Below are 58,193 nucleotides of genomic sequence, written 5' to 3' on the forward strand. Positions count from 1 at the left end.
ATTATGAGAATTACCTATGTGCAAGGTTATACCCACCATCTTTAATGCCAATAGCTTTTGCTATACAAGCATTTAATGTGGAAACAGCTCAGGTATACCTTCACTTTTTAAACTTCAACTTGTCTTTGTATTAGAGTATTTTAAAACTAGCCCATAGGTACATATAAGCTATTGTCTGTCACCATTGTAAACTTTTTCAAAGATCTTGAAACTAATTTGGGGTGAATTATCCTAATGGTAGCTAGTATTACAAAAAATCATAATATTCTAATTACTTCATGAAACTAAAGAAAATACATTGATTCTGTACACACAAAAATGCCTTGTTCAAATCCACTCCATTATTTACAATTTATCAGTATATATCTTCACATACCGTATTCACAAAAATACATTTTACCAGGATATGCAACATTTTTGAATTAAGGAGGCTTGATTTACCAGTATGATACCAAATATTTTTTAAGTAAGATCAAAATCCTTATTATTTTCTCAAAAAAATACATTTGAAACTACATATCATTGAAGTTGTAATGAACTATTGTATTGCTCCACACTGTTTGTTTCAGATTGGAGACATACATTTTGCATCTGATATTAAAACAGGTCTGATAAGAATGCAGTTTTGGAAGGATAGCATTGAAAAGATATATGAGGTATAACTGTATATATTTATTGTAGGGATCAATCCTTGATCTTATTTTCATGGTCCAGTGTCAGACTGCTTAAAAAAAACTGTCCAATGAATTTTCAATTATTTAATATGAGAAGTCTATTTTTAGTACATGTATATATAATAATTTTAAAGTTATCATGTCTGTTGCAATATCATTAATGTTAATTCCATAGGATAGTTGTTACAAGTGATATTAAAGATCATTTTAAAAATAAAACTTAAGGCGATACATGGCACTATAGGGAGATAACTCTATAAAAATCATTTGAACACTTTCTTCTATTACATGTATAGCAGTACATAATGGGGATGTTTATATCAAGTTTAATATGTCTTCAAAATTTTAGATAGTTGTTAAAATATATTATTATTTTTGATAAGTTATAATATTTTACTTGCAGGGTTCTCCACCTCACACACCTACAGCTTTAGCCTTATCACAGGTAAGGTTAAAAAAAAAAGAAGAAAAAATACACATTTTTTCTCAACCTTAACTTATTTTTGGAAGTCGCTAGTTATTATGTCTAAAACAATGTACTGACAAGAATATATGCCAAACATTCTGGGCTAGAAATTTTTGAGTTGTAAACTTAAATAAATAAGTGCAGCAAATATTAGTATTCATCAAAATGAATAATGTTTTGAAAAATTTGATATATTTTCCATGGTGATTTGAGGGAAATGTGAATTCCAAACATATAATGGACAGTAGGGACAGCCTTGATAGTTAAATATATGTGGTTCATATAAAAAAAGATGTGGTATGATTGTCAATGAGACAACTCTATACAAGAGACCAATTAATACAGAAAGTAACAGCTATAGGTCACTGTACGACCCTCAACAATGAGCAATATACATTTATCATTTTACTACTGGATATATATATTGATGAAAAGTAGATACCTTTGTATTTTTAAAAAAGGTGAGGGTTCACTTAACATTTACTTGAATTATTGAATTCATTTTGACAGAAGATTTACCAATTTCATTTCACTTTTATCAATAAGACATCAAATACAGTAATGTAAATACAATGTACAAGTTATCCAAAATTATATAGTAAAACATTTTTTAAAACAGGGGCCAGCTTCAGCAGGCCTCTGGATATGGGATTTTCTTGCTGTGTTGATGACACATTATTGGCATTTTGCCGTTTTCTGCACTTCCGTCGGGTTGTTGTCTCTTTGAAATCCCCTTTTTCTATTTTCAATTTTATTTTGCAGTGTATAAGAAAGAAGAAACTTTCCAAAGATTTGTTTTTTAAAATAATTGATGCAAGAGTAAGTATCTATCAAAACATTGTAATTTTATAAGCTATTCGAGCTATGTGGCAAGATTAACATACTTGGCATGATCTTTACCCGGCCTTGTTAAATCTAAACAAGTTTAATAACATTTATAAAACAAAATACAATGCACTAATCTCAAGGTGTGTAATACTCATAGTTATCATTGGTCATCTCAAGGTGTGTAATACTTATAGTTATCATTGGTCATCTCAAGGTGTGTAATACTTATAGTTATCATTGGTCATCTCAAGGTGTGTAATACTTATAGTTATCATTGGTCATCTCAAGGTGTGTAATACTTATAGTTATCATTGGTCATCTCAAGGTGTGTAATACTTATAGTTATCATTGGTCATCTCAAGGTGTGTAATACTTATAGTTATCATTGGTCATCTCAAGGTGTGTAATACTTATAGTTATCATTGGTCATCTCAAGGTGTGTAATACTTATAGTTATCATTGGTCATCTCAAGGTGTGTAATACTTATAGTTATCATTGGTCATCTCAAGGTGTGTAATACTTATAGTTATCATTGGTCATCTCAACGAGATTGATTTTCTCGCTTGAGCCTGTATGGATGAAAATCTGTTTATCGCTGTTATACCTATGACAACATTGATAATTATATTGACAACACATGCCCTCTTAATTTCTAGCGATAAATTTTCATGTCACTCTACTGTGCTAAGAAAGGAAATTATCAGTTAGTAAGATTAAAGGAAAATTTTATAATATAGCCATAAGGTGTGATTTTAGACATTACAATAGAAAATATTTTATGTCACAGACCTAAAATGATTGTGTTGCAAACATATTTTGATCAAGCAGAGCAAATATTAAACACAATGACATGCCAGGTGTGTTGATCTCAAATCTTAATTGATTAAGATTGTCACATTTCCTACCAAAGTTTTCTCTGGGCACTTCAGCTTCCTCCACCAATAAAAACTGACCTTCACTAAATAGTGCAATAGTGTTAAAAGTGGCGTTTAACATCAATCAATCAATCAACCACATTTGTATGCCATAATATGTCTAGTGAAACACAATGAAATGCTATGCCAGAGAACAAATCTGTACGCATTTTAAGCACAAAAAAGTCTGTTTTATAGTCTTGCAAAATAAAAAAACTAACATATTTAACTGAAAAAAAACCAATGACAACCACTGAATTAAATAAATGGCTCCTGACTTTGGACATGGAATGTGGTGGGGTTTAACATGATTTCAAGAATCAACCACAGGCTCCCCTAATATTTCTATAGAAAATATGAAAGGGGGGAGAAAATACAAATTAAAAAAATGAAATAACTACCGGTATGAATTATTCAGAATTTAATACAATATAGTCATAATATTTAATTGATATCTAAGTTTTTCTACTCATAAAGTACAATCTATTCATTTGCAGTATTCAAAATTAAATGCAGACTTTTACAAGAGCATACAAGACATAGAAGATTATTCTGAAGACACAAAGTCATCTATACTGTATTTATTTTTAGAATCTGAAGGTAAAGGTTTAATTATAGTATGATACTGGTTTTAATTTATAATATGTTTATTATTTGTCATCCCTTATTGTATGAGATGAAATAATAAATAAAACACAAACAACAAAAGTAGCTTTCGAGAATAAGGATTGCTCTTACAAGTCATGGAATATTTTAAGTGTTTAAGTGTTTACAATTACTATAGTTTGAAGTTGCACAACACATTGCAAATTATTTAAAATTCTGACCAATTGCAGTTTTGACACTATATATAAAAAGAATACCTGGTAGTCTTACACAGAAAGTTCAATAATTTACATATTCATAGATTTAGGGGAGGGGGGCCCAGGTGCGTGACTGGAGCGGGCCCCCTCTTAGGTCAGTAAGTGGGCCCCACTGTACACAATGACTACTTTATATTGTGTTCATTCTTTACAGGTATAACAGACAAGCAGGTTCATCATGTAGCTAGTCACATTGGTAAATCACAGGGTATGGTCACATTACTGAGGGGATTACCATATAATTCTAGTAAAGGTAGAATCTACCTGCCAAGAGAATCTCTGTTAAAGGTTTGTTTTATAAATGGAACTTGTTATCTGAATTTATTTTAAAGAAATTTAGATCTGTGTTGTAGGATTTTAAATGAAATAGCTATCCAGCAAAGATAAAGTGCACGAAATAAAAATAAAAATTTCATTGCAATCTTGTTAATAAAAAAAGATATGGTAAGATTGCCAATGAGACAACTCTCCACAAAGACCAAAATGACACAGAATAAACAACCATAGGGCACTGTACGGTCTTCAACAATGAGCAAAGCCCATACCGCATAGTCAGCTATAAAAGGCTCCGAAATGAAAATGTAAAACAATTCAAATGAGAAAACTAACGGCCTTAATTCTGTACAAAAAATGAACGAAAAACAAATATGAAACATGCAAACAAAAAACAACCACTGAATTACAGGCTCCTGACTTGGGACGGGCACATACATACAGAATGTAGCCAGGTTAAATATGATAGCGGGATCCCAACCCTCCCCCTAATGTTTGAATGCAATGAAATAATGTATAGTTCTGAATACTAATTAGACCATTTAAATTATTTCAGCCTGACTACTATTTATTTCTGATATAGAAATTAAAACAATTTTTGTTGTGGTACATTTTGGTACATTTGTAAGCACAACATTAATATCTATCATATGAGTAAATGAAATTCTTGTATATCATTGAATTGAAAGTGTTAATTTTCATTTCAGTTCAAAATCTCAGGAGAAGATGTAATGAGAGGAAGAAAACAAAAAGAAATCTGTGATATTGTATTTGAAGTAGCTAGTGTTGCCAAGCAGCATTTAGAAACGGTAAAGCTTTTAAATTTAGCCGTAGATATGAGAAGATGTGGTATGCGTGCCACTGAGACAACTCTCCATCCAAGTCAAAATTTGTAAAAGTAAACCATTATAGGTCAAAGTGTGGCTTTCAACATGGTGCCTTAGCTCACACCAAACAGCAAGCTATAATAACCTTCTGTAACGTCGTGACAAAGGCATAAAAGACTGAAGGCAGACAAATTTTTGCTGTTTCTAGCAGCTGCATCAACAATTTATTAGATTGTGATCAGATCAGCTAAAATTATCCAAACATATTTTAATGATAATTGGCATGCAGTTGAATAAACACTTATAACTCTTATTTCCAAGCAGACTAAATGGCCCACCCTCATCATGGATCGGTGATAAAGTAATTTTGTATAGTTGACATGTTAAAGTTTGTATTTTGGTTACCTTATAGGAAACCACTTATGATAAGTCAGTGGTATTTGGTATACAGTTTTATAAACATTGAGATTTCTCAATTCAATGGAGTTTATTTACTTTCATCGAAATATACAAGATCATATAACTAACAAAGGTTTATAATGAAAATCTTGGGGTTTTTTTTTCAACCAGAAAAAAACCCTAGCATTTTAGCAAGATGATTTAGAGAAAAAAGGGTTCTGTAAAATATTTATTGATATTTTAAAGGCTGAACCAAAATATTTTATTTTAAACAATGACAGAGAAGGTTAAAGAATCAAAGCTTTAACAAAAAAAAATCTATTTTTAGGCAAGGTCTATGAAGAAGGAAGTACCATCAGCTGTTCTTCCTTTGTTCTTGAATTCTGTAAGTTACATTAAATGTATTTGTAACATTCCTTATTTCTGGTTAAAAATTTCTAAACTGTAAAGTTTACAATCAATAATTTAAGAAGCTTCTAATTGTACTGGTAAAGAAAAGTTTCATTTTATGATTTTATGCCATTCTACATCTTGGTAGTCACTTGAAAGTTTTCAGAAAATGTTTACATAAAAAAAGTCATATAGATAAAGTTGGCTTCTTTGGAGTGTGTATTCTTTGCTATTCACTGATTAGAACTACAAATCTCACTAGAAGAAAAGAACTAAAGATGCTCAAGTTATCAATGCTTTACATAAATAAATGTTTAAGCGTTTTGACAATTGCTGTTATTCACAGCCAGACCAGACGTTAAAAGTAATTACATGAGTTGATGTTTATGTAGAACAGGATAATTAAATTGTGTACTGAGAGCAGTTGCTACATTATTTATAAACCTCTGGTAAAATGAAAATCACAACTTTTTTAAAAGAACAATTATAAAATATTTATTCATGTACAAACAACACTTTAAATGCTTTTAGTTTTTTTCACACAGTTTTAAATAAGAATTTATCTTTTTCTCATTTCAGGTTATCTGTGATAAATATTTAACACAGCTACAAAAAGTTGACTTTAATGTATTCCATCCATCACTACAAAAGAAAAATGGATTACTGCCATTGCAATTATTAATACAAAAGATCAGAAGAAAATACTAATAAATAAACTTGTTTTTCGTTCTTTATTTTGTACATATATTAGGCTTTTAGTCTTTGTGTTTGAATTGTTTTACATTTGTTATTTTATAGGGCCTATTAAAGCTGACTATGTGGTATGAGCTTTGCTCATAGTTGAAGGACATATGGTGACATATAGTTGTTAATTTGTGTGTCATTTGGTCTCTTGTGGAGAGGTGTCCCGTCCCATTGTCAATCACACCCCATATTCTTTTTAGCTCACCTGGTCAATTAGGCTAAGTGTGGTTTTCTCCTCACTTGGCGTCTGTCTTCTGTCATTGTCATTCGTTAGTTTTTACACAGATCTACTCCTCTGAAACTAAATTTACCCAAACTTGGCCACAGTCATTATTAGAGTAACTACACTGTACCGTAGTTTAAAAATGGTGTTTGATAACCCAGCGGCCTACCAACCAACATGGCAGGCATGGCTAAAAATAGAACAAAGGGGTTAAATGAAGTTTTTATGTCCCCATTGTAGCGGAGGGCGCATTATGTTTTACCTATGTACATCCCAAAGACGGTTTCCGTTCTCTAACTTTATGTTATAAAAATTATACACAATGCATATTACTACAAAATACAGATCAGCTTTGAACTTTGGTGGTGTCACTTTTAATGTTCTAGAGTTATGCCCCAAAACAAATGGAAAAATTGCTAAATTTTTTGTGTCCGTTCTCTAACTTAAGTTTGCCTCAACCAAATGTAATGAAACTTATACACAATGCTAATTACTACAATAATCAGATCAAGTTTGAATTTTGGTGCCTTCACTTTTACTGTTCTAGAGTTATGTCCTTTACAAATTGAAAAATTGCTGAACATTAAAAAATAACAATCAATTTATTGCAATTTATTTTTTAAAATTATTGCAATTTATTTTTTTTAAATTGGAGTTATCTTCCTTTGTCCATGGTTACAATCAATGCTTTTTAAAATCTTCATTGAAAATTGGAGTTATCTTTAATTACCATTCTAAGGTTATGCCCCTTTAAAACTGGAAAAAGTGCGTAATTTTTTTTCAGATCTGTTCTCTGAACTAAGTTTGTCTCAACCACTAAATTTAATGAAATGTAAATATAATGCTTATTACCACTAAACTCAGTTAAGTTCAAATTTTGGCAGCTTCACTTTTACAGTTCTTGAGTTATGTCCCTTTATAATGTTATATGCTAGAGGGGCATCATCTGTGTCCCTATGAACACATTCCTCATTTATATACTTACATCTCTGAAACTTCAGCATTTAAAGTAAATCAGACCACACTGTTGTGTCCAAAGTAATGCAGGTGCTGTTCCTCAATGGACTTTGAAATGTTGAAATTTATATTGAATACTGGAATGTACTTCATGTACTAATGAACTGCCTCTTTGGTCTCGTAGAAGCATGTTTGTCTCATGTGTGGAGGTCAAGAGTTAAAATCACAGACCTTAAAATTTGTTTTTTTCTGTCTCCGCTATGTATGTGGAGTAAAAGCAAAGACTGGTTGTCTCAAATGTGTACGATCAGCTTAATGTGTCTTCCTCCTGAACTTGCAGATTTGTAATCAGGCTCAGGGTGTCTGTCCAGTACAAAATCAGATTGGTATTCATGTTGCATTAAAATGTTCCCTTCCTCAATATCACTAAATTTGCGGCTGGACTAACAGCCATCTGTTATCATCACATTGTTCTTATGTATTCATGGCTTATCATAGTACATTTTTTTCTTGGAGGAATTGAATTCTATATTTATATGAAGTGTCAGGAAGAGACCCATCAAATTTGAATGAAGCAAGGAAGTGCTTGTTCGTGTGGCTTAGTCTTTAGTTTTCTATGTTTAGTCTTGTGTACAAATGTACTATTATTTGTCTGTATGTCTTTATCTTTTAGCCATGGCATTATTGTCAGTTTATTTTCAATCTATGAGTTGGAATGTCCCTCTGATATCTTTTGCTCTTCTTTTGTTGAAGATGGGATGCTTTGGATTCAAATAAATTTTCAAAAACAAAGCATTCATTTCTATAATTTACAGATTTTCGAAAATTAAGAATATATGTTATGCACAATTTGAATACTAAACACAAGTATCTTGTGTGATAAGAGCAGTATCATTCCACATAAAATCTGTTATAATGTGTCACATAATGGTTACGAAGAAGTTGATTTCAAAATACATAACAAATAATAAATTTATAAAATTTAGATTATCAGCTAGGCGTGTCCAACTACCCCCCCCTCCTTTTTATGCAAATTTTTGTTGTTCATAATATAGGAAATCACTGAAGCATATGATTTCCTAATAGTACATAAGCTCAATTTAATTGGTCTTCCACAGGTTTTCAGCTGAAGAAAATGTCTTGCAAGTTTGTCCATTAACATTATTTGACGTCTCAACCAGGCGTAATATTCATATGCTAGGGATTACAGATCATTACATGAACTGCATTCGGGGGTTCCTTCCTCCGCTTACTGTTAAATGTCCTGCTTTCAACAAAACGAAATGAGGCACATATATTACAAAGAATGCACATCTATAGGACCTTCAAAAAGAAAGACAAACTTCTTTATACCATTGTATTGTCTCTTTTACTACCGCTTGAATGAAATCATATTCGTGTTGAATAGATAAAGCAGATATATTCCACAAAAAACACAAAATTAATGGCAGTAAAATCTGATATCCTATTTTGATTAGAAAATCATATTGGATTGGAATCTCAAGGCATTTAAACTTGTGTTTAAATTAATATGCCCTCCTGGGGCCCTAATTTGGTAAATAAAAATATTCTGTTCTATTCTATACTTTGCATTTACCCAACAAGGAAAACAATAAAAGTGCGTGTTTCCAATTTAACGTCATTTTTCTGTTACAATAAAGAGGGCCCTCATGGGGTTTTTGATTATGTGATTACTTGGCCGTTTTTTTAATGATTATTTGATTATTAAGCCAAATATTTCATGATTATTTGATTACCTAGGACTGTATTTTTAGTTTATGATTATTTGATTACTAAAGATAAGCAATTATTTAATGATTGTGTGATTATATTGGCAAAAAAATGGTGATTAAGTGATTACTAGGACCCCCCCTGAGGGGCCTCAATAAAATGGAAGCAATATCTGACGTTGCGTCCCCTATGACTTCTATTAATTTTGCCCAAAACACAAAGATCTTCATATGGCCATTCTTAATTTGGCCCAGTAGTTTCAGAGGAGAAGATTTTTGTAAAAGATAACTAAGATTTACGAAAAATGGTTAAAAATTGACTATAAAGGGCAATAACTCCTAAACGGGTCAACTGACCATTTCGGTCATGTTGACTTATTTGTAAATCCTACTTTACTAAACATTATTGCTGTTTACAGTCTATCTCTATCTATAATAATATTCAAGATAATAACCAAACAAAGGCAATAATTGATATAAGACAAATGACAATTCCAACCATTTGCTGACCTATCTTGCTTTTTACAGTTTCTATTCATACATATAGTTTTCAAGATCGGCAAAAGTGCAACAAAATGATAGAAATTGTCATTGAAGGTCACCAACTCCTTTAAAGGATCATAGTAAAAGAGTCGATTTAATATTTCAACAATATGCTAGATCCAGTGGCTATGGCTACCTGGATTTCGCTATTTAAGCTTCTATCAGACTTTTATAGTTCAAAAGAATAGGTTACTTAATTTTGTAGTGTCTCGCTTATCATTTTTGCTTTTTAAAGTTTATCCATTTATTATAGTTTTTAAAATATCAGGGGCGGATTTAGGCGGGGGCGTGGCGGGCGTGCGCCCCCCCTAAAATTTGCAAAGCATGGGTTGACTTCAACATATTTAAGAATCAGAAAAGACCATTCAATCTTTTTAACATTCAAAGTATCATGAGTATATAAAACAGTCAGTTTAACAGAATCAACGTGATTACTAATCAACTGACCGTCTACGCTTTATTAAAGTTCTATAAATAATTTCAAAGGAAGGTGTCAAACGCGGAGCTGCGTTTGGTGACAAATATAATAGGTTTTTAGCAGTCAAAGCAAAAACAAATGTTACATTGTATTTGCGGTTTTTATAATCAATTTGATTGATAACGAAGTTCCAAAACATCCCTTACGCATCTGGTGCAACAAAATTGGTACCGTTGATTTTATTACTACCACTGGGTCGATGCCTCTGCTGGTGGACTATTAGTCCCCGAGGGTATCACCAGCCCAGTAGCCAGTACTTCGGTACTGGCATGAAAATACGGATTTTTTGTGTTATTAAAATTTGCTGTTACAAAATATTAGAAATTATTATAAATTAAGGAATGTATCTCCCTCATGCAAAGCTCTGATTCCTTTCACGAATTTGGTTATACTTTTTGGACCTTTTGGATTATAGCTCCTCATCTTTTATATATGCTTTGGATTTCAAATATTTTGGCCACGAGCATCACTGAAGAGACATGTATTGTCGAAATGCGCATCTGGTGCAACAAAATTGGTACCGTTGATTTTATTACACACTTTCACAATTTCATCATGACACGGTCAAGAAAACAGTCGGCAGGTGAGATTCTTTTATACTATCTGTAAAGAAAGATAGAAAAACTGTTTCAAGCGAAATGTTAGTGAATTAATTTGTATCTCTGTGTCTATATTTATTTCTCACTTGCAACCTAAATGTTTAGCCGAATTATGTACTGCATTACTGTATGCTTGAGATCCCAAGAAAATAAATATAAATGCATCTTATTCTGATGTCAGATGTTTGTGGCACGATCTCCGATAGTCAAAAAAGTGAAAAACAGATAGTATGAAAGGACAATTAAAAATTGCTGGTAAAAGTAGAAAATATTTTGGTCAGGTGAGCAATTGTGATCTGTCTCGTCTCGCTTTACGTCCGTCTGTCCACCGGTCTATCTGTAGAATGTTGTCATGTGCGAACTATGGCGGTTTCAGCTTGAAACTTTAATTGTTTCACTTATTTTACCACATTACACTTCGAGATATCTACATTTCACCCCTTTAGAAAAATATTAAATATGTTTACCAAAAAAACCCTCCAAAATTTTTTCGCCTCGCTACGCTCGGCGACTTATAAAAATTTGCGCCTCCCCTAACTAGAAATCCTGGATCCGCCCCTGAATATAAGGCTTGAACCTAAAAAAAGTTCTAAATCTTTACTTAGGCACCAGCCTCCCTAACAACAGGAGAGCGAGGTTAGCCACTGTTACTAAATGTATTCACACTGAAATATAGTTCCCTATGGTTCTCATGTATGTGCACATAATACACATTTAAACTGATAAATAACTGGGTATATTATTGGGGCAGTTCATTCAAGAATGTATGTCATTAAGGTGTGTTGATGTGCAGGCTTTTAAAAAAAAAGATTTTGATTAGGTAAGTGGGTATTGATTCAACTAGTATGATTGACAACTGTCATTATCACTAAACGATCAGATACAATGTGGACCTTTAATTACAATGCCCCACATCCTAAACTGCCAATCAAATTGACCACATTGACTATCAACATCAGTACCTCAGTCTTACATAATTATACAGACCACTGAATATACATCTAATTCTTATTCTTAATACACAAGTAATTGGCCTCATAATTGAATACACAAATGTGTATATTAGATGTTCGATATTTATAAGGATGATAGATTTATTTATTGCCAATTACTTTTGATCTACATTACATAAAGTGATTCTTGAATTATATCTGAAAGATAAATGATTAATGGATTAACATGATCTTAAAAAAAAAAAAATGAAATTATAAATATGAATATGTAAAAGGTATTCAAGTGGGCCTATCATTATTCTGATTTTCCAATAATCATCTGTAATTAATCGAACGGTTTAGATAAGTTCACTTTTTAGCTCACCTTGCCCGAAGGGCCAAGTGAGCTTTTCTCATCACTTGGCGTCCGTCGTCGTCCGTCGTCTGTCGTCATTAACTTTTACAAAAATCTTCTCCTCTGAAACTACTGGGCCAAATTTAACCAAACTTGGCCACAATCATCATTGGGGTATCTAGTTTAAAAATGTGTCCGACGACCCGGCCAACCATCCAAGATGGCCGCCATGGCTAAAAATAGAACATAGGGGTAAAATGCAGTTTTTGGCTCATAACTCAAAAACCAAAGCATTTAGAGCAAATCTGACATGGGGTTAAATTGTTATTCAGGTCAAAATCTATCTGCTATAAAATTTTCAGATGAATCGGACAACCCGTTGTTAGGTTGCTGCCCCTGAATTGGTAATTTTAAGGAAATTTTGCTGTTTTTGGTTAATTATCTTGAATATTATTATAGATAGAGATAAACTGAATACATCAATAATGTTCAGCAAAGTAAGATCTACAAATAAGTCAACTTGACCGAAATGGTTAGTTGACCCCTTTAGGAGTTATTGCCCTTTATAGTCAATTTTTAACCATTTTTCGTAGATCTTAGTAATCTTTTAGAAAAATCTTCTCCTCTGAAACTACTGGGCCAAATTTAGCCAAACTTGGCCACAATTATCATTGGGGTATCTAGTTTGAAATATGTGTCCGATGACCAGGCCAACCATCCAAGATGGTCGCCATGGCTAAAAATAGAACATAGGGGTAAAGTGAAGTTTTGGCTTATAACTCAAAAAGCAAAGCATTTAGAGCAAATCTGACAAGAGGTAAAATTGTTATTCAGGTCAAGATCTATTTGCTTTAAATTTTTCAGATGAATCAGACAACCCGTTGTTAGGTTGCTGCCCTTGAATTGGTAATTTTAAGGAAATTTTGCTGTTTTTGGTTAATATCTTGAATATTATTATAGATAGAGATAAACTTTAAACAGCAATATTGTTCAGCTGAGTAAGATTTACAAATAAGTCAATATGACCAAAATGGTCAATTGACCTCCTAAGGAATTATTGCCCTTTATAGTCAAATTTTCACCATCATTTACCACTGAAACTAACCTGACCAAGTTTATTATAGATGCAGATAATTGTAAGCAGCAAGAATGTTTAGTAAAGTAAGATCTACAAACACATCACTATCACCAAAACACAATTTTGTCATGAATCCATCTGTGTCCGTTGTTTAATATTCACATAGACCAAGGTGAGCGACACAGGCTCTTTAGAGCCTCTAGTTTTTATATATTAATTCAAACAGGAAATTTATTGAAATTATGAATTGTACCAATATCCAGTATTATTTTTGCAAATGTTTACATGAATTTTATTTGTATTTCATAGTTAATACATATCTTTTTTAAACTAAGAATTAATTATTTTTTAAGCTACTTGTTCCATTTTGATATAACTTTTATGTGATTATTTACAAGTTTATATAATATATTTTTGTATATATTTTGGTTTTAAGGATCAGTGTAAAGATCAGTGGCCAGATAAAATACCGGATCATTCGATTCTTGAATGGAAATTAGCTGTTATGAACAAACGTCCGAATGATGAACCAGCATTTGAAACTCAATTCAAGGGAAATAAAAGATATGATACGTCAAGGTTAACAACAGAATTCTTGAATTCGGAAGATTGTGTTAAAAGAATCAGCGAAACTGTCAACCGTATTGAAAATGAACTTTCATCAAATAGATGTATCAACGAAGCATATGGTTCCTTCACTAACTTTTTAATGAACGAAATGGATCTAGCCGGCCTTACTGTAACCAGTCCTATCAAATATGAATGTAAATCGAAGCAAAGTAAGGCAAAGACTTTCGTAAAGCCTTATTGGAGTGACTTACTACAACAGAAGTGGGACGCAGCAAGCAAAAAGGAAAAGTTATGGCTTAAATGTAGTGACCACACAAACATTAAACGTAAATTAAAACAAGAGTATTGTGCTGCCCGAAACGATTTTGACAAACATTTACGGAAAGCAAAACGAACTTATCAAAATAAACTTCAAATGGATTTGATGACTGAACTTGAAAAACCGAACTCTCGAGATTTTTGGAAACAAATTGGCAAAATTGGAATTTCAAATGATAGGCGGGATCAGATACCGTGGGAGGTTATTGATGATAATGGCGAAGTTACTACGGACAAAGAACGTGTATTACAAAAGTGGAAAACGGACTATCAAACATTGTTCAACGATTTTGACAAACATTTACGGAAAGCAAAACGAACTTATCAAAATAAACTTCAAATGGATTTGATGACTGAACTTGAAAAACCGAACTCTCGAGATTTTTGGAAACAAATTGGCAAAATTGGAATTTCAAATGATAGGCGGGATCAGATACCGTGGGAGGTTATTGATGATAATGGCGAAGTTACTACGGACAAAGAACGTGTATTACAAAAGTGGAAAACGGACTATCAAACATTGTTCAACGATTTTGACAAACATTTACGGAAAGCAAAACGAACTTATCAAAATAAACTTCAAATGGATTTGATGACTGAACTTGAAAAACCGAACTCTCGAGATTTTTGGAAACAAATTGGCAAAATTGGAATTTCAAATGATAGGCGGGATCAGATACCGTGGGAGGTTATTGATGATAATGGCGAAGTTACTACGGACAAAGAACGTGTATTACAAAAGTGGAAAACGGACTATCAAACATTGTTCAACGATCAAACTGACAGCATGTTATATGATGAATGTCACCTAGACAGAATAAAGAAGGGGGAAATTTCATCAGACCCGGAACACGTTGATACATCTTGTTTAAACGAACCTATCACTCGTTGCGAAGTTGAGAAAGCGGTGAGCAGATTAAAATTAAGAAAGGCAGCTGGCATAGACAATATCCCAGCAGAAGTTCTAAAAAACAAAACCTGTATCGATATGTTACAAAATATTATAAATTTTTGTTTTGAAAACGGTGTTTCGCCACTTGAGTGCACGTGGAAACAAGGAATTATAAATCCAATAGTGAAACCAAATAGTACAGACGTTCGGCTTCCATGCTTTGTCATATCGTGGGATAACACTTTTGTCGGTGCCATGTAAAGTTTACTGTGACATTCTTAATTCTAGATTTGGAGATTGGATTGAAGATTCGGGTGTATTGGTTGATGAACAATGTGGATTTCGTAGAAAGCGAAGCTGCCTAGATCAAATATATAGTCTGTACTCTATCATCAATGACCGTAAATTGTCACGTCTGTCAACTTTTGCCTGCTTTATTGACCTGAAGAAGGCGTTCGACAATGTGAATCGGGACTGTTTATGGTTTAAATTACAAACGTTTTGTGTTAACGGAAAAATCTTGAATGCTGTTAAATCTTTGTATGACAACACAACATGTTCTGTACGTGTTAACAACGTCTTTACGTCAATGTTTCCGGTTTCATGTGGTGTGAAACAAGGGTGTCTGATTTCTCCGACACTTTTTGCTTTGTATATCAATGATTTAGCTACAGAAATTAAGTCTTTGAATAAGGGTATTGATATTGATAGTATAAATGTAAGCATCTTACTATATGCAGACGATATCGTCTTACTAGGTCCAAGTGAGGCAAGTTTACAATGTATGCTTGATTGTGTTAATGCATGGTGCCATAAATGGAGATTAAGTATTAATTGTAGTAAATCAAATGTCATACATTTTAGGCCTAGCTCTGTTGAACGTTCTACTTTCAATTTTTTCTGTGGAAGTCATAGTTTAGTATATGTAGATTCATACAAATATTTAGGCATTTGGTTCAGTGAACATGTAACATGGAATAAAACCGTCAAAGAACTCTCTAAATCTGCCAGCCGAGCTTTGAGCTGTTTGACTGTGAAATTTTACGCTTATGGTGGTATGACATATCAAGTGTTCACAAAACTGTATGAAAGTTTGGTACAACCAATATTGTTATATGGTGCATCGATATGGGGACTTACTGAACATAGACTCATTAATAACGTACAAAATAGGGCTAGTAAAATATTCCTTGGAGTGACTAAATTGACTAGCAATACGGCAGTACAGGGTGATTTAGGATGGCTGTCATGTCATGCTAAACAAAGACTGGAAGTTTTGAGATTCTTTTATAAACTTGAAAATTTAGATAATTCTCGTACTTTCTATAAGATACATTTATGGTCGAAACGAAAACGTAGATCCTGGAACTGTAATGTGATTAAGTTATTTCGCAACATGTCTGTAGAACACTTAATGCAGCCCGGAATTAGCAAAGATATATTTTTTAAAGTGATTAAAAGTAAATTACGAATACTAGACGAACAGTTGTGGTTTACCAAACTTTGGAATGACAATTCGAATGTGAATGGAAACAAATTGAGGCTATATAGACGTTATAAGAAGGACCTTCAACCTGAACACTATGTTACTAACGCAATGCCACGCCACTTACGAAGTAATTTATGTAAACTTAGATGTGGAACTTTACCTCTGTCTGTCGAGACGGGTCGTTATACGAAACCACCAATACCGTTAGGAGAAAGAATTTGTCCATTTTGTAATAATGCTGTAGAAGATGAAATACACTTTTTGATTAATTGTGACATTTACAGTGACTTAAGGTTTAATTTGTTTCACAGAGCTATGGTCATGGATAATTCTTTTTGTACAAAGTCAGATTTTAATCAATTTGTATTTTTAATTCAAAATGCTGAATTACAATACGAGTTATCTATCTTGGTGCATAATATGATAAGAAGACGTCGCGCTCTGAAAAGTAATCTACAGTCTTAATTGTATATTTTCGTAAAAGTCAAAGCTATATTTAATTTATTTATTTTTTAGTTCATGATTGTATATTTCTGTAAAAGTCAAAGTAACAGTTATTTTTTTTTATTTTTTTTTTTTTTTTTTTTATTCATTTCAATCATATTCTTTTATTGACTATTTTACTGAGAGGGGTTTAATAAAACAAGATTACTTCGTTTTATTCTTCGCAATCTGTTTGTATAACCTCTTTAAAATATATTCTTTTATCACATATCATTTATTTATTTTTTACGTCATACTTAATTTTGTCATATCTATTTTTAAAAGATATGTTTTTTTGGGTTTTTTTTTTAACTACTTATGTTAATATTTTTTTATTTTTTTTTATGATGTGTAATATCCGGATAATTTTAAACATTTTTAACATTTTATTAAGTTTTTATTTTGTATTTGTTAAATAGATATATATTTGTATATATATAGTGTCTCATAAGCCTTTCTAGGCTGGGTATTTGTCTTATTTTATTATTGTGCAATGTATATTATATAAACTGTATAAACAATCTGTAGACAAGTATGTGACACTTTAATAAAATAAATTATTATTATATGTATCATAAGTCTTTTTTTGGCTGGATATTGATTGTTGTTTGTATGTTTATGAATATTGTGTGAATGCCTTGTTTCAATCAATATGTGACACTATAATAAACAATTTTATTCTTATTCGTTATTCTTTATATCAGGAATTGGCTTGAAACAGTTTTAAAATTTTAAAACTTTTAATTATAACAAACCATTGTTTATTAATTTATTTCCCATCAATCATTATGTCTATTTTAGTCATTTGAATTTTTATTAGAAGTAAATATATATTTTTGCAATCAAGAAAGAATCCACATTTCAATAAAAGTACATTTCCAATGCCCTGTGTTGAAAAATACTTTAAAAATTGATCAAAAGACACTCTAAAACTTTTAATCTTCAATCATGCGGCCATTTAACCTCTGTTTCATCTTACAAAATGCCCCAAAACAACATTTTCCGATTTTTGAGATGGACACTTTAACGTTTTTAGCTGTTGGTTTAGATTTATGTCTTACAAGGAAATAGTTGGTAACATTTACTAGAAGAATTTTTGCATTTCTTTGTTTTTTGAAACATGTTCAGAACCGGCAACATGATTTTGATAAGATATAAACTGCAGTTTAAATAAAATTGTGCACATTAAGAGACCCATATTATTTAATTTGAGATAATTTTATCCTCATACTGTAAAAGCAAGTTTCCTTCTAAAGACCTGCAGTAAATGCCATTTTTAGCAATTGTGCTTTATAAATGTTCATTTCCCCCCACCATACCTTAATATGAAATAATTCAAACTACTCTTCTAATCTTTTCATGAGTGATTTCCATCACTTTGATTTTTTAAATTGGCATTTTAAAGGAAGCTATTTTAATAGTATTTTATACGGAAAAAAGTACGATGACCATATCTTTTCTTTCGATATTCTCAAAGCATTTTCTAAAATTTATCTTCTCGTATTTTGTTTTACAATTCTATCTTTTGTTTATTTTTATCTACTTTTATCTGTTTATAGACAAAAAGCCATAAAATGTTAAAACAAAAGTGTTTAAAACTCCGGTAACTAGTTGGCTGAAGTTTTCGCATATGATGCTCTTTATAGGCCTTGTCTTGATATTAATTTTATTTGCCGTTAAAAGTTTCTATATATCTATTATAGTTTGATAATAGCAACAAACACATGAAAAAAATCATCATTATAGGAAGATAATTTCTATATAAGAAGTCGACTGGTGATTTCGGTAACGTTGACTTTTGATACTTCAAGATCTTTGTTGATGATATTCCAAAAATTGTCTTGGGAATAGAAACATCGTACTTATACTTACCTAGGGGCGTTAGTTTGGCTGTCGAGAATGTTCTAGTACGCAGTCACGTACTGTCAAAATTTGAACGTTTAATCCGATGCATCGTGTAAGAGAGTGTCATGCTCTGTCCACGATAAGTGCTATTGCAATGTTATTCAACTTTTCAAGTGAAGTTTAGGGGATCGTAGGAACCGCGGCTTTTGCAAAACTTGACTGTCTTTTCCTATCCAGTAAACCGTCATTTTCCAGTTGCATTTCCGACATTCATCCTGTAAATCTCTATTAATACACGACATATCTTTTGTATGTATTGATATTTTTTATCGTCCAGCAGCCGGTTGTACGAACGTTTCATTAAAGTTAACGGCTCATTAAAGTGTCATTAGCGCATCATTAACTAATGTGTCATTTAATCTGTTGTACAAATATTTTAATGAAGTAAAAGTTCATTAAACTGTCATTAAAAAAATCAAATTATTTAATGATGCCCATGGGGCATCATTAAGCGTTCATTAGCAATTAAAGATGGCAGCCAATGTTTTATTTGACCAACTCGGACAGAAATAAAGATATATATTGACGCCAGCGAAATGACCGTGTGTACAGGGAAAGAATTGATCACTTAGATCAAATGCGCGACGAGGAAGTTAGGAAAAGATACAGATTCAACAAAGAAAGTATAAGGTTCATTTGTAACTTACTTAGAGACAAATTGCAGCAACCCACTAAGAGATCACATGCTCTCTCTGTAGAGCTCCAGGTAAATTATGAAACAGTTTTCGCATACAAACCCATTTCCACCTGTCAAAATACTGTTTACTAAATGACGTCATGTATCTATAACATTGGGAGCGATAACGGGCACTATTTTTGTTCCCGATCCGGTTTCTTCCATCAAATAGTAAACCTAATTGTTACACCTGTACCCGATTAAAAAAGTAAATAAACATATTTAACACAAATCTGTATATTACAATTGTTAACTTAGTCCGAGATTGCTTTGACGTTTGAATGCCCTTTTATGGATTTGCCACGGGTGGAATAAAAAGCACTCCAAAGCAAAAACATAATTTTGTCTTTGTGTTGTTCTTTTCTATCTCGAAATCGGTTATTATGTGACACATTTCTAGGAGGTTCCGCTTAACTATATCTAAAAGATAACACATGAATACTTGGATAAAACTTGGTTCGGGTACGCTCTAAAAATAACAAAGAGAAAAAAAGCTGGATTTGTTTACGCTATCCAGAATGAATTTAGGGGAGGGGGAGGGGGAGTATAATTCTTGATAACTATGAATATTATCAAAGACAGGTGAAAATTGAAATGACTTTAAGTGTATAATTATGAATTGACTTTACGCAAACAAAGATGCAATAAAGATGAAAAATTAAATCTGTTAATGTACAAGTCTTTATGACATTTAAAACATTTCTTTTAAATATAGGTCTTGATAGCATTACGTTTCTATGCTACTGGCAACTTTCTGCAAGTGTTGGGAGATACTGTTGGAATAGATAAGGGAACTGCATCTCGAGTAGTAAGAAAGGTATCCCTTGCCTTGTCAGAGCTCCTCCCAGTTTATGTAAAATGGCCTTCCGAGGACGAGAAGAGAGAAATAAAGAATGATTTCTACAAAATGGCTGGCTTCCCTGGAGTAATTGGCTGTATCGATGGGACACATGTTTGGATACAGCGCCCGTCTGAAAATGAACCTGCCTTTATAAACAGAAAAGGGTACCCTTCCATCAATGTACAGGCTGTTTGTGACAGCAAAGGTATGTACTGCAAGTATAAAATAAATCTTTCTGTCAAATCAAGAGTGCATGCCATTCATTGACAATCGCTTGTCACTGTACTAATAAAACGCTGGGTTGGTAGCCGAATCACAATTCAAATATAAACTGAAGACTTAATTATGTAGTCAGAGCTTAAAAAACATGCGGAAACGACTCTGTTAAAATTTTAAATCGCTTCCCCTTTAAAAAAAAAAAAGAGAAAAAAACATCGCATGATACTCGATTATAATTTAATTTAGTTGAAGTTATATTTGGTTTAATTCATATAGTAAAATCTCTTTATTCTAGGAAGGTTCACAAATCTAGTAGCAAGATGGCCAGGCAGTACCCACGACAGTCATATGTTAAGGACCAGCAACCTAAGAACCGTTTTAGAGAGGGACAACAACGGTTTACAAAATGGCATTCTTCTTGGTGACAGTGGTTATGCCTGTAAACCCTATTTAGTTACACCATACTTGAGACCATCTGACCAGAGCCAAGAAAGATACAATGGTTCACATTGCAGAACAAGAGTTACAATAGAAAGAGCTTTTGGATGGTGGAAAAGACGTTTCCACTGTCTACATGGAGAACTTAGGATGCACCCTGAGAGAGTCTGCACAATAATTGGTATGATATCTTTAAAACCCGATAAGTATAGTGTCTAAAATATATATAAAATATAATATACGGGAGTTTTTTCATTAATCAATATTTTCGACTGACAGTGAAATACTGTATTCATTTAGGGACTTACTATTTTTTACCTGGGAAAGGGGCTGGTCATTTTGAAATCATACACATTTAGTTTTCTTGACCCCCCCCTATAATATTTCACTTTTTTTATTTGACCCCCCTTTATCGTTGCCTATTTAACATACCAAAATTTTGTTCACAAAAATATTGCAAACAATAAATATCCTCAGTGGATTGAGTCCAAAACCATATTTTGCCTTGAAATAGGGCTCTTCCAAGAATATTAGTTGATCATAGATCGGCAAGCCAGTACTTTGAACTTTTTTCTGACTTTTTTTTCGGATTTCCTGTATACTGGACTATAATTTAGCTAAACAAGTTAATCACAACATTTATAGCTGACTATGCAATATGGGCTGTGCTCATTGTTGAACGGGCCGTACGATGACCTGTAGTTGTTAATTTCTGTGTCATTTTTTGGCTCCTGTGGACGTTTGTCTCATTGGCAATCGTACCATATATTCATTTAACATTTGATTTGTGAATGCAGGAGAGAGTGGTGTCGCTCCCTTTTAATATATTTAAAAAAAAAATTGGTAGATGATATCGGAAGAGATTATTCAAACAATCATGACGACAGCGCCGCCCCCTTTTTTCCAAATGTTAGTTTATACATTGTAAACTGCCTTCTTACATTTTCTTTCATGAAACCAGAGACATAAAATACAATTGTATTATATGTCTCTGATGAAATCTCAAATATCTGAACCCCGTTAAATAAATGTTAGGTATACCTTTAATATATTCAGAGTTGATCAATACGGGCCTGAATTGGTACAGACGCTTTAAAGTTATAAACACACTTACCAATTGAAAAATTTGCAATATGTATAACCGACTTTAAATAAATCTTGTATGCTTATGCAGACATATAACCCAAAATGATATACGTTATTTTGCGTCTAACGATAAACGGTGCCGTCGCCAGAAATGAGATACGTGTTTTAGCATTTTTTTTTAACTGTTACCTATTTATTTTAGAAAACCAGTATTTAAAATTTACTTAATTTTTAATATTTTTTTTCTCTCGAATAAATGTATGATGGTAAAACTATTTTCACTGTGTTTGACATTTCGATTGGTCCAAAAATCGAATAAAACGTACACAGTTAATTATCTCGTTGTCTTGTACGAGATTACGTGTTTATTTACATCCGGGGACCGTCACCTGGACAACAAGTACATCAGAAAGGGGGAACATACATTTAACATTTTGAAAACAGAAAATCCAGGAACATACTGAACAATGGTAGGTGTATGGATGATTCCTAGTGATATATTCAATCCCTCTTCCTGTCTTACCTGTTTTTTTTTTAAATTCTACTACACAAAAACGACAAAACAACATGAAATTTAAACATGTTATGCTGTTTTTGTATTTGAAATACACATGATATCCTAAACCAATATTTAGATAAATTGGTTATTTTCCTCTTTTTTTTTAAACATTTATTACAATATTGTGTATAGTTTATATGGTAGTATGTTGTTGACCTGATCATTTATCAAATAATCTGTAAAGAGGATTCATTGCAAATAGATTTATTTTGATCTGCTTTCTTCAACCTGTCTACTTATAGGGTACTTATTTCTCTTTCAAACTGATTGACCCCTTTTTCTTCAGAAGGAACTATCTGTTCAGCGTAAGAAAATAATTAACTGATTGAAACATTGGTTTTGGTGTCTGACACTCAAATTTCCGAGACCTAAAACTTTCAAAAATAGAGTAAACCCACAGACTTATTACTACTGATCATGCTAACTATTGAAATTTGCATAGGAAACACCTTCTTCCAGCTAAACCATTTGTGTTGATTTGGAAAGTAGAGGACCTTAGAATAAGTGTGTAAAAACTGTGGAGTTATTGAAAATATTTTCAAGGTGTGCTAATTTATAGCAAAATGAAACTCACTATGAACCCAGAAAATTTAACAATGTATGTGAAAAAATGTCTCTGCTTCAATACAAGCCATCAAACATTTTAGTCCGAGATTACTCTGACGTCCAACGGCTGTTTTGCCAGGCAAGCTGCGGCCGTGGGGTGTCAGTGCTCGTCCCATTATCAAAAAGTGGATATTTGCCCACCCAAAATAGATGCGCTACTTCATCGCTTCTGGTGCCGACTGATGGCCTTGGAATTATATAAATCAGGCATCAATCTCTTCTTTTTTCATTTATCTCTTCAGTTATGTAAGTTTCACTTACCCATTTTTCCATATTTTAACAGTTTTCACAGAGTCCCATCGATTTCGACATTTTGACTTTCACTTTCAAAAGGACGTCAAGTTACGAGAGATTTTGTGGTCTCAAGACTTAAAATATGCAAATACTTATATTTTTTCAATTCCTTTATAGGAGATCAATGTTTAACATTTAGTAGCCAATCACGATTTTCCCCCTCTGCCGGAGATTGGTTTGAAGCATTTAGTTCCGACCACGTTATAATCGGAAGCTCTCAGACATTTAGATAACTTGCATCCTAAATGAACGAGGTGTTACATTATGGTCATTTGCATAAATCATCATTGTTTTCCCGTAGTCACCTGATAATCTTTGAAAATGAAAGGCAAAATGCCGAAATCGATGGGTCTCTGTGAAAACTGTTAAATATATAACAGTTAAGATATAGACTGAGCTACAGAAGAAATTGTTAACATAACTGGCTATTTGAAATCCATTAGTCATCCTAACCCATCTATCAGCATCTCTTGGTCTTTCGGGTCAAGAAATATAGAGCATCAAATCATCAAAATTGACATTTAAAGTCTTTTTGAACCTGCATGATATATCTTTTTTTTAATGAATTTTCATTTTTGCAGCCTCCTAAAAAGAAGAGTGGGAAGAAGGGAAAGAAAGGGAAGAAATCTGGAAAGGCCAAATCACCAACAGTTATAGATGGAATCTCAACAGAAGAAATGTCCAAAGAACAGGTATAGACTTCTGCTTAAAATAAAGTGTCAGAAGATAACAGGCATATTCAAACTCACAAAAACAACTGAAATATCACAGCAAAAAAACACAGACTGAGCTATATGGACCCATCCAAAAGATGATAAAACACAACGAAACCACAAACAAATATACTTGCAATATTTTTACCTTGTAGTTGGAATTATTCATATTGGGTTTATCTCTAAATTCTTGAAGATTTTTTTTTATTGCAAATTTTGTTTACATCATGTTAATATTGCAAAATTTTTTGTTTCATTTAAAAGATCAAAATTTTCTACTAGTATCGTTAAAAAAAGTTAAATGTTTTAATTACAGTTGGAAGAACACATACAAAGATTACGTGAGGAATTAGAACGTGAAAGAGAAGAGAGAAACTATTTCCAATTGGAAAGAGACAAGGTCAACACATTCTGGGAAATCACAAAAAGACAGTTAGAAGAGAAGAAAGCAGAACTTAGAAATAAAGACAGAGAAATGGAGGACTCAGAAGAAAGACATCAGACCGAAATAAAAGTAAATTGTTTTTCAATCATATTCTTTTAACTATTTTTAGATTCCCATGTATGCTTCTCGCATAATTTCCAAAAGCTACTTTGTCATGTTGTAGAAATAAATTGAAATGAAACACTCAAAATCAGATATTTTTGTAAAAATTGTGACATGATTGTTTTCCTTATAACTTTTACTGAAATAATTTGTGTACAACATTTTCTAAATATCACCTTCTTTTGTCAAATAAATACAAACAGAAATTTCTAAATTTAAACTATCAATAAATGTCTTCTTCAAATGTTTTGTATTCAAACATGAAAATAAAGTAGAATCTGTTATATGAGCATGTAGATTTGTATTTTATTTAATTATGACAGAGTGAGATTTGATGAGTATGATTTTATCAGTGAAAATTATATCTAAATAAAAATATTTAATGATTTACCATTTTAAATTTTCAGGTTTACAAACAAAAAGTGAAGCATTTACTGTATGAACATCAGAAGAATATAACAACAATAAAGTCACAAAATGTATCTGCCCTGAAATTGGCACAAAATGATCAATCTAAGAGTGAGAAGAACTTGAAGAAAGATAAACGTGCTCTTACCACACAACTCAAAGAAGAGGAACTTTCTAATGAAACATATATTAAAAATTTGAAAAAGGTAAGAATAGCAAACACAATTAAGTCATGTTTTTTATAAAGTACATGTATACAAGTTCTTGTGAAAATAAAAGGTAAATGCACAAATCTTATATCATCTTTTAGTTTTTAAGATAAGTATGGGCAAGTAAGATTAACATGAAAAGATGGGCATTCTAAACTAGGAGCCTGTAATTCAGTGGGTACATGTTTGTTTTTTCGTTCATTTTTTACATAAATGAGGCCGTTAGTTTTCTCGTTTGAATTGTTTTACATTGTCTTATCGGGGCCTTTTATAGCTGACTATGCGGTATGGCTTTCCTCATTGTTGAAGGCCGTACAGTGACCTATAGTTGTTAATGTTTGTGTCATTTTGGTCTTTTGTGGATAGTTGTCTCGTTGGCAATCATACCATATCTTCTTTTTTATATATCAAACATATAGGGAAAACAGAATTCACCAAAATTACTGCAATTTACAACATTAATTTAACCTTTGACACCAAAAATTTCTTAAAAAGTCTTATCATTCAAAGACAAACAGCAATAAACAACACATGGTCTGACTTAGAAATGTACCAAATAGGGTGTTAAATTTGTGCATAAACATCCCCTTTGTCTATCTAAACAGCATGAGTTTTCAACATAAAATCTAGTATAATTTGTACCTCACTTTATTGATAAAACAATTTTTTTATATGTATTTTTTTAGACAAATGATGAAGAAATATCAAGGTTACGAGCAGACTTTGAGAGACAGGCTCACGAAATTGAATCAAAGTATGAAAAGAAGATGAGAGCATTGAGAGATGAACTAGATTTAAGGAGAAAGACAGAAATACATGAAATAGAAGAAAGGAAAAATGGACAGATTCATGATTTGATGAGAAACCATGAAAAAGCTTTCAGTGAAATTAAGAACTATTACAATGATATTACAATCAATAATCTGGCACTTATAAATACATTAAAGGTAAGTGGTTAAGTAATTTGTTCTTAAAAATGTGTTAACTTATTAATTCATTTGGTATTTTAAAAGAACTGACATCTTTCAACCAATGCAATTGGTACTGATAGCGTTTTGATTTTACATTGTAAGAATTAGATCTACAAATTTTTGTATGACACATTTTTGTTATCCAAAATGGATAAGACCTAGGAATTGTCTGCTTACTTTCTTATTGAAATTTATTCACAAAATAAAGGTTACAAATAAAGATATTAGGTTGTTTAGTTGTTTATAATAGAATAAGCATCAAGAAATACACCAATGAGACAGCAACCAAACACAGAGAGATTTTTTGGTTATAGGTAACCACAAAATACATATTTATTTATTTTGTCAAATTATTAAAAAAAAAAGTCCACAGAAACTAAATATATTCATGAAAGACCAAATATAGAGATCACTGAACCATTTCAAAATCATATACTAATATCGCTAACATATTTTTCTTTAATTATAGGAACAAGTAGAGGAAATGAGAAAAGAAAAAGAAAGAATGGAAAAACAGATGAATGAAATACAGAATGAGAATAGGAGGATGAAGGAACCATTAGAGAGAGTGAAAGAAGAACTAGCAGTATTACAGAAACAACTGGCTAATTATGAGAAAGACAAAGAAACACTCAGAGTAAGTACTGATGCACTCAATAATCTAAAGATACTGGGATATATCAGTCACATGTTTTTTTTATAATCATAGGCGGATCCAGGGGGGGAGGGCCCTTTTGTGGGAAAAATTTGTGCACTTATCTAACACCATATTTGGTTGATTAAATATGGAATCACTGAAGCAAGACTGGAGAGGGCCCCCCTTAGGTCAGTCAGAGGGCCCCCTTGGGAAAAGTTCTGGATCCGCCACTGATAATAGTCATTTACCACTTAATGTTAAATGAACAACAATCATTATTACTATTTTACCAATAAACTCATCATAGATACCAGGGTCAACATTTTATATATTAATGGCAGACACACGTTTTGTCTAAAAAAGACTCATCAGAGACGCTCAAATTAAAAAATGTTAAAAAGGCCAACATTTTATAAAGTTTTGAAAAAGGAAAATGTGATTGTTTTTATTTTTGAATTTTAATTGCATAAAATGAGTATGTTATCATTATTTGTATTAAAGTCACTAAGTGACTTGAGATACACATTAATGACATGTGGTTTAGGTATTAAGATTTAACTTTTTGATTTTTTTCAGATGACTAAAGCAAGGTTGAAGGTCACAGAGGACGAATTTAGAGCATTGAAATGGGAACATGAGGTTCTTGAACAAAGATTTGAAAAGGTATTCATAAAGCTATAAATATAATTTTGTTGTTTTAATTAGTTGTTTCCAATTGCAGGGGTCATAATATTCCTATGACATTAATATTTCCTGGTTTAGAATGCATGTACTATTTGCAACTGGACAATACACACAAATTCATGATCATCATAATTTTAAATCATTGCTGGATCATTCAATATTAACAAAGGCTGCAATATTTATCATTGATGTGTTATCAGTCATGGTTTTGTGTACAACATACCCATTTGTTTGCTTGCCTTGCATCTCAAAACATTACATTACAATATTGAACAAAAGTTTTATCTTTTGTTTTCTTTTTATTATGACTAGTTGTCTTTATTTTTTTATCTTTGGATTTTTTTTCAGACACAAATGGAGAGAGATGATCTGTATAAGAAATTTGTTAAAGCTATTCATGAAGTTCAACAAAAGAGCAACTTCAAGAACTTCTTACTGGAGAAGAAACTTGGAGCACTGGCTGACACTCTTGAGAAGAAGGAAGCTCAGTTGAATGAAGTCTTATCAGCATCTAATCTTGACCCGACTGCACTCACAGTTGTCACAAGAAAATTGGAGGTAAGTCGTAATGTAAAGACAGTGAATCTTGCAATGAAATGCCAGTCCATACAAAAAAATGCTACAAAGCAGACAAGAAAAAAATATATGTAGACAATTTTGTATTTTCAATCTAGAATATGGTCTTTGATTTTTAGATGTGGTTCAATACAATCACTGACTGTTTGTTGCCTTTTGTTGATACCATGTATGTAAATATAATATATTTATTGAAGTTATTCATTATTGCTCTGTATGGCACAGATTTGAATTATTCCCTCATGTTACACACAATTTGTTTATTCTTTTTTAGGATGTATTGGACTCCAAGAACAGTGCTATTAAAGACCTGCAATATGAGTTGGCCAGAGTTTGTAAGGTAAATATATTTTGTCACTTAGTTTAAAGAACAAGAAGAAATGTTTATTTTGTAAATATGAAAGTAAGAAGATGTGGTAGGATTGCCAATGAGACCACCAGAGATTTTATGACATAAAAGTAAGCAAATATAAGTTTCCGTACAACTTTAATCAATGAGTAAAACCAATACAACATAGTAAGCTAACTAACTACAGCCACTAGATTACAGGCTCATACAAAATGTATACTGGTGCCCCAAACCCTCCCCAAACATTGGACAGTAGTTATAAACTCTTACTCAGACAAATGTTCAAGTTTTTTACTATTTGACTAAGACAGTTAATTTTGGTTGTTTTCTACAATGAATTAATGACAATATGAAGTATTTCATTTCCCTGATTCCAGACACTATAAATTCTTTGTATAAGTACATATTTTGATGTGTTTTCCTCCTCTTCCAGGCACACAATGATTTGCTGAGAACATACGAGGCCAAGTTAACACAGTTTGGTATACCAACAGAAGAATTAGGATTCAAACCATTAGAGAGTACCGTTGGAGGACAAGCTTTGGGACAAGGACCTGCTGGGCTAGTGTCAGCCCCTTCATAAAGTTCTGTTTCAAAGGCAGGAGCCATTCCATCCAATTAGATAACAACCTTATTGAAATACAATGTTGAATCATGAACTTTGTACCAATTTTATATTTTAAGAATTGACCTTAGAGAGAGAGCTGTGATAACTTATTTTTACATGTGTATTTGTGATGTATATAATAAATTATGTGTATATCTGACTATTAAAAGAAAACATCTAATTTTAATTTTCCTTTGTTTTTTAAGTCCATCTGACAGGTTATGTTTGCAAACCAGAAATATTTGCTTTGGCTGTCAATTATTTTGGAAAGATTTAAGTGAAATTTTTCAAAATTAGACTTTTTTGATATTGGATGAAAATTACAAGTCTAACGTTTTCTTTTAACTAAAATTGCTGATGACCAAAATCAAACATTGGATTTCAGTAATTTGTTTTAAACAAATTAGTCATTGATGGCAAATATGACCCTTTCCAGATCCTTAGTCATTGAAATGGTCTGTTGCAGAATAAAAAGAAACATATATATTTATTAATTGTTTAATAAACAAGAGAAAGTAATTAATAAATGAAATAGAAAAATACAACATTTGTAAAAATCATGTACATTTATATATTCTATATATAGGACTAGATATATTGAGTTTGGCTGGTCATCAAAACTTATTACCAGCTGCAGCCATCATCCATTTAGGAATATATACAAAATTTGGCACAAAATTAGCCATCCATTTTGTCTTTGGAAAGAACTGTAGAGCATTGTTCAATTGTCTAGGATTTACCGGTACTTTACCTACAATATAAAGAAAATTAATAAGACAAACTTTTTTAATGCATATCATAATTCAATAACAAAATCATGTTTTAGATTTAACTGCAAGCTTTGCCTTTCTACTTACTTACTTTCTGATGGATTAATATTGTTCATCTCATGCAAAATTTCAAAGGTTAACTATATACTGTAAATCAACTATTTTTCGCAAGTAACTAACAACAACAACAACAATACTTTATTTTAAGAGGGTTACACAGTTAGCTATATAACTAATCTTCCCTGAGGCCCTCATAATGAAAAATCAAACAAAATGCAAACGTATACATTGCATACATACATTAGTATAAAAAGTCAAGTGTGATAATAATGTTCAATACAACTTGATAAAATGTGATGAAAAAATAAACATGATGACATATTCAGTTTTTAATATCATTTATACAGCTAGGTTGATTTCAATAAATGATCTGTTATTTTGTATTTGAAAGAATTAATATTTGTAATGTTTCTTAACAGTATTGGCAAATTATTCCACAAGAATGGTCCAGAATACATAAAAGATTTTTTGAATAATTCTGTTTTTGGTTTAGGGAGTATGAGGTTTCATTGAACAGCATTTTTCAAGGGGTAACTCATTTACTCAACTTTCACAAATGGTAAATTAACTTGAATACATCAAACTTATATAATTCATCAACAAAGAAAGAAAATACACACCAAAAAAACCCCAACAAACTAATAGGCTAGAAAGGGTAGTATTTATGAAAAAAGTGGGTACCTTTATGTAAAGTTATCTTTGGTAAAAGAAAAATGATTTTTGTTATTCATTTCTTACATTATTTGAGCGAAAACAAGACCTACTAACTTTAAATAACAAGGGTTATATCTAGAATAAGCCTCTCTAGTTAACACCTTAAAGATGGTAGTTCTTTGTTAAATTTATTCATAACTATTTCTTCAACTCGTGGCAATTTAGCATGTGACATATTATTTTTACACTTGTCTAATGTTAAAGATTGCACACAGACTTTGATGTCTTTAGTTGTGAATGATTTTGGTTTTCTGTCTCACAGATTTGTTCCATCACATCTTTTTTATTCACTCTTCTGATGATTAAACATTTTATTTGTTCTACTTATTCCTGAATAAACACTAGTCATGCACCTTTAATATCTGCATATTCAACTGATTGTAATAATTAATATACCATTTACGTCTTTAAATCCATATTCGTAGCCAAGGTCTGCAGTGAAGCAAACTCTACCAGACTTTTTCATAATATTCGGATCTAAAACACACAAGAATTAAGGTTACAAATTATTATTATGAGCATCAGATGAGGAGAAATTTTAAAGATCAGTAGAAAAAATAAAACATTTAAGGAAATATTGATGTCTTTTAGAAGAAGTTTTGGCTAGCAAAACCAACAGGTTCAACCAACCATTGTCTTCAAAATGTTCTGTTAGGAATATGGCATTTGGTATCAAATAGCCTATGTATGTTGCGTAGGCGTATGTTTTTGTTACACTTCATTGTTTCTGCTGCTCCGTTGTTTTCCTTTGCTGGTTGGTGTGTTTATCTCAGTTTTAATTTGTAACCCGGATTTGTTCTCTCATTCGAGTAACAACTTTTGAACAAGGAAATACTACTGATGCCTTTATTTCAATGAATGATTTTACCATATGGACCAGTAAATAAAAGTTGGTTAGACTGAAATACCTGTTGCCAAGGCAACAATTGCTTTTCCTGAATATTCAGTTGTTTCTGCATTTTCAAACATTGAAGGATCTAGCTTCATTGTCTGCAATAGAGAGTTAATATATGTTTGAAATGTCACACATAATTTATTAATTTAGAGATTAGTTTCATATATTTTTCAATAATGTTATCAACTAAAACATCAGCTACTTGGTACATTGTTGACTGTCTAAGATTTATCAACAAAAATCCTGTATGTTGTCCTGACATCATTGCATGCACATCCCAATCACACATCGGTTACACACGAATTTTTCCCTAGGACAAGATACACGATGTAAACATTTAAAAAATATAGTCATATTCAGAAAATGTATAAAATAAACTTATTTTTACATAGAGTAAAATGTATTATGAGTTAGCTATTTGTCTGTATAAGAAGACATTAATTAGAGGTGTTAGGCTATTTTGTGTGTTGCTAAGTACTTCTGATCTATTGTATTCTTACAAAAAATACAAAATTTTATCAAACAGTCTATAAAAGCAACGAACAATGATTAGATTTTCTTTTAAAACTGTAACTATGAATTACAATTTATACTTCTGAAAGGAAATAATAAACCATACAACTATAAATAATAACTTTTCCCTAGAAGTTACTCAAGCTTAAAATGCATAAACATATACTTAAAACTTGCTTCTTCTGATGTTGATATAGGTTCATCTGCCTTCGTTGTCAGTAAATGTAAAACCTGTTCTGTTCGTACTAAACCAGGCCATAAACTGATGAAAGCAACATCCATCTTCCGTAATTCTATAGCACAGTCTGCTGCCATTCTATCATTCTGAAACCACATAGAAATATGATAGTTGTATATATAGAGTTTTAAAGGGCCCTAGTAGAGTTTCACTCTTAAGTCACCAGACCATGGGAAAAAATGTTTGATCACCATGTCATTTTTTTTAGCAAATTAAAACAGTCAGACATTTGCGTTTTGTTTTAATAAAATAAACGGGACAAGTTACTATGAAAAGCAAACAAGAAATTGAATAAAATGTAGAAGACAGAGTAAGAGGCATCTTAATTGGTCTGTCTACACAGAAAGAGAACATTGCTTCAATTAAAATGTTTTTATATAAGTGTCCAGAAAAGAAAAGGAGAAACAAAAATTAATCTTAAAAAACACCATTTGAATTACTTACAGCTTCTTTTCCAATTCCATAAGGAACATTGAACGTGTATTTGAGTCCAGCAGCAGATGATATGTTGACAATCAGACCTGATTTCCAAGCAGTCATTAACCTTGCTGCATGGACAGAACACATGTAATGATTCCTGTAATTAGTATTTATCATTAATTCTAAAAAAAAATTCCCATCTCTTTTGAATAAGGCATTACCTAAAACATAATTATGTATAAATTCACCCCTTAACGATATTTCGTTTCAACTGTTAATAACAAGGTATTAAATGAAACTGAAAATCAATGTCAGTTTAGAAAACCTGCATTACTTCTTACCGCTTTTAAAACATGCTGCTAGTTAGATTTTGTTTAATTTGATGTTACTATTATCTTTTTCTTCTTAGTTATTTTTTTTTATATTCAACCTATTTATTATGATCTAAAGAAATATTGTGCGTTATAACCTACCTTAGAAATAAATTGCAATGCCAAACACTTGATAGTATGACTGAAACTTTTTATATTATGTAAACATAAAAACTTGAGAACTAAGCCTTTTTCATGCATGCATGACCGATGGCAACTGACGTTAACTTAGTCCATAATTGCATGATTCAGACTTATAATACATCAATGTGTTTGAGACTTACTACATAAAGTAACATGAACGTGTTTAAGATTTATATTATTGCCATATCACGATACTTACCTTAGTCCTACATTATTTACTGTATCCCACATTGTTATAGGCTGTTCCCAAAACGGTTTGTTAAAGTTATCAGCTAAAGCCTATGTAAATTAAAACATTTGAAGTCTTGTTGAAATGTCAAACCCAAACATCGGACAATTCAATTAAACTTGGAAGAAAAAAATATGTAATACTGAAAATTGTTATTTGTCAATTTGGTATGCGTTTCCTCGAAAACTGTTACCAAAGTCAACGCCTTATTTGAAGAAAAACATGTTATGTGGTGTGTCTATAAGTTTTTTTTTGTTCAATTAAACATTGGTCAGTTACTTTGTAAATACAATGATTGGGACACACGCTACCTGTTTACATAAGTAACAATGTATAATGAATTTTGAAACGTAAACTGCAAAAAACTGTTACTCAGTGATTCAGTCAACATGGAATTTTCAGGACGTTTGAATGATGAAGACTAAACAGTATTTTATAGTGATTAAGATTATTGACGGCTGTACCCCTATTTTTGACATTTTTACCTATTATGTCTGTTTGTTTTATTCACACATCACTGTCAATATTATGGAATTTGATGCGACAGTCATATCCTATTAGTTTTCATCGATTTCATTATCAGAATTCTTATCCTGTGTTGCATTCTGTTTATCATATTTTATATAAAGGCAACACTATTATAACACTGTTTTAAAAAAAACCAAGAATACATATTACCTTGACAGCCGAATATGCATTATTAACAAGAACATCAAGGCGTCCATCTTGTTCCTTTGCCACACGACTAAACAATTCCTCAACATCACTGTCTTTAGAATGATCACACTGTACAGGAATACATTTACCACCTCGAGTCTCAATCTACAAATAAAAAAAATCAGTCGCATAAACATAAGTTATAATTAAACCATTACACTTGACAAAACGTTCCAGATAAACCAGTTTCATAGTGTTTCTTTTTAAACTTAGAACAATAATTCTTAAATTCTTAATTTAAATATAATACAATGTACTTACTTCTTTTGCTGTCTCTGTTAAGGAGCCACCAACGGGATCATCTTCAGGTGATGTAAGTGTCCTTCCTGCAAAAAATGACATGACAGGTTACAACATTGGTTGTAAATTTTCTTCTCAATCGCACTTAACTTGTAATAACGACCACCGGTATTTTTCATAATTTCTCATAATCATAAAGAAGTAACATTGCTGTCTTGGATTAATTGACTTAGTTTAAAGTTTAAAATATTTTTTTGAATGTTCTTGCATATATATACCGTAGTCCTGTCATGTAATGTTGTCATTTCAATCTTATATATCTAACATTGCTATAAAAGCGCGAGTTTTGGCTAGCCACAAATTCAGATTCAATCCACCATTTGTTCTTTAAATGTCGTGTACTAAGTCAGGAAAATGGCACTTGTTATCTTATAGTTCGTTTCTGTGTGTGTTGTATTGTTTTTTGGTTTATTGTAGCAATTCAGTTGTTTTCCTACTATAGTTGATGTATTCCCCTCAGTTCTAGTTTGTACTTGTAACCCAAGTCTCAATCGATTTATGACTTTCGAACGGCGGTATACTACTATTGCCTTTATTTATGTATTACGTCAACAGTATCATAGTTGCTTACGAAAGATATAAAATGAATTTAAAATTATTGGTTTTACAATTTGATAGAAATGTAAAGGGGTTTATGTGGTCAACTGGATTTAGATACTAGTATACGCATTCATTTGTAATAAAATAATATCAACAATACAAATTTTACTGCAGCATAATCGCATTTCGACAATTATATTTTTTTCAGTGATGTTCGAGGTCAGAATATTTGAAAAATCATAACCTAATACAAACGATAAATAGCTCATTATAATAAGAATATGACCTAAAGTTTTGCCAAACTGAGACTAGGAAACAGAACTTGACATTTTTAGACACAAATAATGAAATTCAAATTTAATGTGACATCATGGTTTATAATATCATCTTTCTTAACAACAGACACATACACAGCTGCTCCGCAAGATATACCGTTTATGTACCACTTTACTTCATGTAATGTGACAGAACCCTAGATAAAGCCAACTAGGAAAGGCATTACTCGACTAACGAATGTTTTTTTTTTTAATATAGTCTAGTTGCTCGAGTGGTCTAAGACGCGCTGGATATAGTGCAGGTTTGGTGCTAAGATCTCTTAGATGTAGTGGATTAAATTCTTCTTAGGGAAGAACAAAAAAAATGTGCTAAAACTCAGTTGTATACCAGACAATGCTCAAAGGTAAAATAACACAAATACCGAATTTAAAGAAAACAAAACGGAAAGTCCCTTTTCAATCAATAAACCCAAAAGCGAAAACACTTCAAACGAATGTATTTTCTTTGTGAAGAAATTTTTAAAATGAACAACAACAACAACAACAATACTTTATTTTAAGAGGGTAACACAGTTAGCTATATAACTAATCATCCTTAAGGCCCTCATCATGAAAAATCAAACGAAATGCAAACATATACATTGAATACATTAGTATGTTTTGTTAGATAGATGAGCCTCTCACTTGTATGACAGTCGTATGAAATTCCAGAATATTGACGACAATGTGTGCACAAAAAAACACAGACATATAAGGTAAAAATATAAAAGGAAGTATTATTACAAAATAAGTTTAGTACTGTTATCCGTGTTACTCTTTTGATACTGACACAGCAGTTATATATACTGTAGCTACAACCTCTCCCAGTGGTAGAGCTATCCCCTTACTATTACCTCTAGTTGCTCCAGTCACAAGACATTATACTCACCAGTTATATATACTGTAGCTCAAGCCTCATCCAGTTGTAGAGCTGTCCCTTTACCAATACCTCTTTTGCTCCAGTTACGATACATTGTACTCACCAATAGAAGTGGGACATTTAAAGACGTATCGTATCCGTAACTGATACGTTGACGTATCTAAATAAACTCATCATAGATACCAGGACTAAATTTAGTATATACGCCAGACGCGTGTTTCGTCTACAAAAGACTCATCAGTGACGCTCGAATCAAAAAAAGTTAAAAAGACCAAACAAAGTACGAAGTTGAAGAGCATTGAGGACCAACATTCCTAATAGTTTTGCCAAATACAGCTAAGGTAATTATGCCTGAGGTAGAAAAGCCTTAGTATTTCAAAAAATTCTAAAATTTGTAATCAGTAAATTTAAAAATATAACCATATCAACGCCAATTCATGTCAGCACAAAAAGTGCTGACTACTGGGCTTGTGATACCCTCGGGGAAATAAACCTCCACCAGCAGTGGCATCGACCCACTGGTTGTAAATAAACTCATCATAGATACCAGGACTAAATTTGGTATATACGCCAGACGTATACAGCATTTTTATCATTTAGTGACTCAATACGAGATTTTTTGGCATGTACTGTTTGCTAAAGACTTTTTGTAAATAATAAACGCTAGCACATTATAGGCAAAGAAGTGAGTTATCTATGTCTAACATTGTATAATAAAAATCTCCGTATCAAAGTTTGTAGATTTTCTGCAAAATGTTTGGCTTTATTTGACATGAAGTTTCGATTTTCTGAGCGAAGTTTCTACTGGATAGATGTACAAAATGGCACATCTCTATTATTCAGTACCTTTTGATATTACCCCAAAAATTTCATAAACACTTGGATACATAAGGGTTCAAAAACGACTGTGAAGTGATGATGGTTTCAAGATCGAGTGCTACGAGTAATCATAAATTGAAAACGATCATGCAACAAAAAGAGTTTAGCAATGTTTATCAATAACCAAAAGATATTTTACATAGAAAAACACGTAACATGTACTATTTAAATAAACACGTATATAATATATTAAATAATAACCCATAGATTCATTCAGATACGTCAACGTATCAGATACGGATACGTTATGTCATTAAATGTCCCACTTCTATTTATATTTACTGTAGCTCAAGGCTCACCCAGTTGTAGAGCTATTCCTTTACCAATATCTCTAGTTGTTCCTGTCACAATACACTGTACTCACCAGATAAACTTAATGTAGCTCCAGACTCACCCAGTTGTAGAGATACCCCGAACCAATACCGGGTACCCCTTGTTGCTCCAGTTACGATACAGGGTACTCACCAATTATATATACTGTAGCTCCAGCCTCACCTAGTTGTAGAGCAATCCCTTAAAAAATTCTTCTAGTTGCTCTTGTCACATTATAGTGTACTCCCCAGTTATATGTACTGTAGCTCAAGCCTCACTCAGAGGTATCCACCACTTTCTTTTTTCCAGTTAAGATACATCATGTACATTGTACTCACCATTTATGTATATCGAAGCTCCAGACTCACTTAGGTGTATAGAGATACCTTTACAAATACCTCTAGCTGCTCCAGTCACAATACATTGTACCTGTTATATATACTGTAGCTCCAGCCTTTCCCAGGTTTAAAATTATCCCCCAACCAATACTTCAATTGGCTCCAGTTGTTACGATATATTTTCTGTTGTATATACTGTATCTGCAGCCACTCCCAGTTGTAAAGATATCCCCATACCAATACCGCTAGGGGCTCCTGTCACAATGCATTGTACTCACCAGTTATATATACTGTAGCTCCAGCCTCGCCCAGTGGTAGAGCTGTCCCCTTAACAATACCTCTAGAGGCTCCTGTCACAAGACATTATACTCACCAGTTATATATACTGTAGCTCCAGCCTCGCCCAGTGGTAGAGCTATCCCCTTAACAATACCTCTAGAGGCTCCTGTCACAATACATTGTACTCACCAGTTATATATACTGTAGCTCCAGCCTCGCCCAGTGGTAGAGCTATCCCCTTAACAATACCTCTAGGGGCTCCAGTCACAATTCATTGTACTCACCAGTTATATATACTGTAGCTCCAGCCTCACCCAGTGGTAGAGCTATCCCCTTAACAATACCTCTAGGGGCTCCAGTCACAATTCATTGTACTCACCAGTTATATATACTGTAGCTCCAGCCTCGCCCAGTGGTAGAGCTATCCCCTTAACAATACCTCTAGGGGCTCCAGTCACAATTCATTGTACTCACCAGTTATATATACTGTAGCTCCAGCCTGGCCCAGTTGTAGAGCTATCCCCTTAACAATACCTCTAGTTGCTCCAGTCACAATTCATTGTACTCACCAGTTATATATACTGTAGCTCCAGCCTCGCCCAGTTGTAGAGCTATCCCCTTAACAATACCTCTAGGGGCTCCAGTCACAATGCATTGTACTCACCAGTTATATATACTGTAGCTCCAGCCTCGCCCAGTTGTAGAGCTATCCCCTTACCAATACCTCTTGTTGCTCCAGTTACGATACATACTTTTCCAGACAAAGGCTTAGACATTATGATTTATTTGTGCAGGGGTAACACACTGTCAAGGTAATATATGTTTCCAAAAATCTCTTAATCTGGAATAAAATATTGAGCACACATGTATTGGTTAGATCTTACATCTACAAGAATAATGAAGACGATATACAACACACACCGTTCCTGAGCTAGTAAGGAAATATTCTTAGAAAATCTTCCTACAGGTTAACAAGTGTCAACGGGAGGATTCCATTACCGTTGTAACCAAAGATTTAACATTTATAATCATAGTAATATGAAATAATTAGATGTGGAGAAGGAAATTAATTAATGTATCATTACGATAGATATAGTGTATTATCGCCTTGCTCCAAAAAGAACAGTATGAAATTAATTAAAGATTTAGTTCTTTTATAGATGTTATTCGATAACTGTTACATTATTTATTTATATTGAAATTACACTTACCTTTTACTAATGTATAAGTCCTAACATTCAGACATGTCAGACTAGCAGTGAGTTTGTACCAACAACATCATATATTCTGCTAGGTTATAAAATGGCACAATGTCTTATCATTACATGCATATATGATTTTATCACATTCTAAACTGGTTGAAGAATTGTCGTTTGTCAGCATGCGCATTATCATAACAAACTCTAATTAAACTTCTCCAATATCAACCGGCGATATCATGTGTGTTACCTGTATTATGTGTACAAACAGAAATTCATTAATACATAATTCATCTAATAATAGAATGTGTCTATTTTTAGATAGATAATTTCGACATCAGATTTTTAAATCTTTGAATAAAATATAGGATATTGAATATATCTACTTTATAATATAAACAATGATAAAAAAAATCCTTCTGTAAGTTTACAAAATGTCATGATGATCTCGCAATGCATGTCAATGTCCTAAGTATATTTCATATGAAACCAAACATTTTATAGAAATTTGGACTAAAACGTACAATACTCCAGCCTTTTAAAAAATGTTGGTCTATTTTTTTAAATGAATTTTACATAATGAATGTACATAGATAACAAAAAGGCTTGTGTCTTATTTTTCTAACATTAGATACAAACAAATGACTTCTTTTGAGTCTTATAACCAATAACACTCCAAAGCAAAACTTTATACCAATCGGAACTTAACTTTGAAAAACTCACAAAAGCAGCAATGATAGTCCTTTTAGATTTTGGCATTACACAAAGGAAGCTATATATTATACCCGTTTTATTAAATACGACAAACACACGATTTGAAGTTTATGAATCATTCGTCTGAAATTATTGGATGTGTACCGGTTGATACTTTAGTCTTGAAGAAGATGTTTTATTTATTAGCTGCTAATGGGTTTGAAAAAGATTTCAGTAACGGTAAGTACTAGAACTAAAAAATAAGTGTATTGAGTACTGAGATTGAGTATTTTGTCTTTTCATTAGTTTTTTTTTTAGTGATTCGTACCAGTATATGATTAAGGTTCATCATAACCTTTTGGCTAAAATGGTCGTATTTACACCCCAAATTTTACTCTGAGTACAGACTAACCTATACACCTGCAACAGTTTTAAGGGATGGCAGGAACTAGATATATAAATTTTAAATGCATTTTATGTTTCAGAAAATTATAAACTTTTCTAGATTTTGCTATCCTTTTTTTTTCGTTCCTGTAGAAGGTGCAAAAATTAACTAAGTAGTGAAAACGATTGAGAAGCTCCCCTCATATAATCAATGTTGTGAGTAGTATTGATTTAAATGGACAATAGATGGACAAGAGACACCTGTAAACAAAAGGTGATTAAACAGGTTTAAACTTGTAACTGAGTGGACCGTATCAAATGAAACTCGAGTGTTTGTTTATTTTGCTATTTTCTGCAGACTGGAAAAAAAATGGACATCAAAATCCAGGTAAGCTTTTAATTTTCTGAAACGTAGACTTCATATAACTTTTATATATCTAGTTCCTGCCATGCCTTAAAACTTTCCTGGATGTACCAGTTTGTCTGTACTCATAGTAATTTTTAAGGTGAAAACAAGGCCATATTTTTCAATTCCTTATGATGAACCTTAAATGTCGCGCCATTTTTAACTGATACTGTCCCACGTTTGAAAGACGATATGATAGGGCTCACAAATATGTTTCAGAGGGCTCGCGGGTCTTTATCAAATTCTTTTTATTTAATATCGGATTTCTCTATATTTTTCTAAAAATGAACTTTATCTGATAGATGTGTTTGTGTTCAGACTAAGGATCACTTATTTTTGTGATCTTTCTGTTTTTCTGTTTATCACAACTACCAGCACCAATTGATGTCTTTTAAGGATTGGTTGACAGATATTTATGACCTGATATTGATATATAGATTATTTTAGAGTGAGTGTAGATTGGTTTGCATAGGAACACAGAATCAAAATAAAATGTTCGCATGCTCTTCAGCTTCTGTTTTGGGATGCAGCTTTATAAACTCTATCATAGATATGCAGAATAAATCTCTTACATGTAGTGCGTAAGTTATTGGTGTTAGGAGATTGTTGAAGATTTTTCAAGTTTGTAGGAGACCTTGCCATCATAACTGAGAGGTTTTTCGCGGAACAGGAACATATTGTTTTACATCTGTCCGTCCATGATACTAGTGATTGTAGATTGTTGTCAGGTTGGATTGACTTGGTTTCTACTTGAAACTTGAATTTCTTGCTGACTGTACCTCACAAAAGTTCGAAATACCTACATTGCATCCCTTTACAAGAATATTTCAAAAAAAATTAACCTCAAATTTTGTTTAGCCTCGCTCCGCTCGGCGAATATAAACATTGCGCCCCCAAAGTTTTGAATATTTTGTTTAACGCATCAATGTAAATAAACGGAATTTGATGAGAATGTCATTAAAGTGAGAGTGTAAGCGCTATAGAACCAGGTTTAATCCACCATTTTCTACATTTGAAAATGCCTGTACCAAGTCAGGAGTATGACAGTTCTCGTCCATTCGTTTTTGATGCGTTTTGTTATTTGATTTTGCCTTGTGATTATGGACTTTCCGAATTGAAGTTCAGTATGTTTGTGATTTTACTTTATACTTAATAGAAAAATGAATGAAAATATGGGGTCATCGTTCATTTACGCTCACAATCTGCCTTCGAAAGAAGCATATATTTTTGTAAATGTCCTTTTTTCTTTTGCACTAATAGGAGAAATAGCGGTAATATCGAAATAAAAAAATAATAATTAAATTACAGAAATCGCTAAACTTTTACAATTACTTTGTTTATGTACAGCTTATTCGAAAATAACAATAAAAAAAATAAGTCACCGATGATTTAAAAAAGATATTTCAATTTCAATGCCAAAAAAATGGCATTTTTAGCTTTTTGCTCTTATATGTAATGCGTTTCCCTCAGTTTTATTTTGTTACCCCGATTTTGTTTTTTGCACATGGATTCATGAGTTTTGAACAGCGGTATACTACTGTTGACTTTATTTGCACCAAAAGGAGATAATTTGGAGCTTTTTCAATGATATCTGCATTTTAAAAGTCACCTGGGGCCAACACGAATTGATTTTTGTGAATGATTTTTGGTACCATAAAATCAAGTAACAACTACTTAAGGTAATAAATAAAATTTGTAATGAAAAATTAATGTTTATTTTTTTTCTGAAAATCTTATACCCGCGAGCATCTTTAATCCCGCAACATTCCTTATGCAACTCTACACATATAGTCATCAAAGGTACCAGGCGTATAATTTAATACACAAAACGCGCGTTTCGTCTACATAAGACTCATCAGTGACGCTCAGATAAAAAAAGTTTGAAAGCCAAACAAGTTCAAAGACGAAGAGCATTGATGACCCCAAATTCTAAAAAGTTGCGTCAAATACGGCTAAGGTTATATATAAATGGGATAAGCAAATCTTTAGTATTCTATTAATTTCTACTTTTGCAAACAGTAAATATATAAAAACAAATATCTCAAAGTCAGGAATCAGCCATTAAGTATTTGTTATTGATTGATGTCTGTCGTCTTTGTTTTTTGTTTATTGTATTTTTTCTCGTTTGATTTATTTCACATACAGTTATACCTTTTACACCACTGACTCATATTATAGTAAGTCATATGTTTGAATTACATCCATCGACAATAACTAACTGAGGTTTGAAGGAAAGTTTTACTTTTTATTTCACTGCACTTATTTCAAACTTACAACCTTTAACTGAAGCAATTTAAAAAAAATATATTTCGATATCTTATATTTAAGAATTTTATGCGACTGTCATTCGAATAAGAGGTTAAGCGAGCTATAACACTTTGTTAGTTTTACCATAACAAATCAACTGTAAAAGGAAAACAGTGAAACAGCAGACATACTGAACTGCAACAAAAAACCAAATACAACAATGCAACACACACATAAGTGAACTATAAGATAACAACTGCTGTTTTCCTGACTTGGTCCAGGACATTTTAAGAAAATGTTGAGGGTTGAACCTGGTTTTGAGGCTAGCCAAACCTTGCGGCAATGTTAAATATAACACTAAAATGAGAATATTACACGACAGGACTACAGTTCAAATAAATGCAAGAACATTCAGAACTACACAAATAAACATTATAATAGGACAGTTCAACATGTTAGTAGTTATCAAAGGTACCAGGCTTATAATTTAATACACCACAAAAAGCCAAACAAGTACAAAGTTGAAGAACATTGATGACCCAAAATTCTACATAGTGATGCCAAATACGTTTAAGGTTATTATATGCCTGGAATAAGAAAACACTTAGTATTTAAAATAATTCTTACTTTTGCAAACAGTAATTTTATCAAAATGACCATATAATTGATGCTCATGTCAACACCGAAGTGGTGACTAACCACAGAATAAAAACGAACACGTAAAACAAAAAAGGAAAACACATTAAACAACACAAAATATCCATGCATTATCACCGACTGGATAACGCTACAAAATGATGTCACAGGTAAATTTCTAAAAGATTGATACCAAGTCAGGAATATGACAGTTGTTATCAATGCGTTTGATGTGTTTGAGCTTTTAATTTTGCAATTTGATTAGGGCTTTCTGTCTTGATTTTCCACTGCAATTCAAACTGCAATTTTGTAAAACAGTTTGAGCTATTAAGATAGGGCAAAGCATTCAGGATAAGCACAGTAAATAATCAGTACCATTATGATTGTGTTTGTGTTGTTCAGTCTATGGTTATTCATACTGCGTCTTTTTGTCGGTTTTTCGTTTTTCGCTATGGTATTATATAAAAAAGAAGATATGTGGTATGATTGCCAATGAGACAACTATCCACAAAAGACCAAAATGACACAGACATTCACAACTATAGGTCACCGTACGGCCTTTTGTTCGCTTGATTTCGATTTATGAGTTATGAATATTCCTTTGTTATCCTTCGTTTATACATGACAATAACATGTTTTTATTTATAAGCACATATTTTTTTGTCGCATAAAGCTATCAACTAATGGCGAACCTAAAACTTTTAAACGTTCTTTTTTTAGGAAAAGAGGGACGAAAGATACCAAAGGGACAGTCAAACTCGTAAATCTTAAACAAACTGACAACGCCATGGCTAAAAATGAAAAAGACAAACAGAAAAACAATAGTACACATGACACAACATAGAAAACTAAAGAATAAACAACACGAACCCCACCAAAAACTAGGGGTGATCTCAGGTGCTCCGGAAGGGTAAGCAGATCCTGCTCCACATGCAGCACCCATCGTGTTGCTTATGTGATTACAAATCCGGTAAATAGTCTAATTCGGTAGGTCAAATTCATGAAAGGGAAGGGGATTGACGTAAGGAACATATCCGATATCATTTGTGAAACAGTGGGGATAATCAACAATTGCCAACAGCAGTTTAATGAAAACTCACGTTTTTATTTAAAGATTCCAATACTAGTATACACCTTATGTTTTGCTTTATTTAGTTTTCTTGTTTAATCAATAAGTGAACAAAACTATATTTTTTCCAATCGGATTCCATATTTTTGGAAAAGAACAACATGCAAACATATTAATACTGGATAGCAGATAGTAATGAAAAAAAGGAAACACAATTTGATGCTGAAAACATGTTGCGCATTATGAATTATGAAAAAAAATAATACTTCAACTTATGTTAATATTTACATTGTAATTATAAATGATGCAAAAATGTATACTAAGCTGTAATATCTATTTGGATACAGTTTTGGAATGATGAATAATTTGTATATGTCAAAGACAGTTATTTACAGTTTACTGCTGTAATATTACAATAAATGATTCATAAACAATGATTTAACTTAAAACTTGTTTCCTGCTGCAGCCAACATCCATTTTGGGATGTAAATGAAACCAGGAACAACACTGGCAAGACGTCTTGTACTTGGACTCAGTTTTAAAATGGACTTCACCTGTCTGATGTTCTGAGGATCTTTTCCTTAAATTATATGGAAAACAATTGGTATATATAGGATACGCTGACTAACTTGTGCAAACGCGATGGTTCATAGCTAGGCAAGGTGTTGGAATTAAGTTCTTTAATTCTAGAGAAACTCAAATCGTTCTGATACTTAAAAAAATAAACATACACAATGTCGTTATAGATACTGAAAGATCGTTAAAAGTGGCTGCATTATAAAGTCCATTCACTAATTATCTAAGAGGATTAGGTACAGTTGTTGATTTCAAATATATATATTCTTTTGTTAGATTAAATTTTGGGGGAAATATGACAAGGCAAGTGGTTTAAAAAAAATCCTTAGGTAAAAAATACGAGCAAAATACAATATCTAATTCCGCTAGCTTAAGAGGAAATGCAAACATAAAGGCGGGTAAATTTAAGAACGACGGATTTCGTTACCCATAGGTTAATTACATTCAAAAGGGACTGTAAAATGAAGAAACAACTTCCAAATTTCGTCATACATCAGGCGATAACATAATCAATTTTAAGACCGTTTTTTTTCTTTTAGCACGGGCAATGCAGTTTTATTCTAATTTCGAACTAAAGACAAAGCTGAAATTTATTAAAAAAAAGGTGAAAGCATATATATTTTTTAAGTGTCAATTTTTGACAAAAAAATTTGAGAAGAGAAATGGAAACCACACAAGGGATATTCACGCACTAAAATGAAAAAAAAACCACGAAAACACAAACAGCAAAACATAATTTAGAAAACTAAATTCTAACAGCAAAAGCGATAGAAAAATCGGTAGGTCTCATGTGCTCCGGAATGATAAGTAGATAATTCTCCATGACCCAATGTAAATGTTGACTGAAATTTTTACTTGCTCATGACTATCAAGTCTCTTCAGAAATGTTTAACATGCATACGGTCAAAGTTATCGTCCTGATGGGTCATTTGCTATAACTCTTACATATTATGATACCATTACCCTGAACGAAAAAACAAATATATTTATAAAAAACATATGGTCGGTAATGAAAAAAACCCAAACCGTCCACAGCTAAATCGAGCATAATATTGCGATATGATCGAGGCTGAAACATATAAATTGTATTTACCGTCAATGTCTTTAAATCCATATTCTTTTCCAAGGTCTGCAGTTGTTAAAATTCTTCCAGATTTTTTAATTATATTTGGATCTAAAATGAACACAGAATTTTATTTATAGCATTTCATGATGTACATAGTTACCTCGTGTACATTATATTGATTAGTTTTCGATAAGGGAGAAAAATGCATTTTGCTTGAATATTTAATTAAGTTTGTGGTATGTACAAAGTCTTCATTACGCTTGAACAAAACAATGTATTTCGGTGACAATTTGACATTTGTGGTTCACCTGTATATACGAATTCCACGAAAATTGATGTTCAACGAATTCTAACGAATCCACAATAAATGGTTCCTTATACATACACAAAGCTGCAGTCTACGCCTCAATTTTTTTATTTTTAATTGTTTTTGAGTTTCAGTATCAGGTCATCAGATTTATCAGACGTAAATGTGTTGTGATAAATAATAGAGATGATGTAATGATTTTTTTCACCCTGTGGACAGTGGTACATTGTGTATGATAGCGTCTATAAGGGAGATGATTGAAATAAAGTAAAACTTTTTATTGAATAAGTTTATCTACCTGTTGATAAGGCTACGATCGCTTTGCCTGCAAATTCAGTGGTCTCTGCATTTTCGATCATCGCGCCTGTATCAACTTTTGGCATCTAAAAAGTTCATATTTGTAAAAGTTACGCTCACCAATTTTATTCTACATACTAATTCTTAAAATGTATTTGTAAAATACTCTCCGAGTGTAGAACAGATGAAAATAAGTTAACAGAGAAAGATTAAAGGTAAATCAAAAACCCAACAAACAACGAAATTATACAAACAAGAACATTCTAACCAAAAGTAATCACGGACATGGTTAAATATAGGCATACGAACAAGTTATGAATCTTAAAATGATCTTTAAACATCGATATACTACTGTTGCCTTTAATGAATTCGTAAGATTACCCCATTTTTTTTATTTTTTGTTTTAATTAAGTGATCTGAACATCCGTGAAATACTATTGCCTACCAAACCTATAAGAATTATGTTCTTACATCTTCGGGCACTGCTTTATCAAATTTTTTTATGACGTCAGTCTCAATCATGTGTTCCATATGCTCTGTCTTGACAAGACCAGGCCATAAACTGACAAACGATACATTCATTTTCTTCAGTTCAACAGCACAATCAGCAGCCATTCTATCCATCTGGAAAGTATTTTGTACAAAAGTTACAAGAATCTGAACCTTTATTGTATACGAAGCATCGAGAACCCTTTCCCTTATCAGAACACGATACATATAGACCCCTTATAGACAAAATAGAAAATAATCTTGATAATTTATCCAAATTGTGTTTTTTAAATGATAAAACTTCAACGAGGAAATGAAAACTCTCACAAACAAGGAGATGTTGGTGTTCTCTAACTTATTTATTACTTATGATGTATGCACTAAATTACATGTTGAACACTATTGCAAAATTTGTTTTTAATATATTTTTCCTCTCTAAATTTCCTATTGTTTATAATTTCCGAGGTAACTAGTACACATACCAAATTTCTCCTTCTTACTATGGAAGAAAGTAATAAGTAGAATCAAAATTACAACACAATTATAAAAAGACTACAATTACAAATAGACAGCAAATTATGTATATGAGCTGTTACAAAACGCTCTCAGCGAATCAGAAGTCATCAACATCCAACATTCAACATTAGACAATTACAAATAGACAGCCTATTACTCACAGCCTCTTTCCCAACACCATATGGTACATTAAACAAATACCGAAGTCCTCCTATTGATGATATATTAACAATTAGACCAGATTTTCTTACTGTCATCAATTTTGCTGCATGAACCGAACATAAGTAGTTATTCCTACAAAAAGATGCATATTTTCAATCATGTATCTGGAAAGAACAATATTTACAAGAAAGAGTTTAAAAGACATTAGTTGAAACTGGTGTAATTAGCAAATTCAGGAATATGGCCATTGTTATACTATAGTTCGTTTCTGTGTGTGTTACATTTTAACGTTGCGTCGTTTGTTTTCTCTTATTTTTGAGTGTCAATTCACATTGCGATAAGACGTGTCACGGTACTTGTCTATCCCAAATTCATGTATTTGGTTTTTATGTTATATTTGTTATTCTCGTGGGATTTTGTCTGATGCTCGGTCCGTTTCTGTGTGTGGTACATTTTAGTGTTATGTCGTTTTTCTCCTCTTATATTTAGTGCTTTTCCCTCAGTTTTAGTTTGCTACCCCGATTTTGTTTTTTGTCCGTGGATTTATGAGTTTTGAACAGCGGTATACTACTATTGCCCTTATGTAATTAAAGATTTAAAAAAAAAGATATTTACAACAACAACACATTGTCATTGATACTTTGAAGTAATATTTTCTTTTCATTACGGGGATAACAATCCTACTTATGAATAACAATACTTATTGTTACAAACAAAACTACATGAAGATTTAAAAGTAAATAACGAGCGTCAGAAGCTTTTTCACATGATTGTCCGGCCTTCATCTAATAACAATACCGTTTGGTGTAACTGTAGGAACATCCATATATATAACAGTTCGTACTAACCTGAGACCAACATTATTGACAGTATCCCACATTGAGATAGGTTGTTCCCAGAATGGTACTCCTATATTGTCCGCTATAGCCTATTAATGAATGGCTATTATGTATTTTGAATTTATTGAACCATAAAACTAATTTTTGACTCTTCACATTGAATAATCCGCGAAGCGGATTATGTAAAATGTGAAGAGTCAAAAATTAGTTTTATGGTTCAATAAAATCAAAATATATTATTGCCATTCATTATAAATAAATTTCTATCAAAAATAAGGCTCAAAGAACTTTTTATATTATTTATATTAACAATGACAACGTATACACACATGTTGGCGTATGAATACACAACATCAGAGTGGGCGTGTCGCCATCAAAATTGACAACATTGAAAATAAAACTAATGATTTTAACCAATCAGTAGACGGTTAACACACCAAATTTATTTATTGTGTAATAAATGAACGTGTAATAATTGTACACAAGTTCGCATTTTCGATAATAAAAAGACAGTGTTTTAAAAAAAAAACTTCATTGCGTTTTGTAAACTGTTATTTGTCTTTTGGTCTGTTTTCTTATTTTTGTCATGACGGTGTCAGTTTATAGTCAACTTATAAGTTTGAACATTCCTTTGGAATCTTTCCCCTCTCATTTACATTGAGTGTAATGTAAGGCGCCACCAAACCATACGAAAAAAAACCTAAAGCAGGCCAGCTTCTATCTTGACAATTGTCCTTATTATGAGCCCAAAATATTCATAAAGTAAAATAAAAAAGTTGTATCACTACCATCAAATACATAAAAGAACGACACCGGAAAATTCTTGAATCCCAAAAGGTTTATTAAAATGAGACGTTTTTTTGGTGTGATATTGTAGTAGGTGGTTTTCAAGGCTTAGAATAACACCAACAAGAGCTAAGGTTCTGATGATTTATTACCAGTATATAAAACAAGTCTGAAATAGCAATACAACATATATAAATAACAAGCTATTTCATATAACATAAATAAAATACTTTTACGAATATCACAGGTTATACAATACAGAAATATAGAAAATAGTACCTTTAACCGTTATTAACTAAGTAGCTTGTTAAATGTAATGCAAGTAGGCAATGTTCAATGTTTACATTCCATCAAAATTGACATCGGGTGTCACGTGTACTTTTACAAATGTTTGACCTTTAACTATACACTAAATCGGAATGTCATACATAAGTTAAGTGTATCTGTGTATTTGTATTCAATACTGGTTTACCTTACAAACGGTATATAATAAATGTTACAACTACATTTATTAATAATGACTTCATTAAAATATATAATACGTATAATAATTAACTATATAATATCATACAACAATCATAAAGTTGCAAATATAATAATCATAAAGACTTATGATGTCAATATTATCGATTCATTAAAAGCTCCAAACTAATGGGAGATAACTCATGTTTACAATACAATATAAACAAAGCTAAACTATAAATAAATATACTCTTACCACTTGTGGAGTGAGTTGTACTGATACGGTTAACGGCACATCATATAAACATCACACAATCATGTGTTTTACATAATTACATTACATGGAGTCCTGAAACCAAAATACGAACATAAATACTCGGACTCTAATTATAAAAATATACAATGTAACAAATATTCTTTACTCATTCATATTTGTACTTGATAAAAAAACTATTTACTACAAAACTATTACTTTATATAAATGGAAACACTTTTCCGTCTTTCCCTTAATAAGCCGTCATTTATAAAATATAGACTATTCATGACAATAATCAAATAGTAATGTACGCAAATTAACAATACAATTCTACCGTGGCAAATAAACCGTAGATTATAAAATCATTTACTTCTAGCTTAATGAAATACTCTCTCGTACATCTTGTGTACTTGTGTTACATACATGCGATATGAGGAGAACGTTACAAAACAAAATAGAAACTTTACTAGAATATCATTTACGTGAAAAATATAAATAATGTTAATAAAGAAGTAACTTACAGTATTCTATAATAATGTTGTCCAAAATATATAAGGTTTACAGGTAAACTATGTGGTCAAGATAAACAGACATAAATTCAATGGACTGTCATGGCTATCGTCCGTGGAAATGTACAGGTACAAAACAAAGAAAATTAAACTTGACCGCGAAATATAAGCAGCCAATCAGATACAATGATTTAAGTAAATCCCTAATGAATATTCATAAAATAACGTGAATATTACTATACATAAAAATAAGGTTTGCAAGTAATAATTTAAACTGAATATACAATATTCAAAATATGTAATAAAGCTTTTATAATAAATATAGTATTTAAATAGATGATTTTTACAATATATAAAATGATCATAAAAATCACTCTACTACAATATCATGTTGATTTCGTTTGTCTTTTATCAATTAAGGACGACACACAATAACAAAAGAACAAAAAAATAGTTTTCGAATTTGTACCGGGGTCTTATTCACGAATTATAACACAATAAACTTTCTTCTACACAGATGAAATACCGTACTTAAGATATGTGATAGATTGATATTACCGACAAAAATATTAATTTAAATAAAACTAACGTATAGAGTAAAATAGTAGATTAAGCAGTCTAACGGCAGTGTAAATGAGTTAGCCATATGTTTAAGTCACCTTGACGGCAGCGTATGCATTGTTGACGAGAAGATCTAAGCAGCCATCTTGTTCCTTTGATACCCGATTAAACAATTCTTCAATATCACCGTCTTTAGTGTGATCACACTGCACTGGAATACATTTTCCTTCTCGCTTTTCAATCTAAAATTTTGGTAATGTAAATATATAAAAACAAATATTCTGTGGATTTACTTATTTTCGTGGGTATCAATTTTTGTGGATTGAGGAAAACTGACATGTTCGTTGATATTTGATTGCGTGGTTTTGCCGAAGCCTGCATACAAGTCTATAGAGAGTTTGTTATTCATTGTACATTTAATTTAGTGGTTTACCTGTACCCACGAAATCCACGAAAATTGGTATCAAACGAATAATAGTGCTTAAACTTTGTAAGTCAGTATAATGTTTTTCTTGAAAAAGAAATTAGTTTAGTGAACTTTCCGAGAAGTTTCTATTTTAGTTTCGCACTAATTAATATAACAATCACGATTCTCGAAGCATTCGAAGTTTATTACTATTTATCAGTATGATACATAAACTAAGTACAAGCAACACTACGCAATGTGTCTAAAGGTTCTAGCTCAACACTTCTAATGTTAAATTTGGGGATAGCCTAGAAGGATTGATTATTGAAAGGACATACTATTTTGTTGTAACTTAGATTACCTCCTCTGCTGTTTCTGTTAATGAGCCTCCAACAGGATCATCCTTTGGTGAAGTAAGTGTTCTACCTATTAAGTAAAAGACACTTATATGGAGAAAGTTTTTATATAGGACTGATTCATAACAATACAGTAACCAATTCGATCAAAACAATCTCTAAAACCACCATCTGTTTTAAAAATATAAAAAAATGACAACGTTTTAGGGGTGCGTCGGATGTTATTTGTCAAATGTGTTTTCTCTAGAAGTTTTTTTTTACAGTATTTTGAAACAGTACTGTAATACGCCAAGAGCTGGTATGTCAATAACTGCTATTTGTACTTTGATAATAAAATGTTGATCATTGTCATTTTGATTAATTTCTTCTGTTACTTATTCTGAGATCGGACTCAAACTTCTTTAAAATAAGTTTTCATTTGCGTATTGCTGTTTATTTTTAAATTCTATAGATGTACTGGGGAAGGATTGAGATCTTTCGTAACATGTTTAACTAGCTGTAATACTTGACCTTTTGCGACATCTCTTGTTATCAGGGTTTCCCCTGGGTCAATTATTTTTTTCGCCACCTCTTTAGCCAAAACAATATATTTTTCGCCACTTTATTATATTTTTCGCCACTTTATTATATTTTTCACCAAATATATTTTTCTAATAAAATTTTATCCCCCCCCTTTTCCGCTAAACAAGAAGTGATTTTTACAACAAAACGAAGAATCTTAGCACTTGGAATTGATCCCTCGTGTAAGGTGTAGTCGTTACATTAAAGGGTTATTCTCATGGCAACCACTTGAATATATTTCTTCATAATGACAGTTTTCTTTTCTAGACCATCGAAAAAACTATATGCTTGAAACACGTGTGTTACTGAAATAGATTAATGATCTATATGAAAGTTAAATGATAAAGTTTTAAATCAGCGACCTTTCTAGCTTTTGAACATTTTTCGTCATAACAACAATTTTCTTTTCAAAAGAAGGAGAGGAAGCGTAAACTTTGCTTCAAACACGTGCGTCGCAAAGCGGTAAATAAATCCCTTTTATGACATGCGAAAGAAGCCATTTAACCATATCATTTTGTCATATCATACAATCAACACCTTTATTAATTAGTCCTTTGATGTCGATAGCTATAAATGCAATCAGCTGATTATTGATTTTCTGTCAAAATCTTAACGAGTTCAAGGTGAATTCCGAGTATTGTCTGATCGGTAAACATGGTAAAGTCAGAGAAACCCGAAAAAAGTAAATAAACAAGATGGCTGAAAATAAATCGTTATATATATTTCTTTCGCCAAATTCTTTCGCCAATGACGAATTTTAATCGCCACAATTATTATTTTACCGCCAGCGGAAACCCTGCTTGTTATATCACTTTAATCATAATACATTGTACTCACCAGTTATATGAACTGTAGCTCTAGCTTGTCCTAGCTGTAATGCTATACCTTTACCGATACCTCTTGTTGCTTCTGTCACAATACAGTGTAATCACCAGTTATATATACTACAGCACCAGCTTGTCCTATTTGTAAAGCTATACCTTTACCGATTCCTCGTAATACTTGTACTCACCAGTTATATATCTGTCACAATACAATGGACTCACCAGTTATATATACTGTAGCTCCCGCTTGGCCAAGCTGTAACGCTATACCTTTACCGATTCCCCGTGTTGCTCCTGTCACAATACACACTTTTCCAGACATAGGCTTATCCATTTTCTTATTCTGTAAAAGGTTTATTTGCAATTAAATAGAATTGATAGTTAGTGTGTAACGTAAGGGTACCCAAATTGCACCTATTTAGAAAAATAGCAACGGAAATCTTACAAGATTTCCTAGAGACTAAAAAAATTGTATTTTTATGATTTGGTACTATGCACGTCTTTCAACATAGGTAAACCTATTTAGTTATACACAAAACGGTCACAGTATTTATCAACAGATGGACTGTTTACTGAAAAGGCAAAATGTACGAAAACGTCACCATGCGACGTCATCAAAACGTCATCTTTTTAAAATTAGCAAATACAATATATTGTAAGTATCCATTTCTTAAAATATGAAGAGTAAGCATGGACTAATATCCAATTGTTTAAAATATTTGTAGGAATTAAACAAAAGCTCGGTTATTAGACTTTTGACGATGTGAATTTAAGCATGGAAGCAATTTGGGTACTCCTCATTACAGAATCATGGATAGTTTGGAGGTTGATTCAAACCCATTTTTTTATGACTCAATATGGATTACAAATTAAATTAGGGTACCTATACAAAAAAGAAGGATAGGGCTACAAAATAAACACAGTTTGCACATTTTTTTCTTTGTCATAAAAAAAACGTAGGTGAAAAAACTGTAAAAATAGGTGCAATTTGGGTACCGTCACGTTATAATAATTATTTTCCGTTTATTGTTTCTGTCATAAATCAGGACGTTGCTTTTCTCTGCTGGATTATGTAGCTTTTTGTCATACTGTCCTGTAACTTTTTCATCATTCGGAACATGGGTCACAACCGAATGGATTTTATATCAACCCGAATTGCAGGAAAACTACAATTGAATATAAAAAATGTAAATGTCCATGCTGCCTGATTTGTCGTTTGTCTTTTTAGTATCGGTCCATTTACAATGTGTTCTGTATATTTTTTCTAAACAACAGTACATATAGAGGTTTGTTGCTAGACCTTGTTGGTATATAAACCCGAATTGCAGGAAAACTACAATTGAATATAAAAAATGTAAATGTAAATGTCCATGCTGCCTGATTTGTCGTTTGTCTTTTTGGTATCGGTCCATTTACCATTGGTTCTGTATATTTTTTCTAAATAACAGTACATATAGAGGTTCGTTGCTAGACCTTGTTGGTATATTAAAGTAAATTTATTACTTATCTCAAGGATTTAATGGAATATTTCCATTTTAATGGACACACCATTTCACATATGGTTTAGAGTAATACCGTTAAAAAATATGGAATGATGAACGTACTGCTAGTAATTAAACTTCATTCTTCATTTATAAGATCGTCCTGAATATGCATGAAATATTTGCCACTGGACGTTAAGCAACCAACAATCAATCAATCAATCAATCATTTATAAAAAATGCATATTCCAGATGTATTGGTCAGTCTAAACATATGTACAACAATCATTTTAGAAACAATTGTTTTCTGTTCTCTTATTGGGTAAGACAGAGACGATATTTGCAATGACAGTGGTCGGTAGACGCAGTGGGTTGACTACTACGAAAAGGGTTCTGCAAATAGTCGAAGGCCGTACGGTGCCTTTTGTTATTATGTCATGTAGTTCCTTGTGGATATTTATTACATTACAAATGATACCACATGTTCTATTTTTTATATTCATAGCGGCCAAACTCTTCCGCTTGCATAACATTTCATTGAAAGCCATAGGTAGAGTCGAAAGACAATAATCATGAAAAATGTAAATTGCTAGCAGCCGTTAATATCATAGGATAGGCAGATGATCTGTTCTAATGGACAACGAAATAGAAAACGTTGTCCTCGATTTATTAAAGATTAATGCTTCTTTCAAGTGATCAACAGGGAAAGGTTAAAAGCACACTTCATCATATATTGTCCTGCTATTTTGCGCTAGGTTAACATTAACCGAAATACAAAATTAACAACAAGTTTGAACTTTGTACCTGTCGACAGGTAACCTATCATATTTAATGGCTACTTTATATGAGTCGGATAACAGGTAAAGATTAACAATTATATTAGTGTATACGAAAAGTTATAATTTTAAAGCAAAGCACTAACCTTTTCAACGTCTATTAGCAATCAAGTTCGGTAATCATGTGTTTATTTACTGAATTTAATTGTTCACATAGTCAACCCTTACTAGTTACTGTATCCTATAATCTTTCGAACTATTATCAAAAACAAACACATCCAGGTGACGGACGACATCTCAAAATGATTGATTTTAATTATTGTTACCATATCTAAAAAGCCATATCGTTTGAATCCGATGAAAGGTGTTTCAATACAAAAATACGAATAATGGTAAACCCGTCAGAAATAAAGTAACACCTATATTCTTATCATGCACTTTTAACTTAAGATTTATTTTCTTATTTATTTCACCATAAATTTAAAAAGAATTTAAAATTTGAAGGCAATTGACATACACTTTCAATGGTATTGTGTTTTATGAAGAATAGGAAAAACATCAATTTCAGTATTTTACCCCAAAAAGATGTGCTTGTAGTATAAGACACAATGTTACATTTGTAACAAGAATAAGAATAAGAATAAGAATAATAATTTTATTAGTTTAAAATCCAAACAATAGGATTGTTACTAAAATACACAACAAAGACAAACTAACAGACAGGCATATTAAAATTACAGAACGATAATCATTAAACACTACAAACATGTAGCATTGAAAGAAAAACAAAAACATAGATTATTAGATTAATAGTATTAATTATAATACTATTTTTGACAGCATGCCTCCTCTTTAAAGCTATCAATTAAAATATTACGCTTATGTATCAAAAAATATGTTATAATATACATTACACAGTTCATATATTGACATTATAATTGTTTCCCTCATTATACATTTCACTTATGTAGTTAACAATGATAAGTAAAATATCACATTCTTCGCAGGAAAATATAAAATCAAATTTGTTTTCTTCACTCATGGAACTAAAACAGGGGACAATATCAGAAATTTCATCGAACATTTTGATCCTAGTTTTATTAATTTCTGAACATGTTATGATAAAATGGAATTCATCTTCCAACTCTTTATGGCATAAAGGACATATTCTATTTTCTAGAGCTATTTTGTTGTATCTACCACGTCCATCAGCCAACATACTATTACTTATTCTTATTTTAGCATAATTTTTTGTAACAATTTTATCTAAATTCAATAAAAGGTACTTTTCTAGTTCATACTTAACTTTAAATTTTCAATAGGTTCTTAGTTTATTTCCATTTATTAAATTATCATCATTAAAGAGACAATTTCTCCAAAATATAATGTAATTTTCATTGAGCTTCTTCACGACGGCAAAAAGTAATCGTTTTTTTAGAGAAGGTACATTGATTTTCCCAAACATGAGTGAAATTCAAGTTGTTAGCTTTATAAACATTATATAATGAAGACTCATTTTCATTTGACTTTAAAATATGTAACCAAAATCCTACAGAAGACTTAAGGGCCTGTATACCAATAGGGTACATTCCCAATTCAGCTAATACAGCTGTATTTACTGCCTTTGAATTAACATTTAGAAGACCTTTCGCAAATTTGATTTGGAGTTTTACTGATTCCATAGATAAATATTGAGATTCAAGAGTTTTGTTGTTCTTCACAATAAATAGAGACCATATCTCACTACAATACAGTAATATTGGGCTAACACAAGAATTAAATAGTTTCATATGGGAAGAAACATCCATCTTTTCTGAGTAGAGTATTTTTTTAATACAAAACAATGCCTTAGAAGCTCTTTTACATAGGAGATTTACAGCATTAGTGAAAATTCCTGATGGCTTGAATAGTATACCTTAATATTTATATTCTGTGCAACATTCAATTACTTCATTATTCAATACAAACTGGTCTTTTGTAAGTTTTTTACCACTTTTATTAAATATCATTGTTTTTGTCTTGTCAAGATTGACAGTCAAGTTCCAGTTTTCACAATAAGTATTTA

General features: G+C 31.9%; 5 protein-coding genes across 6 annotated transcripts; 3 read left to right on the forward strand and 2 right to left on the reverse strand.

Moving 5' to 3' along the window:
• Nucleotides 1-6: 6 nt before the first annotated feature.
• On the forward strand, nt 7-6,507 carry LOC134723852 (NADH dehydrogenase (ubiquinone) complex I, assembly factor 6-like). Its single transcript, XM_063587392.1, has 9 exons — nt 7-92; nt 570-656; nt 1,078-1,119; nt 1,903-1,959; nt 3,381-3,483; nt 3,901-4,034; nt 4,727-4,828; nt 5,574-5,630; nt 6,215-6,507. Exons 1-9 carry the CDS (start codon nt 45-47, stop codon nt 6,341-6,343), a joined length of 759 nt encoding a protein of 252 aa, XP_063443462.1. The 5' UTR covers nt 7-44; the 3' UTR covers nt 6,344-6,507.
• Nucleotides 6,508-19,625: 13,118 nt separating this feature from the next.
• On the forward strand, nt 19,626-21,324 carry LOC134723099 (putative nuclease HARBI1). Its single transcript, XM_063586739.1, has 2 exons — nt 19,626-20,653; nt 20,963-21,324. The coding sequence occupies exons 1-2, from the start codon at nt 20,515-20,517 to the stop codon at nt 21,322-21,324; spliced, it is 501 nt and encodes a 166-aa protein (XP_063442809.1). The 5' UTR covers nt 19,626-20,514.
• A 1,186-nt stretch (nt 21,325-22,510) lies between these two features.
• LOC134722146 (dynein regulatory complex subunit 4-like) lies at nt 22,511-29,538 on the forward strand. Its single transcript, XM_063585708.1, has 10 exons — nt 22,511-22,661; nt 24,232-24,342; nt 24,680-24,877; nt 25,318-25,524; nt 26,214-26,474; nt 26,968-27,135; nt 27,712-27,798; nt 28,168-28,377; nt 28,670-28,735; nt 29,178-29,538. Exons 1-10 carry the CDS (start codon nt 22,659-22,661, stop codon nt 29,325-29,327), a joined length of 1,461 nt encoding a protein of 486 aa, XP_063441778.1. The 5' UTR covers nt 22,511-22,658; the 3' UTR covers nt 29,328-29,538.
• Nucleotides 29,539-29,835: 297 nt separating this feature from the next.
• LOC134722148 (dehydrogenase/reductase SDR family member 1-like) lies at nt 29,836-39,706 on the reverse strand. The gene is made up of 10 exons (XM_063585710.1): nt 39,476-39,706; nt 38,929-39,105; nt 34,684-34,748; nt 34,384-34,527; nt 33,676-33,755; nt 32,986-33,118; nt 32,481-32,627; nt 31,804-31,885; nt 31,292-31,372; nt 29,836-30,102 (listed from the first exon to the last, which is right to left on the reverse strand). Exons 2-10 carry the CDS (start codon nt 39,038-39,040, stop codon nt 29,966-29,968), a joined length of 981 nt encoding a protein of 326 aa, XP_063441780.1. The 5' UTR covers nt 39,041-39,105; nt 39,476-39,706; the 3' UTR covers nt 29,836-29,965.
• A 5,453-nt stretch (nt 39,707-45,159) lies between these two features.
• Nucleotides 45,160-56,416, reverse strand: LOC134722145 (dehydrogenase/reductase SDR family member 1-like). Of its 2 annotated transcripts, XM_063585705.1 has the most exons (10): nt 56,275-56,416; nt 54,094-54,214; nt 52,492-52,556; nt 51,823-51,966; nt 49,160-49,239; nt 48,311-48,443; nt 47,616-47,768; nt 47,146-47,230; nt 46,568-46,648; nt 45,160-45,478 (listed from the first exon to the last, which is right to left on the reverse strand). In XM_063585705.1, exons 2-10 carry the CDS (start codon nt 54,203-54,205, stop codon nt 45,342-45,344), a joined length of 990 nt encoding a protein of 329 aa, XP_063441775.1. In that variant the 5' UTR covers nt 54,206-54,214; nt 56,275-56,416; the 3' UTR covers nt 45,160-45,341. The 2 variants fall into 2 exon arrangements, with proteins under 2 accessions (XP_063441775.1, XP_063441776.1); XM_063585706.1 differs by lacking the exon at nt 46,568-46,648.
• Between the last annotated feature and the right edge of the window lie 1,777 nt (nt 56,417-58,193).

Source organism: Mytilus trossulus, chromosome 6, assembly GCF_036588685.1.
Source record: "Mytilus trossulus isolate FHL-02 chromosome 6, PNRI_Mtr1.1.1.hap1, whole genome shotgun sequence".
In the NCBI taxonomy this organism is placed as follows: Eukaryota; Metazoa; Mollusca; class Bivalvia; order Mytilida; family Mytilidae; genus Mytilus; species Mytilus trossulus.

Excerpts from the sequence above, each read along its gene's own strand:
- LOC134723852 (XM_063587392.1), top strand. The coding sequence starts at position 45 with ATGCCAATAGCTTTTGCTATACAAGCATTTAATGTGGAAACAGCTCAG. Across the intron at positions 3,484-3,900 it reads TTTATTTTTAGAATCTGAAG|GTATAACAGACAAGCAGGTT; the intron begins GTAAAGGTTTAA and ends CATTCTTTACAG. Across the intron at positions 4,829-5,573 it reads CCAAGCAGCATTTAGAAACG|GCAAGGTCTATGAAGAAGGA; the intron begins GTAAAGCTTTTA and ends ATCTATTTTTAG.
- LOC134723099 (XM_063586739.1), top strand. The coding sequence starts at position 20,515 with ATGGCTGGCTTCCCTGGAGTAATTGGCTGTATCGATGGGACACATGTT. Across the intron at positions 20,654-20,962 it reads GGCTGTTTGTGACAGCAAAG|GAAGGTTCACAAATCTAGTA; the intron begins GTATGTACTGCA and ends TCTTTATTCTAG.
- LOC134722146 (XM_063585708.1), top strand. Across the intron at positions 24,343-24,679 it reads AAGAAATGTCCAAAGAACAG|TTGGAAGAACACATACAAAG; the intron begins GTATAGACTTCT and ends TTTTAATTACAG. Across the intron at positions 28,378-28,669 it reads TTGTCACAAGAAAATTGGAG|GATGTATTGGACTCCAAGAA; the intron begins GTAAGTCGTAAT and ends ATTCTTTTTTAG.
- LOC134722148 (XM_063585710.1), bottom strand. The coding sequence starts at position 39,040 with ATGTCTAAGCCTTTGTCTGGAAAAGTATGTATCGTAACTGGAGCAACA. Across the intron at positions 34,528-34,683 it reads TAACAGAGACAGCAAAAGAA|ATTGAGACTCGAGGTGGTAA; the intron begins GTAAGTACATTG and ends TTTTATTTGTAG. Across the intron at positions 33,119-33,675 it reads GTAAATAATGTAGGACTAAG|GAATCATTACATGTGTTCTG; the intron begins GTAAGTATCGTG and ends TACTAATTACAG.
- LOC134722145 (XM_063585705.1), bottom strand. The coding sequence starts at position 54,205 with ATGGATAAGCCTATGTCTGGAAAAGTGTGTATTGTGACAGGAGCAACA. Across the intron at positions 52,557-54,093 it reads AGCTACAGTATATATAACTG|GTAGAACACTTACTTCACCA; the intron begins GTGAGTCCATTG and ends TTTACTTAATAG. Across the intron at positions 51,967-52,491 it reads TAACAGAAACAGCAGAGGAG|ATTGAAAAGCGAGAAGGAAA; the intron begins GTAATCTAAGTT and ends CCAAAATTTTAG.